The sequence below is a fragment of the Adiantum capillus-veneris genome, chromosome 23 (assembly GCF_014529385.1).
Source record: "Adiantum capillus-veneris isolate H3 chromosome 23, ASM1452938v2, whole genome shotgun sequence".
NCBI classification, from domain to species: Eukaryota; Viridiplantae; Streptophyta; class Polypodiopsida; order Polypodiales; family Pteridaceae; genus Adiantum; species Adiantum capillus-veneris.
The window spans coordinates 133,247,029-133,319,117 of NC_140953.1; positions in this window are offsets into that span (position 1 = coordinate 133,247,029).

Genomic DNA, 72,089 nt, shown 5'->3' on the forward strand with positions numbered 1-72,089 from the left:
AACTTCTCTACTAGCTTGGAGAAGGAGATGGAGCTCTGGAACTTTTCACTTCACACGATGAGAGTGTGTGTGAGTGTGTGTGTGGGAGAGTATACCCCCCCAAGCATTCCCCTAGCTTCCTTGGTCGAGCAACAAGGGTAGTCTTGGGACAAGTGTTCCCCTTTCCCTTTTGAGAGAGAGGACTTGATAAATACAGAAACAACAAATTAAATCTACTAAATTATCATTGGACCCCTTGGAAGGCCAACCAATAGGCTTTAGGCACACCATGAGGGCAACATGAGGAGGAGCTTGACAAGTGTCTCTTTTGATTTATTTGTACCAAGCTTGCCTTGTGTGAGGGTGTGTGTGTTCTCTCTCATCGGTCCCTAGCTTTAGGGCTCACCCCCTCTCTTGTAGGGATGGGATTTGACTTTTTGGACTCCTTACCTCCAAGAACCTTAGTTAGAAATCGTGACAAAGAACCTCAAGCCTAGGTAGTCTTCCCACAAGCACCTCAGGCTCCCTTGTCAGCAGGCACCTCAAGCACCTTAGTCATCAAGCATGACAATCACCTCAAGCATCTTAGTCAGCAAGCACAACAAGCACCTCAAGCTTGGGCCAGATTTCCACCTCAAGCTCATTACCTATGGTTAAATGACTTAGTAACACTAACCTTTGGATGTCTTTAATGAAGCTAATCCTAAGGTCTTTAAGCTCCATTAGCTAGCCTTGCTCTTTGACATACCATCTCTCATTTGGACCCCTTTACCATTGGCCCTGCAGGTGTTGAGATAGATCTGAAAGCACATGTCTATATTCTAACCCTTGTTCTTGTTTATTCTCCCACATTAAATGATCAGTTTTTATGAGAAAATCATTTGGGTTGGTTAGATATTAGATTTTATGACATTACCTCTCTCTTGAAATCATAATCGTTTTAGACTATGAGGTAGAAGAGATAAAGCCTTAGTCATTAGTCAATCTTGCTTAGTGGGTAGAGGATCCATTTTTACCATTTTTACCCTATGACGTCTTTCCAAAATGGATGGCTAATCCATTTGGTGCTTGGGAGACATAGCTGCTGCAAGCATGTCTACTCTTTAGTCCATTTCATTATCCCAAAGTAGAGTGAAAAATTCTACTTTGTGTTTAAGAGACGTCATCATCACAAACATGATTCTAAGCATGCATACTATTAAAATGTGTGCACAATAAAAAGAGAACTAGTCTTATGAGACAAAAACATTGGTCATTCGAAAGAAATTTGTACATTTGCTTACTCTAATGTAGCATTGTAAGCATTGACAATGTTCATACTATCCCTAAGATATATTCCTTGCGTCCATCTAGCATCTTCAAAAGAATAATTTATTAATTTAATAAGATACCTTCGGATAATCGTACCATGTCGTAGTGCATTGGTTTCATGCCAAAGGATAGATTCGGGTTGTAGCACCTCTTCTTGGTCTTCGATTTCGAGAGGGTCTTCAATAGTTAGTTCACTTGGTGGCTCGTGGCTCTCCTTTGTAGGGCTTAAGTAGGCTCACATGAAAAGCATTTTGTATGAGCCAATGGTTGGGAAACTTGAGCTGGTAAGCCATCTCATTGAATGGCTTCAAGATTTGAAAAGGACCATAGTATCTTTTTGCTAATTTAGCATAATACTTTTGATGGCCCTTAGAATTTTGGCCTGTCGTTTGCCTCAATCAAGCCTTAGGGAACTTAATTAAGACCCAATCATTTTCTTTGAACATTAAGGACCTTTGTGCTTGTCAGCATCAGCTTTTTGCCTTTGTTGAGAGATAGATATAGGCTCCTTAATCTTTTGAAAATATTCTTGTAGGTCACGGCTATACTCATCGGCAAATGAAGATCTTCCTTTGTACTTTAAGTAGCAAGGGACTTTTAGGTCTTCCCTCAATTATTTTAGAAGGTGCTTTTCATGTAGAAGTATATACAATATTATTGTACGCATACTCTATAAGAGGTAAGTAATTTTCCCATTGTGAGCGTTGATCTACTTCGGTAACATAAGTCTTTAGTAGATTGAGTATCATAAGATTGGCTATCTCACTTTGGCCGTCCATTTGTGAGTGATAGGCCGAAGAGAAATTCAACTTTGTTCCTAGATTTTTCAAGAGACCTTTCTAGAAATTACTAGTCATTCTAAAATCTCTATCTGTTAACCCTTGCGGCTCACGGACACCCTATCGCCTACAACAGACGCCAAATTATTTACTTGGTAGAGTCAGGTACCGGGCTTGTCGGTCCACCAATAGGAAAAGGGTAGAGTGATCTCCGATGAGAGGCGCACTCTAACTAGAACATTCAAGGGTTAGTTGGCTAAGAATGGGCGCCCAAGTGTGAATGGGGCAAGCTCATATAAAAGTCAATTAAACCTAAAATTCACTCATTCTTTCATTTGTGAAATAGAAGAGTGCTCTTGCTCCATCTCCATCTCCATCTTCTTCTTCTTCACCTCCTTATGTGTGTATGTGTATGAGAGAGAGAGAGAGAGAGTGATCGAGCATTGCGACGACGGCACGGCAGAGGCGAAGCGGTTGAGCATAGCACGGCGGTGGCTCCTTCTTCCTTGCGGGGAGTAATCCTTCATGGAGGCCAGCGTAGAGCGGTGAGTGACAACCCTTGCTCTCTTGAGCTTGCTAGATTAGTCTAGTTGCATGCTTGGAGCCATTTGTGGCTCGCACACAGTGTATCGGCAAGTTCCTTGCATTGACACGTGCGACAGAAGCACACATTTTTGGTGCCGCTTCCGGGGAAATGCCATGCATTAAGCTTGAGTAGCACTCTGTGTTTCTCCGTGGTGCAATTTCAATTGTAGGAAAGGTAGGGAAGGAAGGTGTGTGTGTTAAGAAGAAGGTTTTTTTGTTGTTACTGTGAATTTCTTTGTTAATGGAGTTTTCAAAGGTATTGTGTTTTTTTCTCTGTGTAAGGTGTTAGTATTAAGGTTGTTAGTTCTATGTAATATAAAGTACAGAAAGTAGGAAGTAGATCTATGAGAGCTAATGAAGTGTGTTAGTGTGTAACAGTAGGTGTATTAGTTGTAAGTAGGTAGATAGAGTGTGTGTGTGCTCACGTGCAGGCCGCAACGACCTTATCCCAAAAAAAAAAAAATCTTAATTTTTTTTTAAAAAAAAAGGTAGGACCGATATCGGGAATATCTCCCCGACCCAAGCCCAAGCCCAAGCCCAAGCTCACGCTTAGGCTTAGGCATCTATCGCCCTTTAAAATTACGAATTTTAGCTTCACACGTAGCTAAAAATCGACTTTTTTGAGGACCAATGGAGCTTCAGGTGACCGAACGTTGTGCTGAAAAGCACACCGCAACCCTCTGAGTGATATGCTTGTTTTGAGCTATCAGACACTTTAATCAAAAAAATTGATCATTAAAAAAACATTTAAAAACATTAAAAACGTAAAAAACACGAGCAAAAACGGACGCCTAAAAACGTAAGCGGTTAACCTTCGAGGTTATTCGCCAATGCTTGTAGGGTGCTCAAGGCACATGCATCTGCACTCTGGTCATGTGCTAGAGGCCAAGTAACTAGAGAGAATTTTGAATTACACGAGTTTTCAATATCAACCTACCTTAGGTTCCAGGCCCTCGGCGGGGACCAAAGGTAGTACAAACCAAGACCCGAACATAGCGGCTAGTGAATCTTCCTTTGACTATGACATCGTGGAGGGTTACCCAATGCCTAATCCTGATAGCTCAAGCCAAGACATGCATGCCATGGGTCCACGGTCCGGACCGAGCGTGCTTAGCCGCTTGAAGGAAACCTTTAGTAGGGCCACTCGCTCGGAACATGGAGTGAATGATGTAAATGAGGGAAGTGGGGAAGTAAATTTTCCATTCATGACCAACGTGGGCCCTATGCCTTTAGAGAGTGTGCATGTGAATACTCCATTCACTGCACCCCCTGATTCTTCAGAGCTATTCCCCTCCGAGGTCATATTACCTGATGGTAGAAGCCTTGCCGAAGTGCAAGAGGTTGAGCGGTATATCATTTGAGAGCTTATGCAAGGTGGAGCAACGAAGAGAGCTAAAAGTGAAAGCTCCGATGCCAATATCCTTGCTAGGAGAGCAATCAAGTGCTCATGAATTAGCGACCACTAAGGGTCAACCTATAGAGAGCCACATTGCATCTAGTTCAAAGGACACCCCTAGCACCTCTATCCTAGATGGAGCATTCTTAAATGAGAATTGGGAGTACAAACTACAAACGCAAACTCTAACCAACCTATACACATGTCACACCTATCACGTGGGTTGGTTAGATGTCCTACAATCCACAACGGGTGCTACTAGCGTGGAGGATCAACAACAAAGAGTTTGTGAGGTCATCCATAGGGTTATTTGGTCCTCTAACAAGGGCCCAATCATTTAAGCTATACATTCTAGTTGGTGTAGACTACATGACCCGATGGGCAGAAGCAGTAGCTACCACACGCATTACAATCCAAGAAGTGGTGAAGTCATTTGTTGCCAATTTGGCACACCTCTAGAGATAATCTTGATCGAGGGCCAGGATCTAGAGGCGATATGGTAGGAGAACTGATGAAAAAGCTAGGCGTTACACGCCGACATTCCACCCCCTACTATCCACAGTGCAATGGTCTAGTGGAAAAGGTAAACGGCATGATCTATAAGATCATCACAAAGAAGGTGAATAACCACACGAGTGATTCGGATAAGCCTCTCATGGCCGCTCTTTGGGCCTACTGCACGACATTACAAAAATCACTAGGTTTCACCCCTCTCAATCTGGTATATGGAAAGGAGGCCATTGTACCCATCGAGGTACAAATAGCTTGCGAGTCATGGCTAGCGAATTACAGCGCCCAATTGCCCATCTTTGCAACTACATCCTGGATCTAGAGAGTCTTCAACTAGATAGGGAAGATGCAATCAATCACTATGCAGCACAAGCAGAGAGATGCCGACTCACATTCAATCAAGGGCTTAAGAAAAAGGGTCTGGAAAAACGCATGTTAGTGTTGAGATACGACAACATATTTGACACTAGCAAACATAAGAAATATCAACCCAGATGGGAAGGGCCATTCATTGTCAAAAAGTGAAATGCCAACGGCAGCTACAAATTGATGGAAGCAGATGGTAGAATTCACAAGACCAAAGTCCATGGATGGGAGGCTCAAAAGGTACTTTTTAAGATTTGATCCAGAGTTCATGCTAGATATTCCAGAAGAGGGAGAACCCTCCAACTCCGCTGCTAGAGAATCAAAAGTAGAGCTAGAATTTAAAAAAAAGGAGCATAATACAAGGAAACGATTACAAAAAAAGTTTTTAGCATGCACCACCACCCCTTCCATGCTTGCAGGCAGTGGGCCGCCCCTCAGTTTGGCCACAATCCTCCATTATCACCAGAGGACAACTCCTCTTTCTCCTGCTCGCTCTGCTCTCTCTCTCTCTCTCTCTCGCTCTCTCTCTCTCTCTCTCTCTCTCTCTCTCTCTCTCTCGCTCCTGTGTCACCAAGCCCAATGGGTGCATAAAAACGAACTATCTCTCTCAAGGGCCGCCATGCTTGGGGGACAAGAAGTCTCCCTCTCTCTCTTTCATTATTCACACACCCTCTCGTCCATACTTTCTTTTTCTCCCTCTCGCGGGCCGTCATGCCACATCCCCTCTCTCCCCATCACTCTCTCTATCTCTCTCTCTCTCTCTCTCTCTCTCTCTCTCTCTCTCTCTCTCTCTCTCTCTCTCTCTCTCTCTCTCTCTCACATTCAGTCTCTCTCTCACTCTCTCTCACCACCCCTTGATCTCCACTTGCTCGCTCGTCTCTTCCTCGACTGCCATATAGAGAGAATATTTTCGCTCTCTCTCTCTCTCTCTCTCTCTCTCTCTCTCTCTGTGCACACACACATACACTCACACACACACACTCACACCCCCCATCCCCTCCCTCAGCTTCACATTTTCTCTCTCTAGCCCGCCTCTCTCTCATCCCGTCTCGCTTGTTGACTCTCATTCTCTCCTCCCGTTTCTGTTACGCGAACCAACCAGCGAGAATCTTACTCTCTCTCCCTATGTACCCACACCCACACACATACACTCACTCACACACCCCCTCTCTCTCCCCAACTCCCTCACCTCGCTCGCTCACGCTCACTCTCTCCCTCCTCTCTGTAACACGGACCAGCCAACGAGAAGTTTTCCGCTCTCTCTCTCTATGCACACACACACACACACACCCTCAACCCCTCACCAGCCCCCCGGACTCTGTATGCCTGCACGTTAGCAGCACAAATATATATATATATAATTCCCTATGCTATCGTTCACACACACACACTCTTACCAACACTCACACACACACCTACACATACTCGCACAGCCCCCACATACATACGCACACGCACTCACAACACCTACACCCTCACATGATTACAAATAGCACACACACACATTTATACTCTCACGAACATACACACATATATATACGATCACACATGCCTACGTGCACGCACATATTCAAAAAATACACGCACACCATACACACCCACAAAAAAGTTAAAAAACGAAGGGATTCGACATCGATGCCCAACACCAAAGAGGAAGGACGGCCAAATCATGCGGTAGAAACATCAAATCAAGAAGTGACGCCGAAGGTATGCCCTGGCCGGTCCCGAAACTGGTGAATGTGAGGACCTCCATTCACCTGCACCTTGTCCACGATGCATCTCCGCAGTAACACTAGTAGGTTATTATTACTTTCCAATTTCATGCCAAAAGTCTTGTATAAGAACCCATTGTTAATTGGCACATCTCTCTCGGTGATGGTCACAAAGGCCCACCTAGGAGATATCATTTTTAATATTCTCCTAACACAAAGCAAGAGTCAACCATCTAGGACCCAACTCCTTGCTTTGTCTCTCTTGATTAGGACCCTAACCTAATCAGATTATCCTAAAATAATGCATCTTGCACCTCTAAAAGGGCACTAAGAGGTCACTATCAGAGAGATTATTTGCTAGCATTTTGGGACGGGAGTTTGGGAGAGCACTCTGGGAGAGTGGTGTAGCATTTAGGGCAGCACTTTGAGAAGTTAGCACTATGAAAAGGAAGCCATGTCTACACATTGACGCCAAGGGTCTCCACACACGTGAGTAGAATCTCCGTGCATATGGAATTCTCCCTAGAGAACGCACTATAGGCCCTCCATATTGCTCTCGCTCTCTCTCTCTCTCTCTCTCTCTCTCTCTCTATCACCATGCTCATCGTCTCGCCTAAGCTAAGTTTTTTGTAAATAGTGCATTGAATCAAGTTTCCCTCACATCCCGATGGGTTTTCATCACCTACGTTTATCTCTCTCTCTCTCTCTCTCTCTCTCTCTCTCTCTCTCTCTCTCTCTCTCTCTCTCTCTCTGTCTCTCTTGATGTGAAGTGTTTGTGCTATTTTAAATCACCGTTGTTTGTGTCCTGGCCGCTCGAAGCTAGGTGGCGCCCCCTGTTCACTCCTTGTGGCTAACTCGGCGTGCATTGGCCCCTGGCGTTTGAGGCCATCGGGGTGCGTGTCGCGCTTTGCACTCGTCAACGGCTATACTCATTAGCAGCGAAGATGTTTCCATGTACTTTGAGTAGTAAGGTACATTTAGGTCTTCCCTCAATGAATTCAAATGTTTCTTTTTCCATAGAAGTATGGACAATATTATTGTACACATATTCTACAAGAGGTAAGTACTTTTCCCATTGTGAGTGTTGATCTACTTTGGTAACATAAGTCTTTATTAGTAGATCGAGTATGATAAAGTGATAGGCCAAAGAGAAATTCAATTCAATCTTGTACCTAGATTTTCAAAGAGACCTTTCCAAAAATTATTGGTCATTCTAGGGTCTCTATCTGACACGATGGTTGTTGGCAATCCATGGTGCTTGAAAATCTAAAATATGAAGAGAGCTGCCATTTGGTGTGTCTTAATAGTCTTTTTGACAAGAATAAAGTGTTCTTGCTTGCTAAACCTGTCGACTATTGTCCATATTCCCGTATTCCCATGGATAGACTTGGGTAATCCAAAGATAAAATCCATGGATATACTCTCCCATGGTAAATTTGGGATAGGCATTGGCTGGAGTAATCCACGTTGCGTCCCTCTATCATACTTGGTCTTTTGGCATACCACACATTTTGAAACATACTCTTGTATGTCCACTGGTAGGCCAATAGAAATACGATTGCATCTTGAGTCTCCATCGCACCCGAAGCGCAATGATTTTACAAATTCACAAGAACTTCAATGAAATCCCTCTACACAGGGATCCCTCCCCCTTTATGAGTCCTCTCTCTCTCTCTCTCTCTCTCTCTCTCTCTCTCTCTCTCTCTCTCTCTCTCTCGCTCGCTCTTCTTGTCCATGTTTTCTTCTTCATTCATTCAATATTAAGGTTAAATGCTCGTGTGTCTTATGTAGGTACGGATGATGATGAGTTTCTTTCTTCTTTGTTACCCCAACAGTGGAGGTGGTACAAGGAGCATCATCTCTCTGGAGCAACATCACATCGTTCTACTCCTTCAGCGTCTTCCTCTATTTCGGAGCATTTACCACGCTCCGAAGCTTCTATGTCAACGAGACGATCTTCAGACTCGTCTAGGCACCGACACTCTAGTGGTGACAGTGACAGTTGTTGTGGGGATGCCACCGCTGATGCCTTGACACCGCCTCGTGTTCGATGAGGCTCTTTACTTTCCCCTTATTTACCCGCCCCCACACCAGCCACGACATCGCCATCTACGCCAGGTTTCGCGCGGCTATTGGCTGTTCTTGGCTACACACCACTACCTACTCCTTTGGGAGTCCCCCCAGTCATCGACACTCCTCGCTTTGGGGCCCAGACTCCACCGGAGACACCTGCCGTCCGTACCCCCATCGACACGCCGCTAGAGACCCCTGCTGGGACACCTAGGTTCACGTGACACAGGCGAGAGGGCTTGCCATTGTCATGCATCTCTACTCCCATGCTAAGAAAGATGCCAAAAAAATGCACATCGAGTTTTTTTGAAGCTTCCATGATTAACAAATAGTGTTTAGGGCCTAGTAACAAGGCAAGTTTAATGCTGAATGTATGTCAACTACGTCAAAAAGGGCCAAATATGCCTTAATGATGCTAAAAAGGACTATTCTTGAAGTGAGCACATATGTGATATTATGATCTAGAACTGTAGTGCTTGAAGTGCTCTATCGGCATGTCTTTATGGCTTGTCGATTGGAGCTACGGTGAAGAACTTATGGCAGTTTGAAGTTTGAGTTAATGCAGATCCGTACTGGATTGAGCAACTGCAATTAGGGTGACAAAATTAAAATGAATGCAGGGGCCTGAAGTGCTCACTTTGTGGAGCGCGCCGATCTTTTTAGATCAGCGAGATCAGAGTTCCGGTTGCCAATATATTGGCCGTAAAAAATCCACCGAGGGCCGATTCCGTACTGGTCGAGTCGGCTCAGCTGGTGTCTCTGTTGGGATTTTTTGTCTATTGTCCAGGTTTTGGAATGCGGGAGCCGTAAATAGCTTGAGGAGTCTCATGTCGAGGATGCCATTTCATGGAGTGCTTGGCTGGCAATGGTCGTGATTGGCAATACCCGGCTAGTAAGAATAAAACTCTGACACTTTTTATCGGATGGTATGGGAAGGCCTTACTTCAAATGCAATCACTCATACTTGCATCTAGTAGGTTAGTGGCACTATTCAAGGCCATTTATGGGCACAAAAATTCACGGTTATATTACTAGTCAGGGGATGTTGGAAATAATGATGTCATGCGAGGCATTGCCTTGGTCGGCATTTATGCCAAATGTGATGCCCTTACAATGATTATGGCCACCCAATGGAGAAGCTCGGCAAAGCCTTGGCCGATAGGTATGCCAAATGTGATGCCCTTCAATGGTGCCCAAAGACAACCAAGCCAAAAGGCCGCCCACTTAAACCATAAGGCCGTCCAAAAGTGGGTGCCCATCCATGACCTCAAAAAACTGGTCACCCAATTAAAGGGCATGGCTAATGGCCGCCCAAATGGTAATTAAGGCTTAGTGTGGGAAGGGAAAAAAGAACAAGGAGCAAGAATGGTGAGCAGCGCAAGAGGGCGCAGAGAGTGGAAGAATCACTCGTGCAGGCCGGCTTGGGGCTCAGCCCGTGTGGGCGAAGAAGGGAAAAATGGAGAGGAGCTCCTCGTACTTCAATTCAGTCCAAGCACCGCGCTGAATTCCATGCTGGTCCAAAATCCTGCCTACCACGTCATTAGGGGGGTTTTTACACCTCCCTAGCAATGATGGTGCCGTTGTTGCTAAGGGAGGGAGGGAGCTATTAATAGGGTTCTTTTTGCATGAAGGGATTATATTCACATGCAAGCTTGGTTGGAGGAGTTGGAGAGAGCTTGGTCGAAGGAGCTTGAGAAGAGGTTGGTTGAGCCAAGGTCAAAGCTTGAGGGTAAGCTTGCCGAGGCTTGAGTAAGCCAAGGCCAAAAGAGGATTCCAAGCAAGGTCGAACCAAGGTCGAAGCTTGAGGGTAAGCTTGTCGAGGCTTGAGTAAGCCAAGGCGAGAAGAGGATTCCAAGCAAGGTCGAGATTGAACAAGCAACCAAGGTTGAAGCTTGAGGGTAAGCTTGTTGTGGCTTGAGCAAGCCAAGGTGAGAAGAGGATTACAAGAAAACGGAGAGCTTGAGCAAGCCAAGAGGAGAAGGGCTTGTCGAGGCAAGCAAGCGGAGCTTGAGAAGGGTAAGCTTGTCGAGGCAAGCAAGCAAAGAGAAGCTTGTCGAGGTTCAAGCAAGCAAGTAGGTCGGGAAGAATCTTGTCAAGGCAAGCAAGCAAAGCAAGAAGAGCATAAGGCACACAAACAAGAAATAGGAGAAGCTTGAGTCGAGGTCAAGGAGGGGAAAGCTCTCTCTCTCTCTCTCTCTCTCTCTCTCTCTCTCTCTCTCTCTCTCTCTCTCTGTTTCTCTCTCTCTCTCTCTCTCTCTCTCTCTCTCTCTCTCTCTCTCTCTCTCTCTCTCTCTCTCTCTCTCTCTCTCATTCTTGAGCTAAAGAAGGGGCAAGAAGGAATTTGAAGATAGTGATTGAAGACATATCAAGCACAAGAACAATCGATCTAAGGGAATCGGCGCAGTAGGATTTTGTTCGTGAGCGGCAACCTAATTTAGTTATTTCTTTTTGATGAATCGCGGAGCCGTTAATGGCCGGAGTAATCTGTAAGGGGAGCTTAAACTCCTAAATTGTCATTTGCGTTAATTAATGGTGTTGTTAACGACACTTCTTCATAACTGCACGTCGATTTCGTTGGTGTTACCAACTTTTGAGCAATTTTTGTGCGTCGATATCATTACCAAGTAATTAATAGCTACTATATTGTGCGGTGCAGCAATTCTTCGCTCTCAATTTTTCCACAGCCAGCAGCCCAACACTGACCTGCCTCAAGTTTAGAACATATACCTTGACACCTGGTGAACACGATGCGAAATCCGATCTGGGGTGGGAAAATTGTCAAAGCCTATGTCTACACCGGAAGAGGCATCCATGCAGCAGATGATGCAGTAGTTTGCAGCATACATGCAACAGCAACAGGCTGCCCAATAGCAACATAATTTGCAAGAGCGGATTCGTAAAGCTCGACAAAGTGTTATGGAGAAGCTGCAACGATTTGAGGGCCGAGATATTTCAGAATTTTGCAATTTGTATGAGCAGTCTATGGAAAATAATGGGATTGAAGACCATGATTGAGTGGAAGGATTTCATCTGATTGTAGTGCAGAAACTTAGGGCCCGGATTGAAGAAATTTAGGTGGCTCAAGGAGCGAACTGGCAGGACTTTAAGAAGGCGCTGCAAGAGGAATATTTTTTGGAGGATTCTCAACGGGTTACCAGACAGAGTTTTATGAAGTCGGTGCAAAAGAAGGGTAAAATTTATCTGCACGAGAACTGTTGGGAGAGTTTGAAAAGAAGTTTGATCAGTTATCATTAGTAGAACAATGTTCTTTGAAGGATCAAAAGGTGGAATTGTTTATTCAAGCTGCTGATCCACGACTACAAAAGAATTTGGTGCAAATATTGGAGGACCCGGCAAGAGAACTGGGGTTGACATTAGATTGGAAAATAGTCTTTGAAGCGGTGAATATGATCTTAAAACGGTAGAAGCGAGTTGACAAGTAAATCGTGATCGAGGTCCTAGATGATGATGAAGAAGAGATTAAAGAGAAATCACCCTCGACAGTACCCAAGATGGAGGGGCCTGCTCTTGACAATCTGGTTAAAGGTATTCAAGAACTAAATTTGAATTTCAAAACTATTAAATTTGAAGGGTTAGCTGCAAAAGCGTCTACTTCTGAACCTAAGCAGCAGCCACCACGTAAAAAATTGGGATTGATGCATGTGGTGCGATAGTGAAGACCACAGGTATGTGAGAGAGTGCAATGAGTTTGATGAAGCTTACAAGAAGAATGTGGTTTTCTGGAAAGACAAGAAGATTCATCTCAGGGTGACAGGGGAAATGCTCCACTTAAACTTTGGCAGAGGCGGAATGAAGAAGATAGTGGAAGAAATACAACATAATGTTGCTCTTGTGGAAGAAACTACATATGGGCTGCAAATTTGTGGCGAAGGAGATGATGAAGGTACAAGTGCAAAGGGCCAGTTGTGGCCATATTCTCTAAAGACAACAGAAGCAGGTAAGGTAACATATGGGAAGTTACGCCACATGGGGAATTCAATTCGAGAAACTACTAGGTGGACCGATCTAGTGGATTCTCTTTCTGTATATGCTTATATTGCTAAAGCTCAAGCCAATGAAGCTATGGTGGAAGAGAAGCAAAAAAGAGCTGAAGAGGTTTCTAGGACATCAAAAAGGCCAACGAGATCCAGCAGCAAGAAGGAAGAAGGGCCTGCTCCTAAACCTGCTCCTGAGGTGGTTATGGAAGAGGCTCCAAAGGACAAGAACCAAGGTAAGCCTAAAGGGTCCTCATATAAACTCAAGTCTGATATTGAATTGGCTACAAATGTGAAGAAGGTTTTTGAAGAACGTATCCTAAATAGTAAAGTGGAGCTCATATTGGGGGATATTCTTGGGAATTGGTAAGCATGAGTTCCATGAAGAAATCATTGACATTATTAAAAGGAAGCGACAAATACCGAGTGATCAAGAGTCAGATCCAGTTAAGATCCAAGTGGTTCGTCACATTGAAGAAATTTTGGATGACTATGAAGAGTATTTAATAGATCTTGAAGAAGAAGAGCCAAAGCATGTGGTGGTTTCAAACCCGATTGTACTTGAGGTAAGAAACATGCATTTTAATGATGAGGAAGATGAAGAAATTATACCCAAGAGTCACTTTCTGAGGACTCATTGGGCAAGAGCAATGACAAAAACAGTGGTAAAGCTTGGAAACATTGAGGAGCCGGTCTTAGCCCTTATAGACCATGGTTCAAAAATCAATCTCATGGCAAAGAATTTGCACCAAAAGGGGAAGTGGCCTATTGATGTGGATCATGGATGGCGGATTCGAGCTGCCAACATGCTTCCTGGAGATCTTTACGGTGCATGTGCAAATGTTAAGGTAACTATTGGGGATGTCTATGATGAGCAAAACCTTTTTATACAGGAGCATTCCTCCTACCCACTGATTCTGGACAACCCTACATTACGGTTGTGTGGATGGAAACTAAGGTGCTAGATGATGACTCAGCCTATGCCAGGGTTCGGAGCCAAGATGGTAAGAAAGCAGTCCAATTTTCAACTGTATGTGTTGACCATGCTAGAAACAAAGACAGTTTACGTGATCGTCCCATGCCAAAGATACGCAAGGAGTTCAAAGAACAAGATTTGCTCAAGATTTTCTTGGGGTGCCACTATAAAGCGGGACTATGGTGGTACAAGTGAGGAGAAGTTCTCACAAAGAGAAACCTTCTCTTCAAGGTTTTTGGGATTGACATCTGAGGGTTCAGTATCTTACAGGAAATTTAATGATTTAACTAAGTGGGAGAAACAATATGTTTCAAGCATTCAAAGTGAATTGCAGGGATATGATGTGCTAGAACCGGATGATGTGATTTTAGGAATCTTGGAAGAGATTTATTATGTTGAAACTATGTCAGAGCTTGAGGATATCAAGCAAAACAGGTTAGAAAGTGGAATTGAAGTTTTTAAGGTGTGCTCAATGGACATGTACGAAGAGCTCGACATATACGAGGCACTTATGCATATTGAGGATGACTTGGGTGAAGAAGTTGAAGCACAGGTAGAGACGAAGTACAAGAAAATTGCAAAGAAAGTGAGACCAGTGGCGACACCTCTACCAGAGGGAAGTGATGGAGTGATTAAAGAAGCTTCTCGACAGCATATGCTCAGAAATCCTAAGAACATTGGGCATAAATTCACTAAAGAGACATTGCAGCAGTTGAAGGCTGGAGAAAATGGTTTCCTCAATGAAGAGGAAATCAAGTGTTTTCAAGGTATGCTCAAAAAACACGATAAAGCTTTTGCTTTTGAGCCAAGTGAGATTGGGTGTGTGGATCCAAGTGTTGTTTCAGCTATGGTTATATTGACTATTCTTCACATGCCATGGAGCTTACGTCCCATTCCAGTTCCTAAAGCTCACTTGCCAAAGCTTATCAATTTGCTTATTGAGAAGATACAAATGGGAATTTTGGAGCCATCATGTGCACCATACTCTAACCGATGGTTCATTGTTCCAAAGAGAAATGGTACTTTAAGGTTTATACATGATATGCAGTCGGTTAACAAGGTAACAATCCGCAATGTGGGTACCAGCCCAATTGTGGATGAATTTGTTGAAGCCTTTGCAGGTAGATCAATTTACTCTATGGGTGATCTTTACTCTGGATATGATCAATTTCAGTTAGCTTTGGAGAGAAGAGATCTTACTACGATGCGTACACCTCTCGGGTTGGTAAGGATGTGCACTCTACCACAGGGTGCTACTAATTATGTAGCTCATATGATGAACGGCATGAATAAGGTATTAAGGGACTTTATCCCTCATGCTACTATGACTTTCATTGATGATCTACCAATTAAGGGATGTGAGGAATATTGCTGACTGTGATGCTATTTTATCCAGGTTTGAGTTAACACTTTCCGGGAAAAAACAACTTTTGGTGCAAAAGAAGTTCTAATTGTGGGGCATATGTGCAGTCCACAAGGTAGAAGGCCAAGTCCGGCTGAAGTTGAAGCTATTCAAAAGATGAAGGAAACATGCTCTTCGGTTACTGAAGTTCGTTGGTTTTTGGGTGCATGTGTATTCTATCTTATTTGGCTGCGACATTTTGCTCATGTTGCAGAAGTGCTTTATCAACTATTGAGAAACAATAAAATATTTGTTTGGGAAGAAGTTCACACACAAGCTATCAGGAAATTAAAGAAGATGCTTCTTGAGGCTCTGACCTTGAGGAAAGTCGACTAAAAATGCAAAAGGCCATTAATTTTAAGAGTTGACACTAGCCCGATAGGTATTGGATGGGCTATAGGTCAAGATGATCAAGAAGGGAACAGGTATGCGGTTCAATTTGGAGAAAAAGTGCTCAATGATCTCCAGAGAGGCTACCTACAGGTTAAGACAGAACTTTGGGGTGTTGCTACTGCTCTAAGGTCTGATAAAGAATACTTTATTGGAGCTTCAGTCATGGTAGAGACAGATTGCTTGCCACACTGATAGGGATGATTGCAAATTGCCTATATTAAATCTCTTAACCCTGAATTTTATCATATTGCAGGTACAGATAATCCTGTTGCAGATATGTTATCAAGAGCTAGGTTTGAAGATGAAGAAGAGATGCTAATCACAAGTGATGATGTTGGCTTGAAGTTCTATACATCTTCTTATTTGCATGAAAATTGTGGAAATATTGCTCATACTTTTGAGGTATTTTTTGAAGAGTTCTATGATGGAGAATGGATTTTGATTGGTCGCTACCTTAGCACTCTTAATAAGCATGAACGGTGGGTGGATCAAGAGTACAAAAAGATCAGAAAGAAAGCTTATGGCTATTTTATGAAGGATGGGCATTTATGGAAGCAGTCAAATTGCTCTAAAGGAGTACCACAACGGGTTGTTTGTGATAAAGCGACTCAACAGCAGGTTATCAAAGAATTTCATGAAATTTTATGGGCTAGACACAGAGGGGTCTAGGAAACTTTTGTCAAGATTAAGGATCGTTACTGGTGGAAAGGTATAAGATGTCGCTCAGTTTGTGGAGACATGCCTAATATGCCAACAATATTCTAATGTACGACATCAAGATGGATTGCATCCCACCTATCCACTGGCTATGCACTACAAGTGGGTGATGGACCTGATTACCATGCCAATAGGTCTCTGGTAGATGCGGTATATTGTTCTTGCCAGAGAGGATCTTACTAATTAGGTGGAAGGCAGAGCTTTGGGTACCAAAGCTACCAGTTCTGTATGCAAGTTGTTGCTTGAGGATGTTATTTCCAGGTATGGATGTGTTGGTAGAATTACTGCTGATAGAGGAGAGCTGGATGCAGATGAAGCTCGGGATTTCTTTGCTCGCTTGGGCATTAAATTGGATCTCACTACAGCATACAATCCAGAGGGTAATGGTAAAAGTGAAAGATGGCATCCGCCTATAGTTAAAGCTTTAGCAAAGGCATGCCAGGGACATATTGGTGATTGGCCTAAACTCCTACCATTTGCTTTATGGGATGATCAAACTACACATTTCTATTACAGGTTTTATTCCATTTGAGCTAATGTACAGGAAAAAACCATTATGCCTACAGAGGAAATGGTTATTTCTTGGACCGTAATGCCATGGGAAGAAGGTATGTCTATAGAAGATTTGCTTGCATTGTGCATTCGCCAACTTGAGAGGTGTCAGGAAGATATTGAACAGGCTAAACTAATGCTTAAGGAAGCAAGGTTGAAGAATAAAGCAGCATGTGATGGTAAGCACAGACTATGACCTCGTGCTATGAAAGATGGGGATTGGGTCCTTGTATATGACAGTAGCCTACAGAACCAGTACACTGCTATGTGGAATATGGTTAAACGATGGTTTGGACCATATGTAGTACTTCATGTTTGTGAAAATGAGACCTACAAGTTATGCGAGCTTGATGGAACTGAGCTCAAGGTGCCTATTGCAAGGAGAGTTAAGTTGTTTAAGCAACGAGATGGTGAGATTAATATTAGAGACTTCAACACAGATCAACCTCCTGAAGATAGTGTTATGTATGCATCAGACAATGAGTCTGATGATGCTCTTAATGATGCTTGATAAGTGCGGTTGGCACAAACCGGAGGCTATGCAGGTTCAGAGGGGGTGGATGTTGTGCAACTCCGCTCCCATGCTAAGAAAGATGTTAGAATAATGCACATCGAGACTGTTTGAAGCTTACATGATTAATGAATAGTGTTTAGGGCATGGTAACAAGCTAATTTTAATGCTGAATGTATGTCAAATGCGGCAAAAAGGGCCAAAATATGCCTTAATGATGCTAAAAAGTACTATCATTGAAGTGAGTACATATGGGATATTATGATCTATAACCGTAGTACTTGAAGTGCTCTACCGGCCTATCTTTACGGCTCGTCGATTGGAGCTACGATGAAGAAGTTATAGTAGTTTGAAGTTTGAGTTAATGCAGATACGTACCGGATTGGGCAATTGCAGCTGGGGTGACAGAATTGAAATGAATACACGGGCCTAAAGTGCTCACTTTGTGGAGCACGTCGGTCTTTTCAAGTCAGCGATCGGAGTTCTGGTTGCCAAGATATTGGCCGTAAAAGATCCACCTGGGGTCGGTTCCGTACTCCTCCGGTCGGCTCGGTTGGTGTCTCAGCTGGGAGTTTTTGTCTATCGTCCAGGTTTTGGAACGCTGTCGTGCTGTGACATGTACATAGTGGGAACACATGCTACAAGAGTTATCTTGTAACTTTTTAGATACATAATTATATTTCCTATAATGTACATATGCATATGTAAGTATAAAAATAAGCTTTCTATCTCATCTTATTATTTATCTCAAGGGTAATGTATTCTTACTTTACCATCAAAAAATACTATGGGAAAAGTGTCAATAGCTCCACCTCTTTAACTTTGGGCAAAACGCATTGATTCTTTCTTTCTACCATCTCATTATTATCTCACACCCTATTTAGATCCTATATCTAGGTTAATTTCCAATCTATATATATTCTATGTATTTTTCATATTTTTCTTATATTTCTTTTTAAATAGCTACTAGGAGGGAATCAAATCCTAGTGGGACACTAGGTGGCATGATTTCAAAGATACACTTATTTTAATGCATTATTGCAAGCATGGTTACAAAACTTTGTCAAGGAGAAATGTCATGCTTTCATATGGCATGAGGTGTCCTTGGGAATTAAATGAAAGTCAAGGCTAAGGAGACCACATGAAGACTTTTGCTGCCATAAATGGACCCTATTTTGATGAATTTGTTACACAAGGTTTCAATCCGAATTGGAGAATGATTTTAAAATGAAAATCGTAGCTAATGAGCTGAAGTTTCTGCCCATATTTTTATTTTTTTATTTGGAGCTACGGTTGAGGAGATATGATCAAAATACTGGACCCCAGTCTGCCCACATCATGCAGGGACAGCTCATTTCCAACTTTTCCAATTCCTGTTCACACTGGCTCCTCTCTTCTTGTGTAAACCCTTGCGGGTTCCCTTCACCTATAAAAGGGGACCTCTTCTTCCTTGGAAGGAACTCAAGCATTCAAGCCATTTATGAGAGGAATTCTTGAGGGAGTGAGTAGTAATGCCTAATTGTACTTAGCCCCATTAACATAAGCCCAAGCCTACACTTTCTCCTAGAGGAAAACTAGCCATTCTTGTACGCCATCCTTGGAGGATCAACTCTAATCAAAGAAGGTGTTGTACTTGGCGTATCAATCAAAGTGGAATTATCCACTCTTCTTCTCTCTCCATCAATAATGGTGCCGAAGGGTTTCAAGTAAGATGTGTTCTACATTGATGTTTTCTTGATTTCTTGTTGTTTTCATTTTCATCTCTAATCCAACATATATATATGTATCTAATCTCATCTCCTTAACCAAACCTATCTCTCTCATTCATTCATCCTCTCTAGGTTCTCTTTGCTACAGGTACATCTCTCCCCGCAGTATCCTTATTGCCTACGGGCAAGAATAGGGCTTGGGAGGAAAACTTCTCATCTCTTCACTTCTCTCATATCTACATTTCTCACATACTATCCTAGATGAATAACCCACATGATGATCATTTCTATCGCTTTCACTCTGTACGATCTATTAGAATTAACGTATGGATTAGCCGTAAGATACACTTTCAACAACGTATAGTGTTTCTCTTCGGCCCTGAAAGGCTCAATGAAATACTTCTATCACCGGATCCCATCATACTACCTCTCATAGACTATAATTTTTCTTTTGATGTAAGCGTAGTTATCTTGCTATGAACCAAGAGGATCTGTACACACAATTAATCCCAATCACTAGACAAAATATATATATTATGGTAAGCACAAAACTACAATTCCAAAGAACAATTCGTAGCCTATTTGGTCATCCAAGATTGAATGCCATTAACTCATCCATTAACCCTTTCATATTACCCATGATACGATATGACCATAGCCTTGATGTTTTCATCTTCGTATTGTTTTGACATTCTCTTTTGCGTTCTTTCTTTGTGTGTGTGTGTGAGTGCAAGAGAGAAAGGGTGAGTCTTCTTTGATTGCACTTCTTTCCAAACCCTAGTCTTCATGGCATCTATGGTTTAACTCCTTCATATAGTTTTTGTTGAGTTCTCTCACAAACTCTCACAGCCATAAGCCCGGTGCTTTCCTGGCAAGACCGCAAATTTCTCGACATATTTTTGGTGAACCCGACGCGAATCTGCTAGGGTGAGAGTTTGTGGGTAACCATGGGTGATCATGTTGAGCAACAGGGTATGCATTTTGACCGAGCAACAATGCAAATGTTTCAAGCATTTGCAATGTTCATGCAACAACAACATGCTACTGAAAGAAGGGAGATTTCAACAACGAAGGCCATACAAGCGGTCGTCAACAGAATGGATCAGTTCAATGGCAAAGATGTAACCAAGTACTTACGCGAGTATGTGAAGGAGATGGAGCTGCATCGCGTGTCAGAAGGTGAGATGATTCAAAGTCAAAAGATGTTGTCTTTTTTAAGGATGGTAAAATCCACTTAAGAGAGACATGTCTACCCTTGAGAACTAACTTTGGGAAGGGGGGAATGCAAACCTTAGTTGAAGATATGGCAACCAAGCATGCCACCTCTTCAGTTGAAGCAGCTATTTATGGAGTAAAAATTGAACATTTTTGTGATGAAGAGGTGAGTGACCATCATGGTCAAATTTGGCCAAATGTCATGCAATTAGCTACAAAGGGGAAGCTTACAAAAGAGATTCTACATAAAGCAGGTGATTGCATACGTCTAGAAACAGGATGGAATGATCCAGTGGACTCATTGTCAGTGCATGCCTACATTACAAAATGCCAACAAAATGAGGCAATTGTAGAAGAGAAGCGCAGACGTGAGAATGCTGATGAAGGACCATCAAAAAGAGCTTCTAGAAGTGGGGGAAGAAGCGACTCAATGCCTTCTCAAACACCCTCAACACAAGGAGCATCTCCACCTGAAGTACTCATGGAGGAGTCTACAACAGGAAAGAAGAAAGAGCCAACGAAAGGTAAGACAAAAGGCCCAACTTATAAACTACAATCTATTATTGAGGTTGCTACAGATTTAAAGAAAGTCTTGGAGGAAAGGATCTTGAATAGCAAGATTGAGTTTACTCTGGGAGAAGTTCTTGGCATTGCAAAGCATGAATTCCATGAGGAGATCATTGACATCATCAAGAGAAAGAGGCAAACCCTTGCTGAAGTTTCTCGTCCACAGGTTGAAGGGGAAACCTCAAAGACACAAGGGATGCAACTGCAAAATAAGGAGAATGATGGAGCTGTGGTAGGATGCTACCAATCTAGTGGGAGAGTGAAGCAAGTGCATTTCTCAAATGATGATGAAGAAGTTGAAGATATTCCTAGGAGTTACTATTCACGAAGTCATTGGGCAAGGGCTACTACAGAAACTTTGGTCAAGGTAGGTGATCTTGAAGAGCCATTTGTTGCCTTGATTGACCATGGTTCAGAAATAAACATAATGTCAAAGAGTCTCTACAACAAGTGCAAATGGACGATGGACACAGATCATGGATGGATGGTAAAAGTGGCAAACAATTCATCCGGTGAATTGTATGCAGCATGTCCAGGTGTGAAGGTAACAATAGGTGATGTAAAGATTGACCAAAACTTCTTTGTACAGGATACATCTTCATATCATCTCATCCTTGGACAACCCTACATTGTGTGAGTTCGAATGGAAACAAAGGTTATGGACGATGGTTCAGCATATGCTAGAATACGTAGCAAAGATGGTAAACGTGCTGTCCAATTTCTCACAGTTTGTGTAAACCATGAAAGAAATTGTGACAACCTCAGAGAACATCCTCTACCAAAGGTGAGCAAAGAGTTTCATGATCATAAAGAAATGATGGGTTTTGGCCAAGTACCATTGTAAAGCAGGATTGCAGTGGTACAGAAAGAAAAATGGTCTCGCCTGATCCAAAAATAGGTGAAGCATTTTCAACGAGCTCCTTGGTAACAAAGAATGGCTCAGTATGTTTTACAAAACTTGAAGATTTGAAGAGATGTGAGAAGCAATATGTGCATAATGTACAAATAGGCATGAAAAAGAGTGGGTTGCTAGCGCCTACTGAAAATGTTTTGGGTTTGTGTGAACAAGTTTCTTTTGTAGATACTATGGGTGAGCTTGATGCTATAATGAGGTCTAGTTTGCATCTTGAAAATGAAGTTGTGGAAGTTTGCTCTATGGAAATGTATCAAGTAATAGAAGCCTTTAAAGAAAGCCAAACAGTAGGCCCAGAAGTCCATGTTGAAACTAAATACAAGAGTGTAGCAAAGAAGGTGAAACCAGTAGCTTCACCCTTACCACCCAACAAGAGGGAAAAGATTAAACAGGCTTCTTTACAACCAAGTTTGCGGAATCCTAAAAAGATCGGGCATACCTTCACAAAGGAGTCTTTTCAAGAGTTGCAGATTGGTTGCAAGGAGTTTCTAACACAGGAGGAGACAAAGTGCTTCAAAGAAATGCTTTCAAAGCATGTTAAGGCTTTTGAATTTGAGCCACATGAGATAGGATGTGTTGATCCTTATATTGTAGTTCCTATGGTAATTTTCACAATACCTCATGTGCCTTGGAATCTGCGGCCTATTCCGGTTCCAAAGGCTCATTTGCCAAAGTTAGTAGAGCTACTAAATGAGAAAATCAAAATGGGAATCTTGGAGCCTTGTTGTGCTCCATACTCAAACAGGTGGTTCACAGTTCCAAAGAAGAATGGTTCTCTACGCTTCATCCAAGATATGCAACCAGTGAACAAGGTGACAATTAGAAATGTAGGAACAGGTCCAATTGTGGATGAATTTGCAGAGGCGTTTGCAGGGAGGGCAATCTACTCAATGGGGGATCTCTACTCAGGGTATGATCAATTTCAGCTTGCAATCGAAAGCAGAGACTTGACAACCATGAGGACACCTTTGGGTTTGGTAAGGATGTGTACCTTGCCACAGGGAGCAACCAACTCGGTTGCACATATGATGAATGGGATGAATAAGGTCTTACGTGACTTTATTCCTCAAATCACAATGCCTTTCATTGATGATTTGCCTATCAAAGGATGTGAAGAAAGTGACAAAGATGAAGCTTTGGATCTCAAGGGATGTCGCACGTTTGTGGTAAATCACATAAATGATTGTGATAAAATTTTGTCTAGGTTGGAAGAAGTGAATCTTACATTGTCAGGGAAAAAGTCTATGTTTGGTGTCAAAGAAGTGCTCATTGTGGGGCACATGTGCGGGCCATATGGTAGGAAACCTTGTCCATCAAAGGTAGATGCCATCCAAAGAATGAAAGAAACATGCACTAGCATATATGAGGTTAGAAGGTTTCTGGAAGCATGTGTCTTCTATGTTATTTGGATTCCACATTATGCACATGTAGCTGATCCTCTTTATCAGCTGCTTAGAAAGAATCAAAAGTTTAAATGGACAAAAGCACATGTAAAATCCATGAAAAAGCTAAAGGAGTTACTCCAGTCAGCAACGACTTTGAGAAAGGTAGACTATGAGTGTCAAAGGCCAGTGATTGTGACAGTAGATACCAGCCCTACAGGGATTGGATGGGCAATAGGGCAAGATGACAAAGAAGGACACAGGTATGTGGTAAGATTTGGAGCAAAGGTACTAAGTGCTCGCCAAAGAAACTATCCACAGATAAAGAGAGAGTTATGGGGTATGGTTACAGCCTTGAAAAGTGGAAAAGAGTACCTAATTGGTGCATGTGTGGTTGTAGAAACAGATTGTCTACCACTTCTTGGGATGATTACAAGCTGCTCAACACCAGACATTGCTATGTTGCGGTGGATTGCCTACATTAAGTCCTTAAATCCCGAGTTTAAGCACATTGCAGGTAAAGACAATACAGTGGCAGATATGCTATCAAGGGCAAGGTATGAAGATGAGTCACAAATGATTGATGAGGGAGATGATGTAGGCACAAAATTCTATTCTATCTCTCATGTCAAAGGTAACAATGTCTGCATGACTAATTCACTTGAATTGTTCTTGAAATATCTTTATGAAGGTAATTGGCTTTCTATTGGAAGGTACTTGATTACTCTAACAAAACAGGATGATTGGTCTGAACAAGAATTCAAGAGGATACGCAGGAAAGCATATGGTTACTTTTTGAGGGATGGTTACTTGTGGAAGCATCCTAAACAAAAGGGTGCTACACCACAAAGGGTTATATGTAAAAAAGAGACTCAAGTAAAGCTCATGCAAGAGTTTCATGAGAGTTTATGGGCTAGACACAGGGGTGTGTGGGCAACCTTCTCCAAGTTGAAAGAAAAATACTAGTGGAAGGGTATGTATAAAGATGTATCTCAATTTGTAGAGTCATGTGTAACTTGTCAAATGTATTCAAATGTCCGACATCGTGATGGATTGCACCCTACATACCCACTAGCCATGCATTATAAATGGGTTGTGGATCTAGTCACAATGCCTTTAGGACTCTGGCAGATGAGGTACTTGGTTATTGCACGAGAGGACCTAACTAATCAGGTTGAAGGAAGAGCATTAAGAGCTAAAACCACAGAAGCTGTGTGCAAATTCCTTCTTGATGAGGTGATTTGCCGTTATGGTTGTGTGGGAAAGATCACTGCAGACAGAGGTGAACTGGATGCTGAAGAAGCAAGGGAGTTCTTTTCTAGATTAGGGATCAAGCTTTCTCTTACTACAACTTACAACCCTGAAGGCAATGGAAAGAGTGAAAGAGGGCACCCTCTTATCATCAAAGCTTTGGCCAAGGCTTGCGAAGGAAGAGTTGGTGAGTGGCCAAAACTGTTACCATACGCTTTATGGGCTGATCGTACAACACATAGCTCAGTAACTGGCTACATGCCTGCGGAGCTAATGCATGGTCAAAAGCCAGTGATGCCGATTGAGGATACAATTCCCACATGGAATGTACTACCTTGGAAAGAGGGGCTTAGTAGGGAAGATCTCCTTGCATTGCGCATAAGGCAACTAGAGAGAAGACCTGGAGACATTGAGGCTGCAAAAGAATGACTCAAAAATGCAAGATTGAAAAACAAGGACTACTTTGATAAGCGACATCGGCTCAGGAGCAAAGCAATTGACAAAGGTGACTGGGTTTTAGTGTATGATAGTAGCTTTGATAACCAACACACAGTCATGCGTAAGTTTTCAAAAAGATGGTTTGGACCATATGTTGTAAAACATGTGCATGAAAATGCTACTTACAGCTTGTCTGAACTAGATGGCACAGAAGTAAAGATTCCCATTGCAGGAAAAAGGATCAAAATGTTTAAGAGAAGAGGAGACAATGATCCAAAAAATGTTGATGAGGAAGAAGAGCAAAACACAAGTGAAGATCAAAGTGAAAATGAAGCTCTGGAATCATCCAGTGAAGATGAAAGCAAGGAAGATGTACAAGAGGGTTGATCTTACAAAGAAATAATTTGGCACATACCGGAGGATGTGCAGGTTTAGAGGGGGTGGATGTCGTGCTGTGACATGTACATAGTGGGAACACATGCTACAAGAGTTATCTTGTAACTTTTTAGATACATAATTATATTTCCTATAATGTACATATGCATATGTAAGTATAAAAATAAGCTTTCTATCTCATCTTATTATTTATCTCAAGGGTAATGTATTCTTACTTTACCATCAAAAAATACTATGGGAAAAGTGTCAATAGCTCCACCTCTTTAACTTGGGGCAAAAAGCATTGATTCTTTCTTTCTACCATCTCATTATTATCTCACACCCTATCTAGATCCTATATCTAGGGTAATTTCCAATCTATATATATTCTATGTATTTTTCATATTTTTCTTATATTTCTTTTTAAATAGCTACTAGGAGGGAATCAAATCCTAGTGGGACACTAGGTGGCATGATTTCAAAGATACACTTATTTTAATGCATTATTGAAAGCATGGTTACAAAACTTTGTCAAGGAGAAATTTCATGCTTTCATATGGTGACGAAGGAAATTTGGAATGGCGGCCTCTACACCAAAACAAACTCCATTGCGCCACAAGGGAAATGAGATGAGGGCACCACCTAGTCTTGGAAGCGTGAACTAGGACCGCTACACGAAGACAGAGAGAGAGAGAGAGAGAGAGAGAGAGAGAGAGAGAGAGAGAGAGAGAGAGAGAGAGAGAGATCACTATGAATGAAGCATTAACCGTGGTGTGTGTACAAGGAATGGATGACTTCAAACACTCCCAACAAAAATAGCATATAGATTACCAAACAATTACTCAAGGATTAGCCAAGATCACATCAAGCACTCTCACACGCATATAAAACATTTCTCTTAATTAACATAAGTAAGAGGAGGAGAGGTTACTAGCATGAAACAATTTGCACTCTAGAATGTGCAAGAATAGAGTGAATGAATGAGCTTATGGGCTCATGGTGAGTGATACAAAGGCTCAATGGGCTGAGGGAGGCTTGAAATTACAAAGGGGAAGGCCTCTTTATATAGGAAAGAGAGTGATTAGGAGTGAGGTTAAGATACAAGTGTAATTTGTACAAATGAAGCTTGATTAGGGACATTCAACCAATGAAGAAGCTCCTTCCAAGTGATTTGTTGACCAATTAGCTCCATCATCACTTGTGTTGTCTTCACTCCTTCCTCCATAGCTTGAATCCAAGAGCTTCCTTATTTTAAAATGTAAAGAATCTACATAAAATCAATACATATCTAGTAATAATAGAAAGGGGTTGAATGAGAACTTATGAATTACAACAAGATTAAGCATGACTTGAGAGGTGATTAGAAGAGGAACTTTGATGGGTTTTTGAGCTTGAGAGAGAGGAGGAAGGAGAGGAGGGTGAGAAGACTAATAGCTGATTTTAAAGAAGGTCTCAATGTGGAAAAGGAAGGGTGTGTGTGTGTAAAGGTAGGGGGGTGGTCTCCACCACAGTTGAAAAAACTGGCGTCCACCATTTTGGCCATATCTCCTAGACCGTAGATGCAAAAATTATAAAAAAAATATGGCCAGAATCTTCAGCTCGTCAGTTACAACTTTGATGAAGACAACTTTTCTTGGATCAGAGTGGAAGTATTTTTTAAAAATTCAACAAAATCATGTGCCTGGTTTCTTTCTTTACCAAGTCTTCCACTTGGGTCCCATTTGTTTGAACCATCATATGGCTCCAAAGCCATGATGATATGAGCCACTCATGACCCTTGAATCATGGGTGCATGGCTCCACAACCACATCATATCTTTTCTTTTCACATTTACATATTTTCCCTTCCCTTTACCACTAGGTTCTCCCTCTACCTTTCACCTCTGGTGAACTAGTCAAGAAAAAATCATTTTTTTTTAAATTTTTCCAAGAGGTTGTTCTCACTCTTTCTTTTATTGTAAACCTCTAGAAGCAAGGAAAACCAACAAAATATGATAAACAAAAATTTGTGATAGGCTCGGATCATAGCCCCCCCAAACCTGGCTAGGGGTATTTATGCCTCTAGCCTACTTTCTTTGATCTTGAGCTGACCTTATCCTGATGTGATAAGGCTTTAGACGCCATCCATTTGTCCTGGTCTTGTGCACTTTACCATCAATGTCTTGAAGTCTGTAAGAGCCATTTTTGAACTTTTTGGTGACCAAGAACGGGCCTTCCCATCGGAAAAGAAGCTTTCCATCCTTACGAGTGTCGAAGCGATTGTCATATCGAAGCACCAGAGATCCCTTTTTGATGTCTTTAGATGCTAGCTTTTTGTTGAACTTTTCTCTGCGCTTCTCTGCTTCTTGAGAATAGTGGTTGATGGCTTCTTCACGATCCAATTGCAGCCTCTCTAGATCCATGATCCTTTGATGTACTTTCTCCTTTTGAGAGCCTACCTGGCTACCCAATATTCGAAGACTTGTTAACTTCACTTCAATGGGCAAAAGCGCCTCCTTTCCATAAACCAAATGAAAGGGTGTGTACCCTAATGTGGTTTTGAAGGAGGTTCTATAGGCCCATAGAGCTCCATTCAGGTGTTTGTCCCAATCTTGGCGCCTGGCATATACCTGTTTGGTGAGAATTTTGCAAATGATTCCATTTACCTTTTCCACCAAACCATTGCACTGAGGGTAGTTAGGAGTAGAGTGTTGATGCTGAATATTTAGCTTCTTCATGAGTTCTCCTACCAACTCTGCTCTAAACCCTGGTCCCCTATCAGATAGTATTTCAAGAGGGGTGCCAAACCGGCAACAGATGCGGTTAAAGATGAACTGACTCACATCCTTAGCAGTAATTCTATTGGTCGGCATAGCCTCAGCCCATCTAGTCATGTAGTCTACTCCCATGATGATGTACTCTTTACCTGACTGAGTGCATGGTAGAGGCCCTATGGCATCAATTCCCCACTTCTCAAAGGGCCCATATACCTTTATTGGGTTCTGAGGTTCAGCTATGAGCCGTCGTGGTCCTGCTTTCTGACATTCATCACATGTTTGACACCAATATTTGACATCACGATGAAGACTTGGCCAAGTAAACCCAGCTTGTAGAACCTTTCTACTAGTGACGTCGTGTGCAAAGTGTCCTCCACACATATCATCGTGACAAGCTTTTAAAATCTCTTCAATTTCACTCTTCAAAGGAACTCTCCTAAGCACACTATCCTTACCAAGACAATACAAGTCATCATTTACTATGCGATACCTGGTAGCCTTCCTAGCTAACCATCGCCTTTCCCCTGCATTCAAGTGTTTAGGAGCCTCTCCTTGCTCCAGAATGTGCATAATATCTTCCAAGTCCTCCTTGCCTTGCTGAAGTGGAAGTTTGATGGCCACTGCTCCCACTATTGACTCATTTAACTTTGATGATGCTAGGTGGTCTGCATCCTTGTTCTGGTCTCTTGGTACATGATGTACTTGTGCCTCCCTAAATCTCCTCATAAGAGCTTTTGCTTCTCTCATTTTAGTAGAGAGACGGGCATTTTTGCAAGCCCATGTACCTTGCATTTGCCTTACCAAAAGCATGGAGTCACCAAAAGCGTTTAATCTCTTAATTGAATTATCGAGGCACCAACAAAGGCCATGAATTAGAGCATGATATTCTGCTTCATTGTTGGAGTGGACATCTTCTAGAGTGATCCCTTCACCATGGATCCTCTCTCCCAATGGGGATAAGACCACGATGCCTGCAGCTGCCTTATCCTTGGTTCTCTTGTATGCTCCATCAAAGTAGAGGCTATAAGCATTGACCAAAGCCTCTAGAGCTGGAGGTGGTGGAAGTTCCTTTCTCTTCAAATGGAAAACTTTTTCATAGCACTTGTTTGTTAAAATGTCGGCTAAGCATGCTCGAGTTGTTCTTTCAACCTGTATTGTATAATCAAACTCTTGAAGTCGCACCACCCACTTTGCTATTTTGTCAGAGATTTCCATATGTTGTAGTGCATAGGGAAACATATCCTCCACAGTGATAATTACAAACCTCTTCGGCAGCAAGTATGGCCGAAATTTGGTTACCGCAAACATGAGAGCTAACACTAGCTGTTCCATTAGGGTGTAGGCCTTCTCTGTGTTTTCCATGAGGCGGCTAGCAAAATACACAGGCCTCATAAAGGAGGTTTTTGGATCTTTTTGTAGGAGGGCAGCACCAATGGCTTCTTCTCCCACACTAGGGTTTACAAAGAATGTTTCTTCCCAACAAGGTTGGAGGATTACAGGGAGTGACCCTAACATTTTTTTAATCTCTCTAAAATGCCCTTCACTTTCTTCACTCCAAACAAGCGTCTCTTGACGAGTCAGCTGTTGTAGAGGAAATATCACTTGGGAGAGTAAGTGTATGAATCTACTCAAATATCTTAGCTTTTGCAAGAAGGAGATTAATTGTTTGATGGAAGTTGGGGAAGGTAGATTTAGCAATATTTCTATCTTTTCAGGATCTACCTCGATTCCATCAATGGACACTACATGCCCTAATAGTGTAACCTTGCTTTCCCCAATGTGACATTTGTCCTTGTTTAGTTGTCCACCCAGCTTAGCTAAACGAGTAAATCCTTCATCAATCTTGCCGAGATGCATACTTTTGGAGCTGTAAATACAAAAGTCATCTATGAAAACCCTTATGGACTTACCAAAGTAAGGTTGGAAGACCATGTTCATGAATCGTTGAAAGGTGGCTGGAGCGTTGGTGAGACCAAAAGGCATGACTCGAAATGCAAAACATCCCCATGGTGTGATGAAAGTAGTCTTTTTCTGGTCCTCCTCTGCAATGCGTATTTGAAAGTAGCCAGAGTAGCCATCACACACTGTGTATCTCTCATGGCCTGCTACTTCATTTAGAATCTCATCTTGAAATGGGAGAGGGAAGTGGTCCCTCTTTGTTGCAGCATTTAATGGCTTGTAATCCACGCACACTCGCCATTTACCATTCTTCTTTGGCCTCACCACTACTGGGGAGACCCATTCTGAATCTTCTACTGGGTATATGAATCCTGCTTCTAAGAGTCTCTTCACCTCAGACAACAGTGCATTTTGTTGCACAACTCCTAATCTTCTTAGTTTTTGTACTACTGGCTTGCTCCCTTCTTTTAGATGGATATGATGCTTCACTGCCGTGACACCTGTAATGTGAGTGTAATCAGAAATAAACAATGATGCATGCTTCTTGAGAACATTTACATAACCCTCCTTTTCTTCTTCCTTTATATCCTTGGATAACATCTCCTCTAGGCTGGCATCTCACACATTCTCCATTTGGATCCTTGGGTTGTCTTCTGATGAGGTAGTTTCCTTTATGGTGACGCCCATGACTTCGAGAGTGCTATCACTCTCTTCACTTGAACTCTCTTCCTCGTCCATGGATGAGGAGCATCCACTTGAGCTCCACTCATCAGCTGACGTCTCTAGTTCAAGGTTCTCTTGTCGCCCATTCTTTAGGTTATAAACCACCTTCCGACTATGGCCACCCATGCGAGGCCTCAACTCCAAGTCTCCTGTTGCCCAATCTTGCCTAGCTCCTATACCCATAAGCCAAGGTCGTCCTAAAATAAGGGGTATCCTTCTCCCTTTACTGGCATCACATAAGCATCAACCTCTGTAGTGATTCCAAAAAAGAAACTCTCAAAGCTTTCACTACACCCACACAAGTGACAGAGACATTATTGGCCATTTTTGCCCTAAAGTTTGATGATTCCATTACCTCTAAACCCAATTGATGCATTAGCTTTTCTGTCATGACACAAACCTCTGCTCCACTGTCAATGTAAGTTTTTGGAATCCGTTGTCCCTTGATTTGAGCCTCCACCAAAGGCACTATATCCTTGAGACCATATGCTTTGATTACACTTACTAGCTTACTTCGCTTTGCCCTCGTGCTCACCATTTTTGACCATTGTCGTCGAAGCTTTGGGGAGATATGAAGTAGTTGTGGCCAAGTAATCTTTGGTCCTTGAGAACTCACATCAGCTGTCAAGTCATAAGGTTGTGTCCGAGATCCCATAGGAAAATCAGAGATGTCAATTTGAGACCTAGTACGGGTCTTTCTCTTCTTGGCTTCATCTTTAGTTGCCCGAGATGTACTTGCTTCGTTGCTTGCATCCTTGCTTGTTTCTTTACCTACTTCATCTTGGACACGCACACGTTTGATAGGCATTGTAGCCACTTCATCTATCTTCATCTTCCCTTTAGCTATTTCTTCCTGGTTGCTTCTGCCCTTGAGGACCTCCTCCATCCTTATGATGCTCACATTTGGTTGAGTAGCAGGGGCTTGAACTTGAGCACGAGGTGGCTGAAAAATTTGAGGTTGCGGTTGCTCTTGTGCTTGAGCTCTAGCACGGGGTGGACTTACTTGTTGTCGAGGACCTCTGACAGGGTAGTCATATCTTCTGGGATGAGGGCAATTATACATGCCGTGGCCAATTTCCCCACAATTGTAACACTTGCTTGACGTCGCATTGGTGGCCGATTCCCACCATTTCCCTCAATAGGCCTTCTTACACCCTGCACAAGATTTACTCTCAACCCCTCTAGCTGGTTTGTGAGATTGTTTATTTGTTGGAGCATATCTTCTTGTTGACCTCTATTGAGGTCTGGTGCATTAGGCACATTTGGAGGTATGTGAGAAGCTTCCATAGTTGTGATATTGCCTCCCAAAGCTAGCTGGCCAGCTTGGGCTTGATAGAGAATCTTTCTATTCTTTTCCCTAGCAATTCTTAAGGCATCTTCAACAGCATTTGGAAATTTGCCCTTTACCTTCTCCCTTAGCAAGGGGTACAAACCTGAGATAAATCGATCCTTTTGGAGGCAATTGGAGCTCGCTCACCAGGGTTTAGTGAGTCTGACCATTGCCCCCAAAGTTTCAGAAAACCTTCCTCATAGGTTGCATAACCATGAGGGTCAACTTGATGAAGGGACAGAAGCCGTTGCCATAGTTTTCTTCTGCCGAATTGGCTTGTTGAAATCTTCGTAGGAAAGCCACCTTCAATCCCTCCCAATCAATTCTTTGGGTTGGATCTAGAGCCTGGAACCATACCCTAGCTTCTTCTTTGAGCACCAAAGGAAAAGCTCTCAATTTCAATGCTTCGTCATCCCTCCCGGAGACAAGGAAAGCCATCTCCAAGTTATCCAAAAAATCCCCAGCATTTTCCCCACTACGCCCAAAAAAATTTGGGGAAAGCCATCATAAAAATGGGTTGCCTTCCTCTCAATACAGCACAAAGATGCAAACGTCTAGGCCCAAATCATATCTTATTAAGGGTAGAATATAATGGATTGATAGATGCATTAATCTCAGCTAGACGACGAGGGCCTAGTAAGTCCCTTATGATGTTTTGGAACCTAAGCTTTGTGCTAGCTATTATATGCACAATTTTGTCTAGCAAGAGGTTGGAAAGGTCCATATAAATCCCTATGATTCATGGAGTATGCTTAAAGCAAGATGAAGATGTGAACATCAAAAGATACATTATACTCCAAAATGGGAATATTATAGGGTCAGGGGACAGCAATATCTCTCTCAACCTCTCAGCTCCAAAGAAGACCAATCTTTGTTGGAAATAAATCTTTCTATCAATGCGCACATTCACCCTAATATTCTGAACTGATTGAATTTGTAGAAAATGGGATTATTCATTGGTGCATTAATTACAAACTTCCATGAAGCACTTCATTGAAGTTGAGCTCTCTTGGATCCCACCATTTGAAAGATGCGAAAATTTGCTCACCAGTGATTAGCCTAGCTTTGGTGTGACCATCTTCAGCTTTGTAGAGTTCATAGGGTCGATGGCTACCCTCTCAACCACCTAGAGCCTTCTTGCTAGTAGTAGTTGGAGTGCATCACCATATGTAGCCGCTTGCCAATACCGCACCCCATTGATGTGTAGCTCCCCCTCCTAAAACTTGTTTGATACCCGAAGTTTGAAGTGTCTTTCACCACCTGAAGTCCAGCTTCAAGGGAGTGTCTTCACACGAGCCACAAAAGCACTCAACACAATTTTTTGACCTAGGGACTTGATGACTACAAGATTTTCCTTGAAGCAAAGAAGGGTGTGTGTAGTTAACTCTCTTTACCCGCATACGTGCCGTTTGTCGATAAAGACGCTTCTTTTCTCGAGCATCTTGGGGAGACCATAGTGAAAGTCTCGGAGAATTTGATGGATCTTCCTTCATAGGATTGATAGAGCGCTGCTTGAGAGCTCCTCATTGGGGGCACCAATTTACGACAAAGGAAATTTGGAATGGCGGCCTCTACACCAAAACAAACTCCATTGCGCCACAAGGGAAATGAGATGAGGGCACCACCTAGTCTTGGAAGCGTGAACTAGGACCGCTACACGAAGACAGAGAGAGAGAGAGAGAGAGAGAGAGAGAGAGAGAGAGAGAGAGAGAGAGAGAGATCACTATGAATGAAGCATTAACCGTGGTGTGTGTACAAGGAATGGATGACTTCAAACACTCCCAACAAAAATAGCATATAGATTACCAAACAATTACTCAAGGATTAGCCAAGATCACATCAAGCACTCTCACACGCATATAAAACATTTCTCTTAATTAACATAAGTAAGAGGAGGAGAGGTTACTAGCATGAAACAATTTGCACTCTAGAACGTGCAAGAATAGAGTGAATGAATGAGCTTATGGGCTCATGGTGAGTGATACAAAGGCTCAATGGGCTGAGGGAGGCTTGAAATTACAAAGGGGAAGGCCTCTTTATATAGGAAAGAGAGTGATTAGGAGTGAGGTTAAGATACAAGTGTAATTTGTACAAATGAAACTTGATTAGGGACATTCAACCAATGAAGAAGCTCCTTCCAAGTGATTTGTTGACCAATTAGCTCCATCATCACTTGTGTTGTCTTCACTCCTTCCTCCATAGCTTGAATCCAAGAGCTTCATTATTTTAAAATGTAAAGAATCTACATAAAATCAATACATATCTAGTAATAATAGAAAGGGGTTGAATGAGAACTTATGAATTACAACAAGATTAAGCATGACTTGAGAGGTGATTAGAAGAGGAACTTTGATGGGTTTTTGAGCTTGAGAGAGAGGAGGAAGGAGAGGAGGGTGAGAAGACTAATAGCTGATTTTAAAGAAGGTCTCAATGTGGAAAAGGAAGGGTGTGTGTGTGTAAAGGTAGGGGGGTGGTCTCCACCACAGTTGAAAAAATTGGCGTCCACCATTTTGGCCATATCTCCTAGACCGTAGATGCAAAAATTATAATAAAAATATGGCCAGAATCTTCAGCTCGTCAGTTACAACTTTGATGAAGACAACTTTTCTTGGATCGGAGTGGAAGTATTTTTTAAAAATTCAACAAAATCATGTGCCTGGTTTCTTCCTTTACCAAGTCTTCCACTTGGGTCCCATTTGTTTGAACCATCATATGGCTCCAAAGCCATGATGATATGAGCCACTCATGACCCTTGAATCATGGGTGCATGGCTCCACAACCACATCATATCTTTTCTTTTCACATTTACATATTTTCCCTTCCCTTTACCACTAGGTTCTCCCTCTACCTTTCACCTCCGGTGAACTAGTCAAGAAAAAATCATTTTTTTTAAAAAAAATTCCAAGAGGTTGTTCTCACTCTTTCTTTTATTGTAAACCTCTCGAAGCAAGGAAAACCAACAAAATATGATAAACAAAAATTTGTGACAGGCTCGGATCATTGGCATGAGGTGTCCTTGGGAATTAAATGAAAGTCAAGGCTAAGGAGACCACATAAAGACTTTTTCTGCCATAAATGGACCCTATTTTGATGAATTTTTTACACAGGTTCTCTTTGCTACAGGTACATCTCTCCCCGCAGTATCCTTATTGCCTACGGGCAAGAATAGGGCTTGGGAGGAAAACTTCTCATCTCTTCACTTCTCTCATATCTACATTTCTCACATACTATCCTAGATGAATAACCCACATGATGATCATTTCTATCGCTTTCACTCTGTACGATCTATTAGAATTAACGTATGGATTAGCCGTAAGATACACTTTCAACAACGTATAGTGTTTCTCTTCGGCCCTGAAAGGCTCAATGAAATACTTCTATCACCGGATCCCATCATACTACCTCTCATAGACTATAATTTTTCTTTTGATGTAAGCGTAGTTATCTTGCTATGAACCAAGAGGATTTGTACACACAATTAATCCCAATCACTAGACAAAATATATATATTATGGTAGGCACAAAACTACAATTCCAAAGAACAATTCGTAGCCTATTTGGTCAGCCAAGATTGAATGCCATTAACTCATCCATTAACCCTTTCATATTACCCATGATACGATATGACCATAGCCTTGATGTTTTCATCTTCGTATTGTTTTGACATTCTCTTTTGTGTTCTTTCTTTGTGTGTGTGTGAGTGCAAGAGAGAAAGGGTGAGTCTTCTTTGATTGCACTTCTTTCCAAACCCTAGTCTTCATGGCATCTATGGTTTAACTCCTTCATATAGTTTTTGTTGAGTTCTCTCACAAACTCTCACAACCATAAGCCCGGTGCTTTCCTGGCAAGACCGCAAATTTCTCGACAACGCAGGAGCAGTAAATAGCTTGAGGAGTCTCATGTCCAGGATGCCATTTCATGTAGTGCTTGGCCGATAGTGGTCGTGATTGACAATACCCGGCTAGCAAGAATAAAACTCTGACACTTTTTATCAGATTTTATGGGAAGGCCTTACTTCAAATGCAATCACTCATACTTGCATCTAGTAGGCTAGTGGCACTATTCAAGGCCATTTATGGGCACAAAAATTCACGGTAATATTAGTAGTCAGGGATTTTTGGAAATAATTATGTCATGCAAGGCATTGCCTTGGTCGGCATTTATGCCAAATGTGATGCCCTTACAATGTTTATGGCCGCCCAATGGAGAAGCTTGGCAAAGCCTTGGCCGATAGGTATGCCAAGTGTGATGCCCTTCAATGGTGCCCAAAGACAACCAAGCCAAAAGGCCGCCCACTTAAACCATAAGGCCGTCCAAAAGTCGTTGCCCATCCATGACCTCAAAAAACTGGTCACCCAATTAAAGGGCATGGCCAATGGCCGCCCAAAAGGTAATTAAGGCTTAGTGTGGGAAGGGAAAAAAGAACAAGGAGCAAGAATGGCGAGCAGCACACAGAGGGCGCAGAGAGTGGAAGAATCACTCGTGCAGGCCAGCTCGGGCCTCAGTCGGTGTGGGCAAAGAAGGGAAAAATGGAGAGGAGATCCTCGCGCTTCATTTCAGTCCAAGCACCGCGCTGAATTCCACGCTCGTCCAAAATCCTACGTGCCATGTCATAGGGGGGTTTTTTACGCCTCCCTAGCAACGATGGCACCATCGTTGCTAAGGGAAGAAGGTAGCTATTAATAGGGTTGTTTTTGCATGAAGGGATTATTATCCACATGCAAGCTTGGTCGAAGGAGCTTGGAGAGATCTTGGTCGAAGGAGCTTGAGGAGAGCTTGGTCGAACCAAGGTCGAAGCTTGAGGGTAAGCTTGTCGAGGCTTGAGTAAGCCAAGGTGAAAAGAGGATTCCAAGGAAGGTCGAACCAAGGTCGAAGCTTGAGGGTAAGCTTGTTGAGTCTTGAGTAAGCCAAGGCGAGAAGAGGATTCCAAGCAAGGTCGAGATTGAACAAGCAACCAAGGTTGAATCTTGAGGGTAAGCTTGTCGAGGCTTGAGCAAGCCAAGGCGAGAAGAGGATTACAAGAAAACGGAGAGCTTGAGCAAGCCAAGAGGAGAAGGGCTTCTCGAGGCAAGCAATCAAAGAGAAGCTTGTCGAGGTTGAAGCAAGCAAGTAGGTTGAGAAGAAGCTTGTCAAGGCAAACAAACAAAGCAAGAAAAGCATAAGCAAACAAACAAATGATGGTTGTTGGCAATCCATGGTGCGTGAAAATCTAAAATATGAAGAGAGCTGCCATTTGGTGTGCCTTAATAGTCTTTTTGACAGGAATAAAGTGTTCTTGCTTGCTAAACCTGTTGACTATTGTCCATATTCCCGCATTCCCATCGATAGACTTGGGTAATCCAAAGATAAAATCCATGGTTATACTCTCCCATGGTAAATTTGGGATAGGCATTGGCTGGAGTAATCCACATTGCGTCCCTCTATCATACTTGGTCTTTTGGCATACCACACATTTTGAAACATACTCTTGTATGTCAACTAGTAGGCCAATAGAAATACGATTGCTGCTTGAGTCTCCATCGCACCCGAAGCGCAATGATTTTACAGTTCACAAGAACTTCAACGAAATCCCTCTACACAGGAATCCCTCCCCCCCCTCTCTCTCTCTCTCTCTCTCTCTCTCTCTCTCTCTCTCTCTCTCTCTCTCTCTCGCTTGCTCTACTTGTCCATGTTTTCTTATTCATTCATTCAATATTAAGATTAAATGTTCGTGTGTCTTATGTAGGTATGGATGATGATGAGTTTCTTTCTTCTTTGTCACTCCAGCAACGGAGGTGGTACGAGGAGCGTCATCTCTCTGGAGCACCATCACGTCATTCTACTCCTTCACCGTCTTCCTCTATTTTGGAGCATTCAGCACACTCTGAAGCTTCGATGTCAACGAGACGATCTTCACACTCGTCTAGGCACCGACGCTCTAGTGGTGACAGCGACGGTTGTTGTGGGGATGCCGCCGTTGATGCCTTGACACCGCCTCGTGTTCGGAGGGTTCTTTACCTTCCCCTTCTTTACCCGCCCCCACACCAGCCACGACATCGCCATCTATGCCAGGTTTCGCGCGGCTATCGATTGTTCTTGGCTACACACCACTACCTACTCCTCTGGGAGTCCCCCCCAGTCTTCGACACTCCTCGCTTTGGGGCCCAGACTCCAATGGAGACACCTGACGTCCGTACCTCCATCGACACATTGCTAGATACCCCTGCTAGAACACCTAGTTTCACGCAACACAGGCGAGAGGGCTTGCCATTTTCATGCATCTTTGCTCCCATTCTAAGAAAGATGCCAAAAAAATGCACATCGATTTTTTTTGAAGCTTACATGATTAATGAATAGTGTTTAGGGCCTGGTAACAAGCCAAGTTTAATGTTGAATGTATGTCGATTGCATCAAAAAGGGCCAAATATGCCTTATTGATGCTAAAAAGGACTATGCTTGAAGTGACCACATATGGGATATTGTGATCTAGAACTGTAGCTTGAAGTGCTCTACCGGCCTGTCTTTACGGCTTGTCGACTGGAGCTACGGTGAAGAAGTTATGGCCGTTTTAAGTTTGAGTTAATGCGGATCCGTACCGGATAGGGCAACTGCAATTAGGGTGACAGCATTGAAATGAATGCACGGGCCTGAAGTGCTCACTTTGTGGAGCGTGCCGATCTTTTAAGATCAGCGATCAAAGTTTCGCTTGCCAAGATATTGGCCGTAAAAGATCCACCGGGGACCGATTCCGTATTGGTCTAGTCGGCTCGGTTGGTGTCTCAGCTGGGATTTTTTGTCTATTGTCCAGGTTTTGGAATGCGGGAGCCGCAAATAGCTTGAGGAGTCTCATGTCCGGGATGCCATTTCATGGAGTGCTTGGCCTGCAGTGGTCGTGATTGGCAATACCCGGCTAGTAAGAATAAAACTCTGACACTTTTTATCGGATGTGATGGGAAGGCCTTACTTCAAATGCAAGCACTCATACTTGCATCTAGCAGGCTAGTGGCACTATTCAAGGCCATTTAGGGGCACAAAAATTCACGGTAATATTACTAGTCAGGGGATGTTGGAAATAATGATGTCATGCGAGGCATTGCCTTGGTCGGCATTTATGCCAAATGTGATGCCCTTACAATGATTATGGCCGCCCAATGGAGAAGCTTCAAAGCCTTGCCGATAGCTATGCCAAATGTGATGCCCTTCAATGGTACCCAAAGAGAACCAAGCCAAAAGGCCGCCCATATAAGCCACAAGACTATCCAAAAGTCGGTGCCCGCCGCCCATGACCTCAAAAAACTGGCCGCCCAATTAAAGGGCATGGCCAATGGCCGCCCAAACGGTAATTAAGGCTTAGCGTGGGAAGGGAAAAAATAACAAGGAGCAAGAATGGCGAGCAGCGTACAGAGGGTGCAGAGAGTGGAAGAATCACTCGCGCAGGCCGACTCGGGCCTTAGCCGGTGTGGGCGAAGAAGGGAAAAATGGAGAGGAGCTCCTCGCACTTCAATTCGGTCCGAGCTGCGTTGAATTCCACATTGGTTCAAAATCCTACCTGCCACGTCATAGGGGGGTTTTTATGCCTCCCTAGCAATGATGACGCCGTCGTTGCTAAGGGAGGGAGGGAGCTATTAATAGGGTTCCTCTTGCATGAGGGATTATTATTCACATCCAAGCTTGGTCGAATGAGCTTGGAGAGAGCTTGGTCGAAGGAGCTTGAGGAGAGCTTGGTCGAACCAAGGGTAAGCTTGTCGAGGCTTGAGTAAGCCAAGGCGAAAAGAGGATTCCAAGCAAAGTCGAACCAAGGTCGAAGCTTGAGGGTAAGCTTGTGGAGGCTTGAGTAAGCCAAGGCGAGAAGAGGATTCCAAGCAAGGTTGAGATTGAACAAGCAACCAAGGTTGAAGCTTGAGGGTAAGCTTGTCGTGGCTTGAGCAAGCAAAGGCGAGAAGAGGATTACAAGCAAACGGAGAGCTTGAGCAAGCCAAGAGGACAAGGGGTTGTCGAGGCAAGCAAGCAGAGCTTGAGAAGGGTAAGCTTGTCGAGGCAAGCAAGCAAAGAGAAGCTTGTCGAGGTTGAAGCAAGCAAGTAGGTTGAGAAGAAGCTTGTCAAGGCAAGCAAGCAAAGCAAGAAGAGCATAAGTCAAGCAAGCAAGCAAGAAAGAAGAGAATCTTGAGTCAAGGTCAAGGAGGGGAAATCTCTCTCTCTCTCTCTCTCTCTCTCTCTCTCTCTCTCTCTTCCGAGCTTGGACAAGGGAACCTCTCTCTCGTTCTTGAGCTAAAGAAGGGGCAAGAAGGAATTCAAAATCGTAATTGAAGACATATCAAGCAGACAAACAATAGATCTAGGAGAACCGACGCATTAGGATTTTGTTCGTCAGCGGAAACCTAATTTAGTTATTTCTTTTTTATGTATTGCGGAGCCATTAACGGCCCGGAGTAATCTGTAAGGGGAGCTTAAACTCCTAAACTGTCATTTGTGTTAATTAATGGTGTCTTTAACGTCACTTCTTCATAACTGCGAGTCAATTTTGTTGGTGTTACCAGTTTTCGAGCAATTTTTGTGCGTTGATAGAACTACCAAGTAATTAATAGCTACTGTATTGTGGGGTGCGGCAATTCTTCACTCTCAATTTTTCCACAGCCAGCAGCCCGGCGCTGACTTGGTTCATGTTTCGAACACATATCCCCCGACACCGTACTCACTCGACTTCAGCGGCCACATCATCTTGGATGATGATGGCAAGAAGGTGATCTCGCGCATGCACGATCTTTTCTCTCAGGTGTTTAGACACTACATACTAAACACCTGGAGTGAAGTACCAAGTATATTAAAAGACAGAGTCATCAGCATGTTGCATGATGAGTTTCCCATGTCAACACGGGATGAGCACTTCAATGAAGACCTGATGAAGGTTCGAATGCGCGAATACTGTAAGCACAAGCGTTCTGAAGTGCAAAAATCAATAAAGCATGGGTGGAATAGACCAAATTGGATGGCTAAAGAAGATTGAAAGAATGCGAAGCGAGAAACACGCGAAAATCCTGACAAGTGGAAGCAACAAAAGGAGGCAGCCAAAGCGTGAGTAGAGGCAGGGAGCTCGCACCACTTGCGGAGCGGTGGGTGGGCATCATTTGAGGCCAATTTTATAAGTGTTTTTGCATTGCTCTTTAGGTTTGATAGTTACGTCTATGTATACTTTTAAATTCTAACATAATGGATTCTTTGTATGTTTTGAATAGTGGTTGGTGACAGGATGTGACAACCACACCGTACGAGCGCCAGTATGCAGGCAGAAAGTAGGGCTTAAACGCCCTGATGGACATTCTGAGTTCTTGTGGTGGCATGGTTAGTATTAGGGTTTACTCTTCTCTATTGGTTGTATTGTTTTGTAAATTATATGTTTATACTTACAGAAAGCTGTCTTATTGTTTTTTCTACAAAATCCGACAGATATGCCGCTTAGACGCGATGAGACATCCGATTAGACAATGTTAGTCTAGCCGTAGCTAGATAGCATTAGTTTCCTTTTATCATAGCATGTATAATGAGATGACGTGTATACGTCTTTTTGTAATTATTGGAAAACCATGTATATTTTCTCAATAATGACAATGGTGTAGTAACTATTACATTTGCAAAGCTTAATTAATAATCAAGTGATTTTGCCTATGATGTGTACAATTGTCATTGATTTACTTTCATCAATTTACTTTTGTCAGTTTTGTATCTTTATTCTGCAAACAATACTATGGATGATGGAGTTAATGGTTATGTTGTCTTGTGGGTGACTACTTTGGGTCTATACCTTGCACTTTCTTTTAAAGGTGAATCTGGGCTTATCTTGGATTCATTTAGGTTTGCTCTATTATTGAAACATGCAATATGGTTCATGGGTGGCAGGGAATTCAATGCCTTGCCACCCAAAAATTCTACTCTCGGGTGTCGCTATAAGCATCACTATATAAGGCTCCTGCAACGTCACTATGAGCATCGCTATAGGTAGCCTGTAACCATCGCTATATGCGCTGCTAAATAGAGATGAATATAGCGACGCATATAGCAACGATTATAGCGACACTCATAGCGACATTCCCGTAACAACGCTGTTAGCGACAGTCTTAGCAACACCGAGGAGTATAAACACCCAACGTATTTTCGTCACAAATTCACAGACTTAGGCACTGTTCTTGAAGAAAAAGAACAATCTCCACCTTTCCAAGACGTCATCAGCTCAGTCGAAGTAGAAGAAAGAAAATAAAAAAGTTCATTAACATAACCAAGAGGGTCTTTTTTCACGACATCCTCAAGGGGAAGATATTCACCAACAACATCATCAATAACTGGAAGAAAGTATTATGAATGTGCAAGAATGGGACATGTAGTGATAGATGTTGGAATTAGGGTTGCAGGGAAATGCACAGCTTGGAGAAGACGAAGGAAGCTCAAGGCACACAGTAGAGAGTATATTACTTAGTGTGCAATGGAAAAGATAGATAGCCCTATAGTGATGGGTGTATGTACAATGCACGGGGGGAAAGACCTACTAAAGAGGAAAAAAATGCCCCGACGGTCCTAAGTGTGTTCACACACATCACTTACCACATGTATATGGTAACAAATCTCCCCTAGAGTGATGTGGTGAACAAGATCTGGAACATGAGTAAAGGAAAGTGTCATGCCCTAAGGACATGATCCATCCACAAAGAGGAGTAAGCCCAAAGCTTTGCAAAAAGCTTCAAACTTCTCAGGAGATAATGCCTTTGTGAAAATATCTGCAAGGTTGTTCTGTGTTGGCACATAAGCCAAGATGATTTCTCATGGCTGAGAGCCTCTCCCTGACACAGTGGTAATGCACCTCAGTGTGCAATGTGCATTGTGCAAGCATGAAAAACTGGGTTCCTTGAAATTGCCAATGCACTATGACTGTTAATGTAGATAGTGTTGGCAGTGTCCTGTCCAACACCCACATCAGCCCATAAGGTGTTTGAGCCATACACACTCAACTGTAGCTATGAAGACTGCCCTATACTTAGCCTCACAACTCGAAGTGACCACAATAAGTTGCTTCTTGCTCAACCATGATATACATGAACTGCCAAGCATGAAACAAAAACCACATGTGGACACTCGTGTGTCAAAACAACCAGCCCAATCAGAGTCTGAAAAAGCATGTAAGTCTGGTTCCAATGATCTCGTCTTGGGATAAAACAAGCCAAGAAGTAAAGTGCCACTCAAGTAGCAAAAAATCCTCTTGACAGCCTACCAATGTTTAGACCCTGGGTTATGCATAAATCTGTTGATCTGTGAGACTGCAAATTGAATATACGGCCTCGTGTTGCATACATAAATGAGGCAAACAATGAAAATTTGGTAAAGAGTGACATCAGTAGGATCACTAGCATCATGTAGACTCAACTTTAAACCTGTTTCCATTAGAGTGGCAATATGTTTGCAATCTTCAAGTCCAAACTTACATAGCAATGTCTCTATGTAACTTTTCTGACAGAAGGCAATACCACCATCGCAATTCTTAAACTGTATGCCCAAGTAATGATGCAATAACCCCAAATATTTCACCTTGAAAGTAGCATTCAAATCAGCCTTAAATTCAACACTATGTGCCTCATTGTGACCAATGATCAACAAATCATCCACATAAAGAACAACAATGAGAAGTACATCACCCTCACGCTTTACATACAATGTGCTTTCTATTGGACTGTTACAAATGTTAAGTATGGAGCCCGATTTACCCTTGTAATTTTCAGTGGTAAAAGAGCACATTTGTAAGGCCCCCATTATGAGGAGAAGCCATCGTGCGTGAAGGAAAATCACTCACCGGAAACCAAAATTTTCACGGACAAGAATCAGGGGCAACTTTAAAGGCCTCGGGGGCAGAGACCCCCGAGAGTTTTTTTTTGGCCGGAATATTATGGCCGGACGGCAGCCGGAAAGTGGTCGGAAAACAACCGGTCGGTTGGCCGGTGGCCGGTAGTCAATGGCCGATGGCCGGTGGTCGGAAGTCAATGGCCGGTGGCCGGTGGCCGAATTCAAAAGCGGACTTGTCTTCTCAAGGGCGGCCACACATGGGCGGATTGGAGGGTCCGATTTGGACTTATTCCCACAAGGGCGGCTACACATGGCTGTCTCTCATAAGAGAGGGCAGCCCTTTTGGCCTATAAAAGGAGGCCATTTCTACACACATTTCATAGTGTGAAGTTGATGCAACAAGGTGAGTGTGAGGTGGTGAGAGTGAAGCAAGGTGGGAGCTCCATTAAGGGTATAATCCCTTTGTAAATTACTTCTTAATTTGAAGTACTAAAGCCATTGAGTGGCTGCTTTCCCATGGACGTAGCCCACATTGGGTGAACCACGTATATCGTGTGTACTCTCTCTCTCTCTCTCTCTCTCTCTCTCTCTCTCTCTCTCTCTCTCTCTCTCTCTCTACTCTATAATCTCGTGTATGTAAATCTGTCTTTCTCCATTAAGTAATCTACTCAATTATCTATTTAGCTACGTCTTATTTCCTAACAACTGGTATCAGAGCAAGGTTTTCTCGTAGCTAAATTATCTCAAGGAAAGGATTCCTTGAATTGAGTGGGAGTTATGGCGGAGGAAGGGAAGCTCAAGATTGAGAAGTTCAACGGCAAAAACTACCAACATTGGAAGATGCAAATTGAAGACTATCTCTACCAGAAGGACCTCTATTTGCCACTAGGCGGTCTTGTGAAGAAGCCCGCAACAATGGCAGATGAAGCATGGATTGTCCTTGATCGAAAGGCACTGGGAACAATCCGGTTAAGCTTGGCGTCAACGGTGGCCTTCAATGTTTCGGAGATGAAGACCACGGAGGACTTGATGAAGTCACTTGACGACTTCTACGAGAAACCATCGGCATCCAATAAGGTATTTCTTATGAAGCGCTTGTTCAATCTAAAGATGGCAAAGAATGGTTCAGTTGCAGAACACCTAAATGACTTTAACACAAACATAAGTCAACTTCGATCAGTGAAAATCAATTTCGATGACGAAGTACGAGCTCTCCTTATACTATCATCTCTACCGGATAGTTGGGAGAGCCTTGTGATGGCTGTAAGTAATTCTATCTCTGGCACAAATACTCTTAAGTTTGATGATGTTGTGGGTGTTCTCCTAAGCGAGGAAATGCAAAGGAGAAGCACAGGAGAATCATCAAGTGCTGCACTATCAGTGGAAACAAGAGGAAGGCCTAAGGAGAGGTTCAAAAACCAAAAGGGTCGTGATCGCTCAAGGCGGAGCAAGTCACGCACAAAGTCAGTTCTTGAATGTTGGAACTGCGGCAAGAAAGGCCACGTCAAGAAGGATTGCTGGTCCAAGAAGAAGAAGGAGACAGAGTCTCAAGACAACAAGCCAACATTGGAGGCCAATGTGGCAGGTAAAGTAGAGCAAGATGCTCTAATTCTCTCATTAGACAATGTGTCTAATTCCTGGATAGTAGATTCCGGGGCTTCATTCCATGCGACACCACACAAGCAACATTTCCAAGACTACACTAAAGGTAATTTTGGGTATGTATACTTGGGAGATGATGAAGCTTGTGAGATTGTCGGCAAGGGTACAGTTTCTGTCAAAACTGCTAACGGAAATGAATGGAAGCTTAAAGATGTTAGGCATGTTCCTTCTCTTCGCAAAAATTTGATCTCTACAGGACAATTGGACGATGAAGGTCACAACATTGCATTTGGAAACAAACTGTGGAAGATCTCAAAGGGATCTTTGGTGGTTGCCAAGGGTGAAAAAGTCGGTACACTTTACTTGTGTACTGTTAGCACGCAACCTTCAGCTTGTGCAGCAACTACAGAAGTTGACAGTGCGGTGTGGCACTACCGACTTGGGCATATGAGTGCCAAAGGAATGTAAATCCTTCAAACAAAGAAGCTTCTACCAGGTTTGAAAGAAGTGGACTTAGAGTTCTATGAAGATTGTGTTTATGGTAAACAAAAGAGGGTAAAATTTCAAAAATCAGGAAATGAAAGAAAGAATAAAAAACTTGAGTTGGTTCATTCTGATGTTTGGGGTCCTGCAAGTACACCATCACTTGGTGGCTCATTGTACTATGTAACATTCATAGACGATGCGACTAGAAAAACATGGGTTTATGTCATGAAGAATAAATCCGATGTATTTTCCATATTTCAAAGGTGGAAAGCCTTTGTGGAGAATGAAACAGGTACCAAGGTTAAATGCCTCAGATCCGACAATGGAGGCGAATATTGCAGCCAAGCTTTTGAAAGCTTTTGTGCTAGCAATGGCATTCGGAGGCAAAGGACAACCCCAAGGACACCTCAACAAAATCGGATTTCGGAAAGGATGAACAGGACAATCATGGAACGAGCACGAAGCATGCAGCTACATGCGGGCCTACCGCTTGAACTTTGGGCAGAAGCTGTAAGTACGTCTGTGTACTTAATTAATCGGTCACCCTCAACGGCATTGGATGGGGGAGTTCCAGAAGAGGCATGGACAGGTAAACCGGTGAATTATGCATTTCTCAAAGTGTTTGGGTGTGAGGCTTTCATGCACATAGATAGAAGCCTAAGATCAAAGTTAGATGCAAAGTCCAAAAAGTGTTTCTTCATTGGCTATGGAGAAGGAGACTTTGGGTATCGCCTATGGAATCCTGAAGATGGTAAAATCTTAAGGAGTAGGGATGTAATTTTTAACGAACAAAATATGTACAAAGATTACTTGGAAACAAAACAAACAAAAGAAACAGGTGATGAGTACATGGAGCTTGAGGACGGTGAAGACTCAAGGACTGCAAACGATGACAATGTGCAACAACGTCAACCAAATGAGGAGCCTCAACCTATTCCCCGAAGATCTACAAGAGCAAGTAGACCTCCAGAAAGGTTTGTTCCTTCCTTCAACCATCTCTTGATCTCAGATTCTGGAGAGCCGGAATCATATGAAGAAGCTATGCAACATGAATCCAAAGAAGAATGGACGAAGAGCATGCAAGTGGAGATGGACTCACTACATCAAAACCAAACATGGGAGTTGGTTGAGTTGCCTAAAGGTAAGCGGGCACTTCAAAACAAATGGGTGTACAAGATAAAGGAAGAAGGAGGTGGGAAGAAAAGGTACAAGTCTAGGCTTGTGGTAAAAGGTTTTTCTCAAAAGAAAGGTATTGACTTCAATGAAATATTTTCTCCTGTTGTAAAAATGAACTCAACTAGGCTTGTCTTAAGCCTTGTGGCTGCTCATGATCTAAATCTCGAGCAAATGGATGTAAATACGGCATTCCCTCACGGTGACTTAGAGGAGGAAATCTACATGCTTCAACCAAAGGGGTATGAAGTAAAAGGTAAGAAGAAAATGGTTTGCAAATTAAAGAAGAGCTTGTATGGTTTAAAGCAAGCATCAAGACAATGGTACTTGAAGTTTGATCGATGGATGTTGGATCATGGATTCACAAGATGCAACTCGGATCACTGCGTCTACACGAAGAATTTGGGAGATGGGAAATTCATCATCCTAATGTTGTATGTTGATGACATGTTGATTGCAAGTGCTAACATGCAGGACATCAAAGACCTAAAAGAGGAGCTGTCCAAATGTTTTTCAATGAAAGATTTTGGTGCTGCAAAGAGGATACTTGGTATGAAAATATCAAGGGACAGGACGAAGAAAACAATAAAGCTATCTCAAGAAGATTACATCAAGAAGGTACTAGAAAGGTTTGCAATGCAAAATGCAAAACCAGTTTCTACACCTTTGGCTGGTCATTTTAAACTAACGAAGGATATGTGTCCAAAGACACAAGAGGAGATAGCCTATATGTCTAAAGTTCCATATGCTGTAGCGGTAGGTTCTCTAATGTATGCTATGGTCTGGACAAGGCCAGACATTGCACATGCAGTGGGAGTTGTGAGTAGGTTCATGGACAACCCAGGTAAAGAGCATTGGCAAGCTGTGAAGTGGATACTTAGGTATCTAAAAGGGACAACAACAAATTCTTTGTATTTTGGAGGAACTGATATTTTTCTAGAAGGGTATGCTGATGCAGATATGGCAGGTGACAAAGATACTCGAAGGAGCACTACTAGCTATGTGTTCACGGTTGGAGGCATAGCAGTAAGTTGGGCTTCAAAGCTGCAGAAAGTGGTTTCACTTTCTACCACGGAAGCAGAGTATGTAGCAATGACGGACGCAAGCAAGAAATTCTGTGGCTTCACAGATTCTTAGAAGAGCTTGGATTCAAACAAGACAATTGTGTCTTGTACAGTGATAGCCAAAGCGCTATCCATCTTGCGAAGAACTCAGCCTTTCATTCAAGGACAAAGCACATTGAGGTGAGATATCACTTCATACGCACTCTTTTGGAAGAGGGACAACTAAAGCTAGGAAAGGTGCATACAAGTGAAAATCCTGCAGACATGTTTACAAAGGTGGTCAACAAGGAGAAGTTGAGCTTTTGCTCATCTTCAATCGGCATTCAAGGATAAGAAGCCAGAATGGAAAGCAGTCACAGGTTTGGTTTGGAGATCAGTCTCCAAGTGGGAGATTGTTAAGTATAGAGCCCGATTTACCCTTGTAATTTTCAGTGGTAAAAGCGCACATTTGTAAGGCCCCCATTATGAGGAGAAGCCATCGTGCGTGAAGGAAAATCACTCACCGGAAACCAAAATTTTCACGGACAAGAATCAGGGGCAACTTTCGTCGGAATATTCTTTTTCGCCGGAATATTATGGCCGGACGGCGGCCGGAAAGTGGTCGGAAAACAACCGGTCGGTTGGCCGGTGGCCGGTAGTCAATGGCCGATGGCCGGTGGTCGGAAGTCAATGGCCAGTGGCCGGTGGTCGGAAGTCAATGGCCGGTGGCCGGTGGCCGAATTCAAAAGCGGACTTGTCTTCTCAAGGGCGGCCACACATGGGCGGATTGGAGGGTCCGATTTGGACTTATTCCCACAAGGGCGGCTACACATGGCTGTCTCTCATAAGAGAGGGCATCCCTTTTGGCCTATAAAAGGAGGCCATTTCTACACACATTTCATAGTGTGAAGTTGATGCAACAAGGTGAGTGTGAGGTTGTGAGAGTGAAGCAAGGCGGGAGCTCCATTAAGGGTATAATCCCTTTGTAAATTACTTCTTGTTTTGAAGTACTAAAGCCATTGAGTGGCTGCTTTCCCGTGGACGTAGCCCACATTGGGTGAACCACGTATCTCGTGTGTACTCTCTCTCTCTCTCTCTCTCTCTCTCTCTCTCTCTCTCTCTCTCTCTCTACTCTATAATCTCGTGTATGTAAATCTGTCTTTCTCCATTAAGTAATCTACTCAATTATCTATTTAGCTACGTCTTATTTCCTAACAACAAAAATCTTGTTTGACCAAATGAGTGTCAACGAGGAGATAGCTTCAACCCATATAAAGCTTTGTTACATTTGCACACCTTATCCTCTTGTCCTTTCTTGACAAAACCGTGAGGTTGCGCTACATAAACTTCCTCAAATATGTCACCATTCAAGAAAGCAATAACAATGTCTGACTGATGTAAATCCCAACCAAAATGAGCTGCCAATGCACATAGAAAATGAATATTAGTCGTACAACAAGTGGGAGCAAAAGTTTTTTCATAATCTATGCCTTTATGCTACACATAGCCTTTTGCAATAAGTCCAGACTTATGGCGATCAACCTCGCTGTCCGACTTGCATTTCAACTTGTAAACCACTTTGTACCAATGGCCTTTTTTCCAGGAGGCAAATCACATAAAGTCCATGTGTCATTTTTTATAAGTGCATCATATTCTGATTGCATGGCAGCCATCCAATTTTTTGAATTTTGTGCTTCATTAAAAGACAGAGGTTCCTCAACATCATGTAAGCTAGACACAACCAAACCATAACAATTTGATGCATAAGATGCATGGCGACAGCCTGAACGAGTTTTTCTAGCAAAGGTGCATCCAATTAATGTCATGCAATGTATGCACCAACCATTTTGGCATACCTCTCGCCTGCTCATTTTCAGCCCTTTCCTCATCAAATACATCATGTACATCTACATCAGTAATAGGATGATCTGTAACAATTTTAGAAACCCCCATAGGCTGTATATTTGCCTCATTGGAATTTACATTCGAACTTCCACCCCTGAAAAGAGGCAACAAAGTGTCATAAATGTCCCGTGAGCTGACATTACTGTCTCTAGTACATGACAGCAAGGGTTGAAGTGAATCTTCCACAAACACATCCCGTGAAATTAGATTACGCTTTGTTTGTGAATGATACAACCTATAACCTTTTCTTTCAGCACTATAACTAACAAAAATACATTTGACAACCTTATTATACAATTTTCTGTGTTGTGTTTGTGGCACCAAAGCATATGCCAAACAACCAAAACATGCATGTGCTCAATAGAAGGATTTCTATCATGCCATGCTTCATATGCAGTAATAGACTACACTACAAGAGGTACTTCACATTAGCGACGCTCGCAGTACGATGCTCAAAAAAGAAAATCCACGGCGTCGCTATTCTATTTGTTGCATAGCGACGCCCATAAAGACGCTTATAGCGACACCGACAGGGGTAAAAAATAAACCGAGAGTGCCAGAAACTCAGATCTCAGATCTGAGTTTTTGCCACTCAAGCGAAAGAGGTAACCCGTGCTCTCTCTCTCTCTCTCTCTCTCTCTCTCTCTCTTACCCACACACAAACACACACACACGAGAAGAGGAAGGAGATCCAGGTATGCTCCTTCCCTCTCCTCTCTCTCATGTTCCCTTCCCTTCTTTCTCTCTCTCTCCCTCTCTCTCTCTCTCTCTCTCTCTCTCTCTCTCCTACACACACACACACACACACACATTGTGTATTTGAAAGAAACAAAGAGAGAGAGAGAGAGAGAGAGGGAGAGAGAGAGCACATGTATAAACAAAAAAAACATACACTTACACATACATAAACAAAGAATGCAAACACACACACATTGAGAGAGGAAAAGAGAGCGAGAGAGAGAGATAAAGTAAAGAGAGATATATATATAAAACAAACCAAGAGAGAGAGAGAGGAGAAAACAAAGAGAAAGAGAAAGAGAGAGAGAGAATAGAAAACCAAAGAGAGAGAGAGGGGGAGAAGACGAAAGAGAGAGGTAAGGGGAAAAACAAAGAGAGAGAGATTAGGTTAAGATTTAAATTAGATTTAAGATTATGTTAGATTACATTTAGATTTATGTTTATGTTGAGTTTAGGATTAAGTAAGATTTAGATTTACAAAGATTAAAATTAGGTTAGATTTAAAATTAGGGCAAGATTTAAGATTATCTAGCTATGTTAGATTTAAGTTATATTACATTTAGGTTTAGGATTTAAAATTGGATAAGATTTACGTTTATGTTGAGTTAAAAATGCATTAAATTCATGAGACATATACTCCCCCCCCTCGATCAGAATGGAGAGTGTCCGTAATACATTTGGAGACATTTTCAACCGTAGCTAGAAATTGTTTGAAGCACATGAACACTTCAGACTTAGCTTTCAATGGATATACCCATGCATGCCTGGAGTAGTCATCAATAAAAGTGACGAAGTACAACTAATTTCCCAAGTACGGAGTTTGCATAGGCGCACAGACATCACTATGCACAACTTGCAATCTGCATGTAGCACGAAATGACCTATCCTTTGGAAACTTAGCACGCTGCATTTTACCCAAAATACAGCCTTCACAAACATGTTTGACAGGTACTTCAAGAGGCGGCAAAGAAGCAACCATAATAGATTTTTGCAAACGCAACAAACTGGCAAAATTTTGATTCCCAAAAAGTGCATGCCACCGTTTTGCATCTGACATAGCTCTTGAATCTCCAACTATATTTGTGCAATTTTGTCCAAATTTGTCGTACAAAGTGAGCTTATATAGCCCACGACACAAAAGGCCAGATGCAACAATTTCATCATCAAAACTGAGATCATGAACTGCACATCTGTCATCTACAAATTTGACTACAAGTCCAAGTCTAGCAAGTGCAGATATAGACAAAAGATTCTTCTTGATCCTAGGTACATAAAGTGCATCAACAAGTGTGAAAGAACTACCATTTGCAGCAGTAAGCACAATCTTTTTAACTGTCTGAACCGGATAAGAGGCATTGTTGGCACAAGTGACTGAATTCCCATGAGGGAGAGACTTGAGAGAGGTGAATAAATCACGATGTGAGGTAATGCGCTTTGTAGCACCAGTGTCAAAATACATGTGAATCTGTAGCGACTGACATGCATGCATCATGGAAAACAAAGTTATAGGTACACTCTGCACTAAAAGCCCATTCTGCATCAACATCAGCATCACAGTCTCCTTTCATAGAAGACTCAACAATAGCTACATTTGTAGTGGAACCAGCATTTGCAGTGGAACCAACCTCTTTCTTCTTTGCCTCTTTGGACTTCAACTTAGGACACTGTTTGATCATCTTTACAATGATGGCAACGCATCTTCTTTTTGCCCTTATCACCAAAATTTCCAGACGAATTGTTGCCAGCTGAAGCATTAGGATCATGTGATTTTCCACTCACAAAAGAACCATAAGAAGTGGTTGCATTGCTGCTACCACCCTTTATTTGAGAAGCAATAAAAGCCCATCAAGTGCATGTTCTCTAGTCCTATTTTTTATAGAAAGTGACTCTTGCAACCTTAATGTGCACAATGCATCAAACTTGACAACTTCAGGATTTCCTTGGGTCATAAGTCTCCAGGTACTAGCAAAAGTCTGGTAAGAGTCTAGCAAGGCATCAAGAACAATCTACACTACAAGGGAGCTGTCTGAAATGACTTCACCTGCAGAAATAAGTTGCTCATTGATATCCTTGACACTAGCAAGGAAAGTGTCCATATCATCTTCCTCATGCTTAATCATTGATTCCATCTCCTGACGTAGCAAAGAAATTTTAGCCTCATTGTGGCTTGCATAAAGACCAGCCAGAGTATCTTAAGCCTGTTTTGTTGATTTCACTAAACGGATGTGAGGAGTAATGGTGTGCTTCATAGATAACACAATCAGCACATGAGCCTGTGCATCCTTTACATCCCAACGAGCTTGTTCTTCCAAAGGCAAAACAAATCTAACAGTAGCAATCCTTGCAGCAAGACCTGTAACATCCTCAACATCGCCTACATCCTTAGAACCAAGACGTACATCAATGCCTTGCACAATATTCCAGACGCCCTTTGACACAAGAACATGTTGCATCATGTAAGCCCACATAGGGTAATTGTATCCATCCAATTTTTCCTCAGCAGCAACTCTTGAACATATCTGTGTTATTGCCAGCCACGGTAAATGATGCCCCTGATGTGAAAACTGCCTTAAAAGAGGAGAAACAAAGCGAGAACAACACATGCTATATAACACAATATGTAGAAGACTATAAGGACCTGTTATGCAAAAAACAACACTGACAAAAAAATTGCACAAAACGACAGAATAGCCTGTGCGATACTGCTGCCTGTTGTGGAAACGAAGGCCAAAATGAGCCCAAATAAAAAATCTGAGCAGACTGAGATCTACGAGTTCTCTTGAAATCTTTGTCTCCTTGTGAATGCTCACCAAAGCTCACAAAAATTGGAGAAAGTGAGAAGGCATGTACTGGAGCTGTTGGCGGCTAAGCTCGGGAGGATGTGACTTGCTTTGATACCAATTGTTGGAATTAGGGTTGCGGGGAAACACAGACATCTTGGAGAAGACGAAGGAAGCTCAAGGCACACAACAAAGAGTATATCACTTGGAAAAGATAGATAGCCCTAGAGTGATGGGCGTATATATAATTCACGGGGGGAAAACCTCGTAAAGAGGGAAAAATGCCTCGATGGTCCTAAGTGTGTTCACACACATTACTACCACATGTATATGGTAACAATAGACTGCTATGCAAACAAGCTTTGCAACAAATGTGGTAAGAAGGGACACCCTTCTTCTCGATGCTACTCAAATGGAGGCAGCAGCAATGGAGAAAGCAATAGTAGTAGAAGCAACATCAAAAGCTACAAATGGAAGAGACCTATCAAAGGGTCATCTCACATGGTAGAAGACGAATAAGAAAAAGGCAAGAACAACCTTGTCTTTTATGAAGATGTTGTCAGGAGTTTTTTGGAGCAATGGATTGCGCATATGTACATACACATGCATGGTGCATCGAATAAAGGATTGCCCAATTTCCATAGCCAGGTGGTTACGTGGGGCCCACATGTGTACAGGTAGGACATCATGTACATAGTGCAGCGATTTTCACTATCACCAGTACCAGTATGTTTTTTCTACAATAAGGAGGAGTTTATAGCGCCTAAAACTTCTCGAGGAAGCTATCCGCGGGCCGACGACATGAGGTCAGAAGGTGCGTCAGATGGCATCTAGTGGCGTCAGGAGGGCGAACGAGGTCAATATTTGCACGCGGATGAGGACGGACACAACGTGGGTGTTTACTTGTGAGAGTTATACAGAAAGGTCATCATTAGGACCACTTTTTGGGGCCACTTCAGGTGGTGGCGAGATGCATTATTGGAAAAAAGCTGAGTGCCAGTTGTGCGAATGATGCAAAAAGGTGACAACTATGCACTGCGAGGTCAGTTTAAACCTGTTCGGGGTCCGTTTGAGGTCATCTAAAAGGCCAAGGGTGCCCAAGTAATAAAGCTAAGTGTGGGAACTGAAAAAACAGAGAGAAGACCAGAAAAAACATGGAGAAGAGAGGAGGAACAGCCGCAGGTGTGTTTTTGCTCATTTTGGAGCTTGTTTTGGCCGTAAACTGCTCATCCGAGGTCGGATTTGAGCACTTTGACATTGTAGACTGAGGTTTTGGGCCGTTCCGGACGCGATGGAGCTGTCCATTTTGCCAAATTTCTCACTCTTTTCCTGCTGTTTTTCTGTGTAAGTCTCTCCTATGAGCGAAGTTTCTGCTTTAGTTTGTGATTGTATCTGGCTTATTTTACCCATATTGTGTGAGCTATTTGCCCCATTGGTGTTGGCCCAAGCTCAATTGTATCTAAACATCAGAAATTCTCCTCTTTTGTGCTGAGTTTTTTGGGTGTGTGTGTGTGTGTGTCTCTGTGTGGAGTGGGCAAGTGGATAGTCTCTCTCCTCTCACTCCAGAGGTGTGTTCCTTATCTCGGCCAGGTGTGTTGTCTAAGCCGAGTGGTGCCCCATAGTGTGTGTGTGTATCTTCCCAAGAGTGTGTGTCGGGTCGTTATAGAGGTGCTTTGTGTGTTTTCATCCCGCTCACATTCTTTTGGCGCCCCCACGGAGGATCTTCTTCGAGTACCTTCTGCTTCGAGCTTCGAGCTTCGGGATTACAGGTTGCAGGTTGCAGATTACAGGTTACAGGTTACAAGTTACAGGGACAGGTACAGGTACAGGTGATTCACACAGGTACCGGTAGCTGGAGTACAGTGATATACTAGTAGTGATGTCACTTGCAGTTGTTGTGGGAATGCATCACTTGGCGCCTATTTGAGCGCATTGTCTGCTGGATTGTACGTTACTTGTGGAAACTGCCATTGTACGCCTTTGTGGAGCCATATATGGTTTTATTTGGCAGTCCGAGCCATTTCTAAGACTTGGTCTGGAAGATAGTCATTTCTGAGACTTGACTATATGCGATTTGCATTAGCCTTCGTGTGAGGGTCGATAGCGTGAGGTTTTTATTGAGCTGAGGGATTCTCAAATGTAGAGATCCTTTCGGTGATACAAGTAGCGGGAGCACCCTTTTTGTGACCTCGCCATAGGCTATGTACTAGTGATTCCTAATTGATGCTCGGGTTCTATTGTTGGCATTTTATGCATACATAGACAGTCTATATTTTGGGTTCACACTGCTCTACTTTTGGGGAAACTCTGCCAAAATTTTTCCAAGTTATGATGGCTGGTTTTTTGGTATTTTGAGACATTTATGCGGTTATGCTGCTGAAATTTGGGCAAAAATCAGAGGATAAGTCAGGTGTGCCTTCTTGGGAGCTTCATGGTTGGATTTAATGGATGATCAAAATGGCCCTCAGTTCACTCCTTTTCATTTAACTCAAAGAATTCAGATTAATGTTCATGTGTCCAGGAAGATCTTTTTCTAGCAGCGCATAGTCTTTATGTTTGGGCCAAGAAGATTAAGAGAGATCCTGGAATGTCCTTTGCCTGTTGTAATTCCGATGATCAACTATGAAAACTCATTTGATGTGCATGTGTTTGTCCTTATCTAAAGTTGAGCTCCATTGAAGTTTCTGGGGATTGGGTAGTGAAAAGTTTTGGGTTCTTGCACGTGTGTTTGAAGGGGTTCTCTAGCCATGGCTTTCTCTTATCCGGAGTTTCATGGAAGAAGTGATGAAGATGTGGAGGACTTTCTGGAAAAGATGGAGGTTGCCTGCATTAGCAACCAGATTCATGAACCGGCGCAAATGTTACGTCTTCTCCAAATTTGTTTGAAGAGTGATGCACAAGCTTGGTCCAAAGCATTTGAAGAGGAGTTGCGTATGGCTGATCCACCTATAAGATTGAGTTGGGACAATCTAAGGCATGGATTGGAAGTGGATTTTGTGAAGATAGAAGATCCGGACAAAGTGTGGCAAGAAGTACAAGGTTTGGTGCAAAAGGAAGGTGAGCCAGTAGATGTGTACATACGTAAGTTCTCATTGGCATGGGAGTGGATGTGCAAGGCCTTAGCACCACAGGTACCCCCGCCTGACATGATGAAGAAGGACAGGTTCTTGGCTGGTCTTTGGGAGAATAGACGTTGGAGAGTGGAGCTAAAGAAGCCTAGGACATATGAAGATGCACTAGAGGCAGCAAGGAACAAAGAGTGGAAGCTGAGGAAAATGAGCCAGTTAGGGGTGGAGTCTTTGCCCACGAGGTCTGAATTTCATCCTATGGACTCTTTACAAGGTCGTATGTCAGGGGTTCATCATGAACCAGTGGCTCCCGTTACTACTCAGGTTATGCCAGCAGTAGTCACTACAGCAGTGCAAGATGATGGGCTAAGGCAAGACATGAGGCAAATGGTAGATTTGATGAAGAATCTCAGCCTAAACATGCTAGGTCAAGTGGGAAATAATCGAGGTCGAGGGCGGTTTGCAAATCAGCCAGGAGGTGAAGAAAGGCCTAGGAATGGTGTTGGACAAAGCAATGGTAGGTTTTGGAGGCAGACGCCCACATGTTATAATTCTGGAGAGTTGGGTCACATCAGCCCGCAATGTGATAAGCCACCAAGGATGGGGGGAGACATGTATCCATTGCCAAGACAGGTGCTAACTAGGTCAAATGATTATGGCATCAAAATTAAGGGAGACGAAGGAACCAGTGGACTAACCCAGGAGGAAAAAGGGAAGATAAAAGTGCTAAGTGTAGTCACCTTGGAGAAGGCATCAAAGCTAGAGGATACATTAGTGATGCCTATTGGGAAGAGGACCACAGAGGATAAGGAAGGAAGAAGTGCCCCAGGTCCTAGTAAGAAGAAAGGAAAGAGCCATGAAGGCGAGGATGTCAAGGCCAAGAGGAAAAGGAGAGCTCGTCGAAAGTTTCATGTTTCAGATTTTCCACTAGGGGATGGGCAATTAAGCTATGACTTGAAGGAGGATCTGACGAGCAGGAAGGTAGATGTTACTTTTGGGCAGCTTATAGAGATGGTGCCTAAGCTAAAGCGACAGTGGAAGAGGATGGTTAACCCAATGGAGAAAGAGCCAGAGAGAGGTTCAGTAAAGGTGCTGGCAATGGATGAGCTACCAGACATTTGTCCAATAGTAGATGTGTGGCATAAAAGGAAAAATTTGGGACAAGGTTATGTGGATGGCGGAGCCCAAATATGCGTCATAACACACTCATGTGTTGAGAAGATAGGTCTCACAGTGGCTGGGGTGTCAGGTTTTCGGATCAGATTGGCAAACCATCAAAAAGTAAAATGCTTGGGTGTTGTAAAGAGCTTAGAAGTGGAGGCATATGATGCAAAGGCAGTGGTTGATTTTCATGTGATTCCAGCAGGGTTGGGAGCATATCCTATTATACTGGGCAGACCATGGTTACGTGCAGTGGGAGCTGTTCAAGATTGGCGACATGGTACAATTAGCCTCTATGGAAAGACAGGTACCAAGAAGCTTTACAATATGGACACAAGGAAACGATTAGAGGAGCTTTATGAAGATGAGGATGAGTCTAGTGATGAAGACTCTTCCACGGTGACAGATGAGGATAGTAATAGCACTACCAGCAGTGATGAGGATGCTGATGTTGCATTTCTTTTGATGGACAAAGAAATCCAGGAGATTGGTTTAGTTGCATTTGCGAATGAGGTTGAAGATGAAAGTGAAGAGCCTTATGAAGTGATTGAAGGGCTGATGCAAACCAAGGTTGAGTTGTCAAAGAAGCGGGAATTGTTGCCACAAATGATCAGTGGAGACCTCTCAGCTATGGAGAAGGATATATATTTTCATATGCTGGCTAGTTTTCCTGATTTGTTCATTACTTCATATGAAGAGATCAGAGGGTTCAAGGGTGAAGAGATGCATATAGAGCTGAAAGAAGGTGCTAAGCCAGTGCGGAAAAGGATAAGAAGGATGGGTCAAGCGCAAATGGAAGCCTTGCGGGTAGAGGTGGACAAGTTATTGAAGGCAGGGTTCATAGTTCCAGTGGAGACCACAGAATGGGTGAGTCCAGTTGTAGTCAGTCCAAAGAAGGATGGGAAGTGGAGAATTTGTGTGGATTTTAAACCCTTAAATGCAGCCACTAAGAAGAACCCATATCCTCTTCCATTCATCGATCAGGTCTTGGATTCAATGGCAGGTTATGAGAGGTACAGTGTGTGTGATGGTTTTTCAGGCTATTTTCAATTGAAGATTGCTCTTAAAGACCACACAAAGACAACTTTTATTACGCCATGGGGCTGCTATTGCTACACAGTATTGCCATTTGGGTTGTCAAATGGACCTTCCTTCTATCAAGAGAGAGAAAATTGGGTGTTGGAACCATTCATTGGTAGTTGTGTTAAAGCTTTTATGGATGACTTCTGTGTCTATAGCAGTAGGGCTGATCACCATGAGAAGCTGCAGATGGTATTGAGAGAGCAAATTGGGTGTTGGAACCATTCATTGGTAGTTGTGTTAAAGCTTGTATGGATGACTTCTGTGTCTATAGCAGTAGGGCTGATCACCATGAGAAGCTGCAGATGGTATTGGCTCGATATGATGAATGTGGAGGACAACTAAATCCAAAGAAATGTCATCTAGCACAGCCAAGGGTGAAGTTATTGGGCCATATGGTGTCAGAAAATGGCATTGAGGCTGATCCAGATAAGGTGAAGTCTATTATTCTTCTTCCATCACCTATGAGTACAAAGCAATTGGCAACCTTTATACACAAAGTGAAGTACATGGAACGGTTTATTCCATTGTCTTCGCAGCTTCTTTATCCATTACAGCAAGTGGCAAAGCATGATCCATTGCAATGGGATGACAAGTGTGAAGAAGTGTTTTAAGAGGTGAAAGAGGTGTTAGGGGGGTTGCCAGCCATGCAGGCTCCTGATTGGGAGAAATTTTTTTATGTAAATCCATCAGTAGGGGATGATGCCATTGGAGCCATGCTATTGCAAAAGGGGAAGGGCAGCCATTATATGAGGCAAGTGTATTGTGCAAGCCGAGTGAAGTTGGTAGCGGAGAGAAAGTTATCAGAAGTAGAGCCAATGATGGCCAGTGTAATATTTGCTTGTCGACGATTTTGTCATTACTTGCTACCACGGCCTTTTGTTTTCTTGACAAGTTATGCCTTTTTGCCACAGTTAATTAATGGTATTAACATGTCAAATGTGGTGAAGAAATGGGTAATTGAGCTGCAAGAGTTTGAGTTCTCTTTTCTAGTGGAAGATAGTACAAGGGCTACCCTAGCTGATTTGTTGACCTACAAGGAGAATCCCCTTATTGTTAAGGAAGAGGTGGTGAGAAAGGTAGTTGAAGAAGTTCCACAGATCAGCAATGCACATGTGTTGTTCTTTGATGGTTCATACAGAAAGAGCCACGATGCAGCTTCAGGGGGTATAGCACTTTATGATCCAGAGGGGAAGCTAGTATGCATGAGAGGGTTCAAATTGGATGCGCATAGTAGCAATGAGGCTGAATATGCTACATTGGAAGCCGGATTACACATTTGTTTGAAGCATGGGGTTCTAAGGTTGAGCATAAAAGGTGATGCCTTGTTAGTGGTGAAGCAAGTGCTGGGTGTGTGGAAGAGCAAGAACACCTCATTGAAGGAAATGTGCTTTAGAATTAAAGGCCTGTTAAAAAAGTTTGAAGCATGGAGCATCAGACACATTGAACATGCTCTAAATGGAGAGGCACATGAAGCAACTCAAGGCATGATTGGGGAGCTATTCGTGTTGAGGACCAATTTACCTCTTTATCATGGCCAGGAAAGTCTGGCTCAAGAAGAGGAGTTTTTGCTAACAGGAATCATTCCAAAGGAGATTCAGAAGTCTAAGAAGTATGGCTTTGTGCGTAGAGCATACAGGTACAAATTGATTGGTGATGTCTTATACATGAAAGGGGCTGATCTCGTGTTGAGACGTGTACCTTGGCGGGAGGAGCTTTACAGAGTGTTGGAAGAGAATCATGAAGGTGCATGTGGTGGCCATTTTGCTCTAAAGATCACCTTGCATAAGATTTTGCAAGAGGGATATATATGTCCTAGTTTGCACAAGGATGTTCACCATTGGTGTAGGTCTTGCAATAGGTGTCAAGCATTTGGGAAGAGAGTGTTGAAGCCAGAGCTACGAAAAACCATTATGGCGTTTGATATGTTTGAAAAGGGGGGGATTGATGCAATAGGCCCATTACCTATCACAAGCAGGGGCAAAAGCTATATTTTGACGGCAGTGGACTATCTTTCTAGATGGGAAGAGGCTATAGCAGTAAAACAGATCACTGCAAAGGATGTGGCAAAATTTGTGTATGATGAAATATGTTGCAAGTTTGGGGTGCCATTAGAGCTACTTTCAGATAAGGGGCCAGGATTTAGAGCTAAACTGCTAGACTTCTTATGCGCAAAGATGAAGATTAGGCACCAACATACCACTCCTTATTACCCGCAGTGTAATGGCTTAAATGAAAGATTCAATGGTGAGTTGGTACAAATTCTTCCTAAAGTGACAGAGCACCAAGGAAAGAATTGGGATTTGGAATTGCCTAGTGCATTATGGGCTTACCGTACTTCGGTGAAGACAGGTACAGGGTTTACTCCATTTCATTTGGTGTATGGAAAAGAAGCACTATTGCCTGTGGAAGTAGAGTTGCCTGCGGTCAAGATGTTAGAGAGGTTGCTTGGGCCGCCTAGTGATGCATTCAAAGAGAGGCTCTTGCAGTTACAAGAGGTCCAGTTGGATAGGATGAGCGCATTGGAGCATTATGGGCAGATGCAGGATAAGGCTTTGGCAAAGATAAATGAACAGGTCAAAAGTAAGGGTATCAAGAAACATGACTTGGTTTTACGCTACAACAGTAAGCTGGACAACACCTTTCAAAAGAAGTTTCAAATTAAGTGGGAAGGCCCTTTCAAGGTAGTGGAGTGTTTTCCAAATGGCACATATCAGCTGGCTAACCTGGATGGTGTTCTACATAAGTCAAGGGTAAATGGGTTGCGTCTTAAATTGTATCATGCTAGATTGATGATGGTGGAGCAAGATGAGCTGTCTGTGGATCCAGCAGTGTTGGTGAGGGATAAGGAGACCTGTGATGCGGCGAGTCTCATCTCTCTCTTTGTTGCTGCTGATCATGAATGATCTAGCAGGCTAGGGGATGGGCAAATTATGTCAGGAGTTTTTTGGAGCAAGGGATTGCGCATATGTACATACACATGCATGGTGCATCGAATAAAGGATTGCCCAATTTCCATAGCCAGGTGGTTACGTGGGGCCCACATGTGTACAGGTAGGACATCATGTACATAGTGCAGCGATTTTCACTATCACCAGTACCAATATGTTTTTTCTACAATAAGGAGGAGTTTATAGCGCCTAAAACTTCTTGAGGAAGCTATCCGCGGGCCGACGACATGAGGTCAGCAGGTGCGTCAGATGGCATCTAGTGGCGTCAGGAGGGCGAACGAGGTCAATATTTGCACGCGGATGAGGACGGACACAACGTGGGTGTTTTCTTGTGAGAGTTATGCAGAAAGGTCATCATTAGGACCACTTTTTGGGGCCACTTCAGGTGGTGGCGAGATGCATTATTGGAAAAAAGCTGAGTGCCAGGTGTGCGAATGATGCAAAAAGGTGACAACTATGCACTACGAGGTCAGTTTTTGGCCTGTTCGGGGTCCGTTTGAGGTCATCTAAAAGGCCAAGGGTGCCCAAGTAATAAAGCTAAGTGTGGGAACTGAAAAAACAGAGAGAAGACCAGAAAAAACGTGGAGAAGAGAGGAGGAACAGCCGCAGGTGTGTTTTTGCTCATTTTGGAGCCTGTTTTGGCCGTAAACTGCTCATCCGAGGTCGGATTAGAGCACTTTGACATTGTAGACTGGGGTTTTTGGCCGTTCCGGACGCGATGGCGCTGTCCATTTTGCCAAATTCCTCACTCTTTTCCTGCTATTTTTCTGTGTAAGTTTCTCCTATGAGCGAAGTTTCTGCTCTAGTTTGTGATTGTATCTGGCTTATTTTACCCATATTGTGTGAGCTATTTGCCCCATTGGTGTTGGCCCAAGCTCAATTGTATCTAAACATCAGAAATTCTCCTCTTTTGTGCTGAGTTTTTTGGGTGTGTATGTGTGTGTGTCTCTGTGTGGACTGGGCAAGTGGATAGTCTCTCTGCTCTCACTCTAGAGGTGTGTTCCTTGTCTCGACCAGGTGTGTTGTCTAAGCCGAGTGGTGCCCCATAGTGTGTGTGTGTGTGTGTGTATCTTCCCAAGAGTGTGTGTCGGGTCATTATAGAGGCGCTGTGTGTGTTTTCATCCCGCTCACAATGTACTTTGAAGATGCAGCCTCTCTACTTGTTGGGGAGGAATTTTATTTTCCTGTGTGGATATTGCCATCCTGTGTGGATACCAACTTATCATCTTGTGTGGATATTGCATCTTCAGTACTTTGTCATAGTCCAAACCTCAAGGGGAGGATTGTAAACTGAGCTTTGTCATTAAGTGTGAGTCAAGGAGAGAAGAGTGGAATTATCCCACATGCTGTGGAGCAAGGCTATAGATCTACTTAAAGCACATTTTCATGAATGAAAAAACACAGTTGTATTTTGCACTACGTGCTTGTCTATGGTGAGCTTGTGCTAAGCTAAGTCAATACTCAAGATTGTGTTTATGAGTCCAAGATAATTCTATCTTGGACTATGTTTCTCTTTCATCCACCCTAGCTAGCATGATCCCATTCCTAACATCATCAAGAGGCCTCCTAAGATCTCTCTCCTCTTGGAGAGGAAGGGAAATCCCATAAGCACGAAGTTGTTGAGTAACTTCAGCTTGCAAAGCAAGGTTCCCCATAGCTTGCTGCAACCTAGTAAACAAGATAATTGAAAAACATGGGGACATCATCATTTACACCTTCATGTGCAAAATCAAAGTTATCAATGTTCATTCTACTCTCTTGGTTATTGTCAGCCATGCTAATTATATTTATGTGTCTACTTAATGTATTCTTTGGCAATTCAAAACCTTAGTTGCTACTCCTCTTAGCCCTTGAAAATCAACACTTAAGTATCTACACGCACGGCTCGAATTGGTTAATTATAGAGAGTAGTGGATTGGGTCTAATATTGCATCATTGTCAAGGGCTAGATCCTTTTGACCTTCTTATGGCTCAATAACGGGAAAGCTGTAAGAAAGTCTAAAAAGACCACATTATTAAGACCAAAGCTCATGAGGTGTGCACCATATCCCACATAGTGGCCTCAACAAAATCGATTATAGATCCCAGTCCCACATACCCTAATATAATCAACAAAATCAACCATTAATAGTCTACTTAAGTACCTCTCTTCTTAAGCAAGAAAAGAGAAACCAAATGCTCTGATATCAATGTAATGGAAATGGCCTATGAACTTCAAAAATAATGGAATTAAGAGAAGTAGAGTGAGTGTTTTTGTGAGATTACTTAAAGAACATACAGAGTGAACTTAATCAATGGTAGCAACATAAACATAGTACTTAAGTAACTTGGCATGAACAATACTTTTGCAAGAGAGTATTAGAGAACATGACAATAGTTGAGGACCGGACTTACTTGGAGCCGGTGGTCCCCCTCTAAAAGGCGTTTGTATTATAGATTCTTCCATCAAGAGAGAGTCAGAACAATACAATCTTTGTGTTCTTTGTGACCTAGGTGATGAAATGAATATGGAAAGCTTCATGCATCACGAGCATAGCATAAACTTTGCAAAAAGCATTAACTATCCCAAGCCTCAGTCCCAAGGCCTCAAAAAACTTCAAAGGTGGACAGATCTAGCGGGGAATGAGGGTGGGGAAGAGGAAGATGAAACATTCCATAGGAGAAAGAAGTAGTTCCTCACTTATTATCACTCTTCTTGCTAGCATAAATAATAGCATAGTAATGAAGATGGAGAAGATGACAAGCTTAAGCATTGAAGCATGGATCTTGGTTGGATTTTCATTCCATAGCCAAGAGTGTTGGTGTAGGCTCTCAACTTATCTAATAGCTTGGAGAAGGACATGGAGCTCTTGCACTTTGCACTTCACACAATGAGAGTGTGTGTGGGAGAGTATACCCCCAAGCAACCCCCCTTTTTACTTCGGTCGACCCCCTCCCTTGTAGCTACTGCTTGAAGCTCATTGGACCCCTCCAGGCCTATATAGCCAATCACATGCAAGAGGCATATCAAGCAACAAGGGTAGCCTTGGGACAAGTGTCCCCCTTTCCCCTTTGAGAGAGAGAAATTGATAAATACAGAAACAATTAATTAAATTAACTAATCTATCATATTGGACCCCTTGGGAGGCCAACCAATAGGCTTTAGGCACACCATGAGGGCAACATGGGTAGGGGCTTGACATGTGTCCTTGCTGTCTTTTGAGGCTTGGGCTTAGTGTGTGTGTGTGTGTGTGTGTGTGTGTGTGTGTGTGTGTGTGTGTGTGTGTGTGTGTGTGTGTGTGTGTGTGTGTGTGTGTGTGTGTGTGTTCTCTCATCCCCCTAGCTTTAGGGCTCGCTCCATCTCTTGTAGGCATGTTGTTGGCTTTTGGAACAGGGCACCTTAGTCAGCAAGCATGACATGTAATGGAAATGGCCTATGAACTTTGAGAATAGCTGAATTAAGAGAATTAGAGTGAGCATGTTTGTGATATTACTTTGAGAAGATAGAGGGTGAACTTAATTGATGGTAGCAACATAAATATAATACTTAATTGACTTGGCTCATGCTTGAAGCTCATTGGACCCCTCATGCCTAGCCGATCAGATGCAAGAGGCATATCAAGCAACAAGGGTAGCCTTGGGACAAGTGTCCCCCTTTCCCCTTTGAGAGAGAGGAATTGATAAATGCAAAAACATTTAATTAAATTAACTAATCTATCTTGGACCCCTTGGGAGGCCAACTAATAGGCTTTAGCACACCATGAGGGCAACATGGGTAGGGCTTGACATGTGTCCTTGCTGCCTCTTGAGGCTTGGGCTTACCTTGTGTGTGTGTGTGTGTGTGTGTGTGTGTGTGTGTGTGTGTGTGTGTGTGTGTGTGTGTTCTCTCTCATCCTCCTAGCTTTAGGGCTTGCTCCCTCTCTTGTAGGCATGTTGTTGACTTTTGGAACACAAGCACCTTAGTCAGCAAGCATGACAAGTAATGAAAATGGCCTATGAACTTTGAGAATAGCAAAATTAAGAGAATTAGAGTGAGCATGTTTGTGAGATTACTTTGAGAAGATAAAGGGTGAACTTAATTGATGGTAGCAACATAATATAATACTTAATTGAATTGGCATGAAAAATAAATTTGCAAGAGATAGTATTAGAGAACATGACAATAGTTGAGGACCTTATTTACTTGGAGTCGGTCCCCCCTCCAAAAGGCGTTTGTGTTATAGATTCTCCCATCAATAGAGACTTGGTACAATACAATATTTGTGTTCCTTGTGACCTAGGTGATGCAGTGAGAATGGAAATCTTCATGCATCGCGACCATAGCATAAACTTTACTAAAATCATTAATTATCCCAAGCCTCAGTCCCAAGTCCTCAAACACCTTCGAGGTGGAGAGAGCTAGCGGGGAATGGGGGTAGGGAAGAGGAAGAAGAATCATTTATAGGAGAAAGAAATAGTTTCTCACTTATGATTACTCTTTTTGCTTAGCATAGCATAATAGCATAGTAATGAAGATGAAGAATATGGAAGGCTTAAGCATTGAAGCATGACCCTTGGTTGGATTTGCATTCCATAGCCAAGAGTGTTGGTGTAGGCTCTCAACTTCTCTACTAGCTTGGAGAAGAAGATGGAGCTCTTGCACTTTGCACTTCACACAATGAGAGTGTGTGTGAATGTGTGTGGGAGAGTATACCCCCTCTCATGCTTGGTCCACCTCTCTCTCCCTCTCTCCCTCTCTCTCTCTCTCTCTCTCTTTTATTAATTAATTATATCATTTGGACAAGTGTCCTCTTTTTCCTCTTTGAGAGAAAGAACTTAATTATTTATTTGTATGCATCTAAATTCTCATTGGACCCCTTTAAAGCCTATCCAATAGTATTCAAGCGCATCATTAGGGCCAAATAGGGAGGATCTTGACATGTGTCTTTTATGCTTTATAAGATATCATGTTTTAATTGAACACTTCAAGCATCTTAGTCATTTAAGCATGAATATTGTTTATGCCTCTTGAGAGATCATGTTTCAATTGAACACTTCAAGAACCTCAGTCATTTAAGCCTGAGAAGCACCTCAAGCTTGGGCAAGATTCCCACAAACACCTTAAGCACCTTACTTAGCAAGCACGACAAGCACCTCATGCTTGGGGTACGATTCCCACCTCAAGGTCAGCCCTAGCTTGCCTAAGGTCAAAGGACTTTTTAACATTAACTTTTGGAGGTCTTTAATGAATCCAGCCCTAAGGTCTTTAAGCTCCATTAGGTAACATTGCTCTTGAACATACCATCTCTCATTTGGACCCCTTTAACCTTGGCCTGTGTTGAGACAGATCCATAAGCACATGTCTATATTCTAACCCTTGTTCCCGTTTATTCTCCCAGATTTAATGATTAGTTTAATATGAGAAAATAATTTGGGTTGGTTAGATATTAGATTTTATGACATGACGTCAAAGCACCTCAAGCTTGGGTAGTGTTCCTACAAGCACCTCAAGCTCCCTAGTCAGCAAGCATGACAAGCACCTCAAGCATCTTAGTCAGCACGCACGACAAGTACCTCAAGTTGAGCGAAGCTAACCCTAAGGTCTTTAAGCTCCATTGACTACTCTTGCTCTTTGACATATCATCTCTCTTTTGGACCCCTTTACCATTGGCCCCATGTTGAGATAGACTTGTAAGCACGTCTATATTCTATCCCTTGTTCATGTTTATTATCTGGTGACATTATATAATTAGTTTAATATGAGAAATATTTTGGATTGGTTAGATATTAGATTTTATGACAAGTGTAACCTAATCTAATGAAAGCATTAACTTGTCCCCGGCCTCAGTCCCAAGACCTCAAACTCCTTCAAAGATGGAGAGAGCTAGCAGGATTGAGGGTAGGGAAGAGGAAGAAGAAGTAACATACAAAAAGAAGTAGTGTCCTCTCATACCATTAATCATAGAGCTTAGCATAGCATAGTAATGGAGATGAAGAAGATGGCATGCATAGCATTAAAGCATGGCTCTTGGTTGGATTTGCATTTCATAGCCAAGAGTGTTGGTGTAGGCTCTCAACTTCTTAAGCTTAGAGAAGGAGATGACTTCTGTGTTATTATGGGTGTTGTGATTGTAGGTGTGCGCAGATGCGTGAGTGCGTGCGTGTTGCGGTGCATGCGTGGAATGGGAAGAGCACAAGCCGGTGTGGGTGGAGCAGCCTCAAGAAGAAGATAGTGAGGAGCTCCTTATTCTCATGTATATGAGAATAAGGGTATGTACACATGTGAGAGGGCTGCTAGACACTAGACATCGAGGCAGGCAAAAGGCGGAGTGCCTTTACCCCAACAATCTCCCACTTAAAGGAGATGCGCCGATAAGTGAGACCTACTAGCTAAATTACTAGTATGTACAAGAAAACAGGTGAGAGACTCTCTCAACCTACGTTCAGTGGCTCACTTTGCCGATCGACGCGTAGTAGTAAACGTATCGGCTCTGATGGTAGGCTAGTGTGTGTACCCCAACAATCTCCCACTTAAAGGCGATGCGTAGATAAGTGAGGCCTACTAGCTAAATTACTAGTATGTACAAGAAAACAGGTGAGAGACTCTCTCAACCTACATCCACTGGCTCACTCTGTCGATCTACACGTAGTAGACGTATCATCTCTAATGGTAGGCTAGTGTGTGTACCTATGCTAGAGCCTGCATGTAAATCCCGCAGACAACTCTATATGGTCTACAAAGCTCCATGAAGCATCATGCTAGTGTCAATCAACGTACAACTGACTATCCCTGCTGCAAATGCTCCCACTGCACAGCTGCTAGATTGGGCCTCGACACTAACAATTGGAACATGAGACGCCCAAACACTGACGGAATCTGCAAAAACCTAGCCGTACTCGCCTCCCTTGCGCTAATTTAAATCACTGCATCTTCAAGACTATCAATCATGTATGGATTGTCAACACCGACACTGGGAAACGTATGTCCTTGTCTCCTATAGGCAAAACTATGCAACCTTGTACCAACTCATCAGCCTCTAACATGAGCATGTCAAAAAAATCCATATCTGTCAACTCTGTCTGTGTCTCTAGGGAGCAGACCTATTCTACCTCTGCCTACACAAAGTCTAACAACACTTGCTGTGTCTCACTAGAGCACTACCGCTCTACCTCTGTCTCTACAGAGTCTACTGGCACGTCCTGCACAACTAAATGCTTTGTCTTGTGAGCATGGTGGAGCTCACCTGCGAAGGAGACACATTTCATCTCTCGCTCATAGCATGCCAGTAATAAAACCACGTCTTGAACCTCACACATGCATAGGATATACCAGGCTACTGCGAGCTCCTTTGAAAATCACTAATAAACCACAGTGCATCTCAAAAGACTGCTCTCTAAGTAGTATCTGACAACCAAATGTTGCTAACTGTCTCACTGAGATCAAGCTCTATCTCAATTGAGGAACGTAGAAAACATGTTGTAACATGTATGATGCACCACTAGGAAATTACAAACAAGTATCTCCTACACTCTCTATCTCAAACGCGAAACCATCAGTCAAGTGCACACAACCAAGTCTTCCACTAGGAAATGTGCTAAAGCACTCACGACATGGTGTGACGTGGAAAGCAACATTAGGAGATTTCGGAGGTCTTTTGGAAGAGAGAGGAAAATAAGCTCCTCCAATGAGAGAAGAGCCTACGTTACGTAGAAAAATAGATTGATATTAACAAAAATATAAAAGGTGTCCCTCTCCTCATTTAATAATCTAGTGGTCCTTGAAGACGATCACTCTCTTTCATTTAATGCGAGCACCTTTTTCAGAAGGTAGATGCGGTGCATTTAATATGGCTTACGTCACTAGAACTCAAAAAGTCAAAAAACTATCAAGTGGTGGAAGATTTTGAAACTTTTGATACTGTCACTACCTCCGGAACGCCCAAATATCCTAGAAATGAATGTCTAATTGCCTCGCTCCGACATCCAAAGAGGCAAAAAATGCCAAAAACCTCTAAAAAAACATTTTACTAACGGCATGTGAGGAGGCATTTCAAAAGTTTGGAATGCCTCCTCGCTTGCAGTCAGTAAAAAAACCCCTTTTTTCCTCTTTTTAGGGAGCTTTTTGAGAGGAAAATGTCAAAAAACCTCTAAAAAGGAGCTTTCTTGAAAGATAAGTGTCCAAAAACCACTAAAAGAATCTTTGTACTAACGGCGCATAGGGGGGCATTCTAGAATTTTAGAATGCCTGCTCGCGCGCCTTAAGTAAAAAGCCCATTTTTTGGGGTTTTTTTATATTTGTTGTCTCTCCGGATGTCAGAACGAGACAAGTAGACATTCGTTTTTAGGGTATTTTGGCGTTTCGGACGCATTGGTGGTGTCAAAAGACTCGAAATCTATCACTATTTGATAGTTTGTGACATTTCAAGTTCCAGTGATGACATAAGCTGCATTGAATGCGTCGTACCTGCCTCCTGAAAAAGACGCTCGCATTAAATAAAAAAGTGACCGTTTTCAAAGACTATTGGGAATATAAATCTACTTTTCAGAGTGTCTGGTTGTCCTTTTGGACGTACTCACAAGGTGCATGTGCATTTTAAAAAAAGTTTCTAGAGAGAGAAATACAATTTCTTACAAGGCCCTCCAAATGACCTCCAAAATTTTCTAATGCATCGCTATCTAGTAACCACTGTGGAGAAAATGTGCTATCCATAGACAAATCTGCAAGAGGTACACTTGAGGCAAGCATGAAATCACTGTTACTGGCATAGACTGCCACTGAAGCTGCCTCTCTAACCTGTTTCAAAGCCATATTTGCACTACGCATACATCTCCATTGCTATCTCATATGTTTGAAACAACGACGTCTACTGTGCCCTGTGTGACCGCAATGTCAACAACACAAGTATCGGCAAGAATGAGACCATCGTCTCTCAAAAGTCATCGTAGTGTACAGTATCACACATATCAGCAATGATAAGAGAATGGCTAAGAACCAGATGGTCTCTCAAAAGTCACCGTAGTTTACAGTATCACAAATATCTGCAACCATAAGAGAATGGCTAAGAACCAAAGTATGGCCAGAAATCTGGGAAAAATCTGGCAGAATCTACCCTGTAAACTGAGAAAAACCTCAAGTACAATCTCAACCATAAACCATTCAAAACTGGCAACAAAGTGGGAGGTAACTTGACCACTACACAATGCTCAAAAGCATGATCAAACACATCAAAAGTGACGCTTGCATATGCATTAAACCAGCTCCATAATATGCAAACTCTGCAAGTATAAACTGGGATAAATTGCTCAACCGAGCATAAAGCGCATAACCATATATGCAAGTAGAGAGCAAACTAGCTCAAAACATGCCTCACATCTATGAGAGTGGATACAAGAACAGAAAACTATGTCCAATCTGACAAAACCTGCCAAAATTTGTCAAAGTGGGAGTCTAGCTCAACCATTAAACCATAAGAGAGAAAACTGTGAATAGGCATAAACCATGGCGAGGAATCCTGGGAAAAATCCGACCGAGTTTCCCTTGCAAATTGAGAAAAAAATCAAAAAAGGTCTCACCAAATCGCATAAAAAACAGACACACAGTGTCTTAGTAGGAAAATCCACAAATGGCATACATAACAGTACCAAAATCCTGGCAAAATAGCTCACTCCTAATCGAGTGGCTCTATGGACCTGTACTATCCAAAAACACCTGTAAACTTGTGAACCTGCTACCTACGAGCTATGGCTAGCTCAAACTGTATTTGCATAAGCATACATAGCATGAAACTGTAGAAGATTGTGCGAAAAACTGCTCTTTAGTGTTCCACACAAGTTTCACTGCAACCTATGAGCAAAACCGCTAGAAAACTGGCAACTACTACCTCATCGATTGGTAAACACTTCGACCAAAAACACCATCCAAGAGTTGTGTGCACTCAAGGAAAAACCTACCCTAGCGTGGTTCATCGAAGCGTCGAAGCTGAAACTGGAGAAAACCATCGAAGTCGGAAAATCATCGTCGATGCCATCTTCTGTTGCTGGGCGGAAGTGACTAACAAGTTGCATGCCGATAACTGACGAGCTCTACAGAGCCCCAAATTGCTGTCAAACCTCTGTCTTTACCAGTGCTGCAAGCTCCCGAGCTTGCTTGGCAAGTGTTGCAGCCCCAAACTTGTGAAGCTCTCGCTGTGACCTTCTGCTCACATTTGCTCTCACCCCGTTGCTTCAATGTCGATACCTGCATGGGTGTGCCCCCAATTTCCCGAGGTTGAAATTGAGTGTGTGTGTGTGTGTGTGTGTGTGTATACATACACAAGCTATCATCGCCACTCCCCACAAGCTCTATCTTGCTCGGATCTGTCATGTCTGCCTTAACCCCAATTGGCAATGCCTTGCATCCGATTCACTTCAAGCCTATTTGGCTGAGCTCTCACTACCCGACTCAAGCCTTGGTACTCCTTTGCATTCCCCAATTTACTCTCAGATTACCCTGTTTGACCTCAAGCTCTACTAGCTTCCCAAATATACACAG